This window comes from Mauremys reevesii, linkage group 11, assembly GCF_016161935.1.
Source record: "Mauremys reevesii isolate NIE-2019 linkage group 11, ASM1616193v1, whole genome shotgun sequence".
Classification (NCBI taxonomy): Eukaryota; Metazoa; Chordata; order Testudines; family Geoemydidae; genus Mauremys; species Mauremys reevesii.
In genome coordinates, this window is record NC_052633.1 from 9,473,447 (window position 1) to 9,545,535 (window position 72,089).

Consider the following 72,089-nt stretch of genomic DNA (forward strand, 5'->3'; position numbering starts at 1 on the left):
ATGATTCTATGACCATGCATTCTGCATATGCTACCTATGGACCAAGAAACAATTACAGAAATACTTCAGAGAGTTTGATTGGGATTATATTTTTGCATCCTTCTTCCTGGAAAGCTAAGGACCTTTCGTTGCCATGACAGGACTCAGGAGGAGCCACAAAATCGCATGTGCACCCAAATAGCTTTGCTACACCTAAAGCTCAGGAATTTTAAGTGTATTACCGTGGGATGGTATCACTTCTGCAGAGGAACACTTGAAGGTTTATGATTTACATGGAGCGCCACTGATTGACGCTAGCTGAGGACGAGGCCCTAGAACTGCATTCGTTTGTAGCGTCCTTTGAGTCAGGCGAGCCCTGGGGGAGCCCACATTTTAAAGCTGAAAGGTGGGAGTTCTTCCCACAATAGTAACATTATTAGTCGTCCTACACAGAACTCTCACCTCTTTCTGTAACCATCAGTGTTCAGTCGACTACTGAGACAGAAGGCCCTATGCCTTCCACTCCTTGTAAAGAAATCAGGCAACCACGTTCCTGAGGTGCATATTTTCAGAGTGGAATACAGGAAGCAGTCTGATCTCAGACACACTGTCCTCTGGAGGATAACAAGTTCAGTTCTTTCTGTTGCATGAGAAAATGGTCACCCAGAGGACCAAATTCTCTGCTGCCATAAACCCGTTGATGTCAGTGGAGGTACACCAGCAGACAATATGGCCCAGAATCAGTTACAAATGAAACAGGAAAAGACTCCTATGTCAGCACATATATTCACAGCATATTCTACAGCACGGGGACTCAAAGGAAAGCCCAGGGCCGGCCCACAACATTTTGGCACCTGAGGCGGGGAGCTCAAATGACACCCCCATGCCTCCTCACTTGGGCCAAAACTTTGAAAGGTCTCAATTCTGCCTTCTCCCTGTTCTACTCCTCTCATGGTACTGCTCTGCTACCTACCCCAATAAAGGAGAACTAACAACTTAAAATGCCTTGTTCAAAAATAACACTTACATTTGCTGTTCAGGTGTTTGAAAGTTAACTTTTCTTGTCTGCATAGTAAACACTGGCATTTTTATCTGTTTGAATAATCAAAGTGGTGCTTTCCATGCCTTCTTGGTTGCAAAGATTTGAACTGCTTCCTGAAGGTCCACAGTCTGTGCCAGCTCATGCTCTGTTCAGATGGTTGCAAGGCCGACAAGCCTCTCCTGTGTCAATGTGAGCGTAGATGTGTTTTTATTAACTTCAGCTTGGAGAAGCTGCGTTCTCCACTGTTACAGGAAGTGTTAGAAGTATGTGCAGAGCAACAAAAGCATTTGGAAAGAGGGTGGTCATCTTATTTGTGCACATATATTCCAGAACAGCCTTTGGAGTTGATCCTGCTGAAGTGTATCTTGAAAGGGCTTTCAGTTCATCACCTAAATCACTCGCATCAATATCGCACATGTCATCATGTGTCAACACTGTGTCTAGTGCCCTGAATTGCTGGTGTAGGTCTTCTTCAGGTATAGTGAGGAGTTTTGGAATATCATACAACATCCCAAATATACTGCTATGTTCCTTGAGCTGCATGAAACATTCTTCAACTGACTGTATTGCACAATCTAGCACCTGGTTAAAGAATTCAACTTTGAATTGTTGTTTGGCGTCTCTTATGGGAATATCCCGTGCCTCGTAATCAAAATGTTGTCTTCTTTGGTGACTCTTGTATTCTTGAATAGGTGTGAAAATAGCTTCCTCTACCAACTTCTGTGCACTCTTCAGAACGTTTTGAAATCCCTTATCTGACCAGTAAGACTGCAGGTATGACCTTAGTTTGTCCAGTTGTTCCATTGCTCCAGATATAGCAAGTTCAACACCTTGGAGTCTCTTGCTCACAACATTTATTTCAAACAGTAGGTCATGCCACAACACTAAGCCACACAGAAATTTGAAGTTATGTATGTTTCTGGTGATTCCATTTCCCTCTGCCACTGTTCTCCCATGAACAGTTCCTGTCATAGCATTATCCTCCATAATGGCAACTATGACATCATCTATCTTCCCAATTTGGTGTTTGGTAGGCATTATCACCTCCACTCAACTTTCCCATCATGTGGCACTCAGTGGTTTCAGTGTCAGAGAGGATGTTCCCAGATGTTGCTTCAAAATTTGCAATTGATGAGTTGATGCAGAAAAAAATACATAGATGCTTTGAATGACATTAAAAAATTCAGCAGCCTCACTAGAAGCTGATGCTGCATCACTGACCACCAAGTTCAATGAATGAGAACTGAATAGGACAAAAAAAGCTCGAGGGTTTAACTCTCGGATTCGTGTCTGCGCTCCTCTGTTTTTTCCTCTCATGTTGGCACCATTATCGTAGCCCTGACCTCTCATGTCAGCTATCGCAATTCCCGTATCTTCCAGCTTTTTAAGAAGCCCAATTGTCATACCACCTCCTGTAGTATCATCAATGTCAATAAATTCTAGAAAATGCTCTCTGACAATCACCATTGCAGGGACATTTTCACTAGGTTCTGTTGTTGTTACAAAATGCACCATTAAAGTCATTTGTTCTGTATGGCTGATGTCAGGTGTGCAGTCCAGAATAACAGAGTAATACCTTGCTGACTTCAGGTCTGCCACAATCTTCTGTTTGACTTTTGTTGCCAGTAACTGTATGATCTCATTTTGAATTGTATTTCCAAGGTAGTGGTGTGTGTACATTTCTTGAATGGGGACTCTTCTTAAATGCTCCTCGAGTACAGCATCAAACTCAGTCATCAGCTCCACAATTTTAAGGAAATTTCCATTGTTTGGCACATACAACTGATCAGAAGTGCTGCGCAGTGCTAGGTTTTGGGTAGCAAGCATTCTTACAATGGCAATGAGCCTTTTCAGAACACTCTGATGCAATCCTCTCTTGATGCTGATCATCTATGGTGGCCTTTAACCTTAGTGTCATCTCAAACTCTTTCCACCTATGGAATGCTCTCTGGTGATCAGCTGCCTTCTCATGGCATGCCAGTTTTCTAGCCAGATTTTTCCAGTCCTTTGTTCCTGTAGAACCCAATGTGGCTGGAACATTAGACTGGAAGAGTTTGCAACAAAAACAGTATGCAGCATTCTGGGTTTTTGAGTACATAAGCCATGGCCTCTCCACTTTGTCACCATTGGGGATTTCACACCAGTAATATATTGGATGGAAACTTCTATTTTCATTGTCTTTGGGGAACATGAATTTTTTTCACTTGCTGTGGCCCATGCACTACAAGGAAGTCCCTCAGGCTACTGCTCAAGTGGGTCCACAGTCCTGGATCATCTAGACTTAAGGAACTAAACTCAGCAGCAGCTGTTTCTTGTGCCTCCACCACACTCTTCTCTGATCTACACTTTTCTTCAGGAATGTGCACGGATACAGCCATTTGAGATGGAGATATGGATGCTGCAGTAGCTGCCAGGTCACCTGCACTCTGACTAACTGGAAGATCTGACATCTCCTCACCACTCACATCCTCATTGGGGCCGGAAGGCTCACGGTGAACATTTGTGTCTATGTATCTCAGGAAAGCTCCTTCCTGCTTATATAGAAAAGCTTCCTTTGCTTTCTTTCTTTTTCTGAATGCTGCCCCAGAGGGGCGTTTTCTTCTTTCACTCATGACTGCTGTTCTGTGCCAGCTAGAGTGGCTCTCAACACTCAGTGGAAGGGGACAAATAAGCAGGTTGGTAGCAGGGCCTGAGTGAGGGAAGATATCAGTGTCTTAAGGGCCTAACTGGCTCCTACTACTTCAGTTGACTGCCTGTTCTCCTCAAGTGGGTTCAGGGAAGCAGCAGGAAACAGGAAGCTCCCTGAGAAACTGGTGGGAATCAGTCCAGGCTTCTGGGGGTGCTAGAGAGGTACATAAGAGGCTCCTCCTCCTCTCTCTCCCTGCAGCTCCTGCTGCTTTTGGTTATTCCCTCTCACCTTTTCTCCTGCCCGCCTGTTATGTCTCTTGTGCCCTTCTTCCTCCAGCAGAGCCCTCCACCATCTCTGTGCATCTAGAGCAGAGAGAATACATATGCACCAGCAGCAAACACAATTTTCTACACTCTGGGTCCTTGTGGCGCTCTCCCACAGTCTGGCACCTGAGGCGGCCGCCTTAGTTCACCTTATGGTAAGGCCAGCCCTGGGAAAGCCACATGTCCCAGCTGAGTAAATAATCTGATTGCAGCTGGCCAGAAAACTGATATTGAGACATCAAGGACATGCACAAAAGAAAACAGAAAGTTCTGGATGAACAGAATATTCATTTAATCTCAGACCTGTGAATGGGATCTACAGCCAGTGACCATGCTGTGGAACTCTGCAAATGGTGATGGCAATGGCAAATTGTACACATGCAGAGAACTAAAATCCAGCTTTGGGCAAAATTGACTACAAATGGTATTTCATATCTAGCCTTTGCTATCCAGTTTATATCAAGTATTTTTTCATCCAACTTGAAACCGTTACAGTCCAAAAGAGACTGCCTTCCAGATTCCAAATCTCCTTTTCTATCAAGATTTCCAAAACAATGTGGCAAAATGAACACACGCAAATAGCCACTCTTTGTGTGTGACTCAACTACCACTCCATGTGGGCTGATCCTACAGTTGCTAGAGATAATAACGGTCTCATGGTTAAGGCAATCAGGATACTTGGATTTGATCCCTGTCTCCACCATACTCCTTCTGCGATGTTGGTCAAGTCTCTCAGTGCCTCAATTCCCCAACAGTAAAATGGGATAACATTTGCTTAGGTTGCAAGCTCTTTTGGGGCAGGGCCTCTCTCTTGCTATGCGTATTTACAGTGCCTAGCACAGTGGATGCCTCAGAACACCACTGCACTACAAACAATAAGAGCTAGCAAGCCTTATTCCAGGCACTGTGCATACAACATCACTGATGCCCGTCCATTAACAAAGAGTGCAAACAACCAGGCTAGCCATTCATTCCAAATATTAACCATGGCAATGAAGAAGTGCATTGCTGCTCTGTGGCTCACAAGGGAAAAGCCTGAGATTACAATGGGACCAATCAAAACGTGAGAGATTGAAGAGCTTGGACTAGCCATTCCCTTCACCATGCAGCTGCATTTGTCCTAGTACTGGATTAAAACCTGCCGTTCTTTCTTGGGCTTCCCTCAGGCTACACCCACTTTGATACCCATAAAGGTGCATGACTACACAAGCACAACGATTCTGCGCCGAATGATCCCATACCAGCTCCTTGTGGTCCTACCAGAGTCTAACAATATTGCACGTGACACCTATGCCTCGAATTACATAGAACAATTTGCTTTGTAGTATACGCCCATTTAGCCAAAACCCTATAATCCGAATTGCCACATTATGCACATCCCTGCCTTGCCCCCCAGCATGAGATACATGAGAAACACACCCTCTGCAGCGACCCCTGGCCAGGACTGTGACGATGAGGGGGCCACGAGCCCCCTTCCCCAGTCAGCAGGGAGGCTACCCCACTGCTGAATGGCTCCTGACATCTTGGTTATCCAAACTCCGATTAGCCGAATAAAATCCATGCCCCCCCTCCTCTATTCAGATAATTGGGGGTACACAGCACTTCAATAACAGTAGCACCTTCCAAAGCTGTTATCCCTGCTCCAAAGATCTTACAACTAAGAGACAAAAGAAGGATTATTAGCACCAAGGCTGGCCAGAGAACAAAAAGCCTGTTTCTCAAAAAGCTTCGCGACGTTGACATTAGTTTCCATTCCAACCCAGAATGAAACCAAGACCTTTGGAAAAGTTTTGTCAAAACAACAGAAAGAGGGAGACCAACCATTGTTAGGTCCCATCCACAGACTAAAAAAACCCCAACATTTGAGATGTAATCAGTACGCTGCAGCATGAAGAATTTAGCCTTTATGCATGTCCCTACTATGCCTGAATCAGAGCAGGGAATATGAATCTGGTCTCCCACATCCCACGGAAGTGCCTTTATCATGGGGCTGTTGGCTATTTTCTCTCTCCTTCTGCTCCCAGCCCCAATTTGGACCAGAAATTCCAGTCTGTTCCTAAGAAAATGTCAGGTAATCTGACATGTTTCTGTGAAAGGTTTCAGTTTCAACCAATTGGCATTTTCTGACAAAAAAAACTTTGTTGAAAAATTTCCAACCAGTTCTAGCCTCCCTATATGACAGTTGGGAAACTGAGCCACAGAGCACTTTAAATGACTTGCCCCCAGGCACAGAAGAAAACTGTTGGCAGAGCTGGCCATTACCCCCTGCTCTCCCAAGTCTAGTCTTTTAACTGCAAAGTTAGCCTTAGTGCCGATGCTAAGCCCCTGTGTTCTACAGATAAAACTACACCTAAAACCTGTGTGCCTGGACAGGCCACACTGATTTTATTTATTAATTTCAGTTTTGTTCTTGCACCCCTCAAGCTGGATGCTTGCATAACCTATAGCCACCTTTGCTTTTACCTACAAATATTCTTATAAAACATTAGTGAACAGGTTTTTAAAAAAGAAAGACTGAAAACAAAATTCCTCCCAAAGGGAAAAGAACCAAACCAGCCAGGAGAGCAACGTTATTGCCAAGAGGCTATTACAGCCAGAAAAGGATATTTAAGAAAAGAAAGGTGGATGGCACAGACCCCTTTAAACTCTTTCCAAGGAAGCAGCCGTAGCGGCTTTTCCCACCATTTTGAAAGAGCAGTGCAATAAAAACGTCAGTGGTGAAATAATGCAGCCCATCTTTGGAACCCCTTGCCTGTGTCCAGCCAGATGACGCTATTTTAAAGAGCCAACGAGTAGCGCAGTAGTAAATATCAGAACATTTGGAAACCTGGCTTTGAATGAGGCTTGGGCTGTACATGAAACAAACGTGCATGAAGGCAACGCCATGGTTCAGTTTGAGTGACCGGTGGAATTCACCTTGGTGGTGGTTGCATTATGATCCTGAAATTTGGGCCTGGCCCACCAAAAAGTTCTCAAGACTTTCCTTGGAGCTGAGCTGCATTGACAAGTGACTCTGTGCTGATTTTAAGGTCAGGCTTGACAAATCCCTGGCTGGGATGATTTAGTTGGGAATTGGTCCTGCTTTGAGCAGGGGGTTGGACTAGATACCTCCTGAGGTTCCTTCCAACCCTGATATTCTATGATTCTATGATTTATCGCTGTGGGTGTGAAACCCACTTATTTCCTCTGATTTTAACCTTAAGCTAAGCAAATCTTGGCTGAGTTTCACTTTGAACTGGCGGTTTGGAACATAAAGCCAAACTCAGGGCATATGAAACCCATCTAAATTGAACCTAAAAATCTGTTTCTTTGAACTCATATGACCCAAAACCACTGACCTTCGCACAAGTCTATGTCTATACTAGGTTTTGAGCATAAATACAATCAAGTCAGGAACCAAGTTACAGCATTGTTACAAATGGTAGTATAGAGGGGACTTGGCTATCTCCCATTAACCAACCTATAGCCTTGGCTTTCCAAGGCTTAAATTGGTTATGGGGTTTTGGTTAGGGTCCTGTCTACACTACAAATATTAACCATGTTGTGATCAGATCGGGGGGAAACTGTGATTGTAACCAAGATTTCCAACTTTTGTAGTGGTGACAGTTATAGTTGTAGTGTAGAAGCAGCATAATTCAGTTCAGAAATATTTAAAATTGGGTTATAGCCATGCTCAAGACCAAGGTGCACTGCAAGGATGAGCTGTAGCATTTGTGCTCCCGCTGTCAGGTGGTGCTGCCAGCTTCCATGAGAACTGAAATTCTTTCTAAGAAAATAGGGGGGGAGGGGACACAAGTGTTTTTTAAAAACAAACAAACCCTGTAACTGTTTCCAGAGTGAAACCAGACATCAGTGATTATGCTGTGATTATCTGTGAGTAAAGAGCCAGGAACAATGCTAATATTTGAAGATTTTTTTTCTGTTTTGTCCCAATGCAATCACTAATGATAACAGCTAATGTAAAAAGAGAAATAGCTATAACTGAAGAAAAAACATTTTTCTATCACTGTGCACCTCATGTGGATTTTAACCCCAAAATGATCTTTCAAATCCTGGAAACATGCCAGAAATATCTCCAATTTTTTTATAATCCTCTACAATTATGAAATATATTTTCCTCTATTTTGTCATATTCTGTCTCAGTTGTTGTCATGTAAGGAGAGAGAGAAAAATACATTGCATGCTCAGCTTTTGAATATGCTTTTATAAGAAGAGATGAAGAGCCCTGATCATATTCAAAGTCCTTCTGTTAATATCAAGAATGCTTTGGGAGTTCAAGAGGCAGCTGCTTCTACCAAGTGTGCATGTGAACTATGGATATATGGATTCACATAGGCTTCGTCAGTCCTCTCGACTGGGAGGAAAGGACCCTGGTTTCCCCTAGAGAAGTCTCAGTTCCCCCATTTCCTTGTCTGCAATGTGTGAATTTATTTAGCAGCATTCCCCACAGTGATTGTTAGGTAGTTTTGTTGCCTTTAATTTCATGCCTGGTTCCTCACAAGACCCATGAGATGTAAAAATCAGTTTGGGCATAAAAACAAATGGAGCTGAAGGAGCTCTTCCTTTTGGCAAAAATAAACCCATCCACTCCTTAAGCCAACCAGATCTTGAGTTTTCTGGTCTTATGAAAGAGAGAAGCGGGCAGAATAAACTGCATGTGCACACTATGTAATTAGACATCCTTTCTGCAATGAAAGAGGGTTTACATTAGATTTAGTAAAACAATAATGCTCTTTACTGAGGGTCAGATTTTCAAGATTTGTTGTTGTTGTTTTGTTTTGGACAAATGGTTTATTTGCTGGAAAAAAAAACAGTTTCAAGTCAAATTTGGGGAATAGTTTTGGCTGGAAAAAAATCACCTATTTGCTCAGCTCGACTTATGAACACAGGTCCCAATGACTCTCCGTGAGACTAGTACATCTAAATTACTTAGGGGCTTTGGAAAAATCCCACCTTCCATAAAGAGAAGCAGGTAATTAAAAACCTATTAACTAAACTTTGCACCTCTGTAGGTGTCTCAGAATTGCGGCCTTCAAAGCACCTCTGAGAACCTTCACTAGAGGCATTTCCCAGAAACAGAGGGAGTTAAGGTACTGAGTTCTCTTCACTGCAGGCCCTTTGAAACTGTCATCTGTTTCTCTGAAAGCACTGTTGGACTAGAAATCTCTCAGGGTTTTCACTCAAGACGGAAAAGGAACCTAATCCCTGGTCTTTGAAAGCAATGCAAGCGCTGTATACAAGCTATGGGGGGTTACATTTTCAAAAGGATCTCTGTGACTTACTTGAATGGGGCTTGGGCTCCTAAATCACCCAACAGTATTTTGGCATTTAACTCCTACGGATTTCAGACTCCCATTAAATTAATGATCTGGGCCTTTGTACTTTTGAAAATGTTACCCCCATGCGGGGGTCAAGATTTCAAAAGTCAGTCCTGATTTCAGATACCACAGTTTTATGGTGTCTAACTTGAGCCACCTGATAAAAAGTGCTAAGCTTCCAAACTCTGAAAATGACGGCCTATTAACTTGACTCAAACTGGCCACCCAAAAACTGAGGTACTCCAAGTCACTGGCCAATTTTGTATATTTTGGCCATTAAGAATGACAGTTGGTAACAACCAGACATTAATTTTTGCTCTGCAGTCATGGAAAGCCTGTTGAATCGCAGCAATACAGTATAGCTTCCTGATTATAATAAGAACCCATCATGATTAATCTGTGTGTAATGAATTCCAGACATAATTATAAGGACTGTGGCCTGATTTTTAAAAGTGACCATGATTCTGCACACCCCAATATTTGGGTGTCCAACCTAAGAAAGCTTAAAAGGACTTGATTTTCTAAGTGCCTGAGCTCAACACTTGGAAAATCTGGTCCCTTTAAGGCAGTGATTCTCAAACTATTGTACTGGTGACCCCTTTCACATAGCAAGCCTCTGAGTGTGACCCCCCCTTATAAATTAAAAACACTTTTTTATATATTTAACACCATTATAAATGCAGGAGGCACAGCGGGGTTTAGGGTGGAGGCTGACAGCTCACGATCTCTCCATGTAATAAACTTGTGATCCCCTGAGGGATCCTGATCCCCCGTTTGAGAACCCCTGCTTTAAGGCATTTCAGGTTGGTCACGCAAAAATTAAGGCACCAAAATCAATAGTCACTTTCAAAAATCTTGGCCGTTAACACCTACTTATTGAAAAACAACAGGTTACACAGGGACTAGGACACAGCGTCAAGCAGTGGAGTGTGTTAGCCATAAACACAAAACCATTTTACTTGGGCAGCGTCAATTCCTTGCAACTTTCAGCAAGGAAATACTGGTTCCCTCTGTCCCAACCAAACTTTTCCTACCTCGTTTATTTTATAACGAAGCTATAATGCTACATTTTGCCAGCTCACGCCCTTAGGCAACTGCATTGGTTTCACTGGGAAGAATCTGGCCCATTTGGATTATGGTCATGATTTGACAATGGGATTTCAGAAGTTCAGTGCTGAACACAGAAGCATGCCATGCGAGGGAGGAAGCCTTTAGCCAAAAGCCAAGCTGTGATATAACTAGAAGGATCACATAAATGTACCGAAGAAGTAAGGATTGGGAGTTTGTTCTTTTTTAGTTTATTTTTTGTTTTTCTCCAAATTTTCACAAACGAGAGGACTGCTCCCCAGACCCCTCTAGAAGTAATAAAAGATAATAAAACTTCTGTTTCCCCTGCTTTGTCTTATCTACTTAAACTGTGAGCTGTTCAGGGCAGGGGCTGTCTGTGTATGTACAATGGGGCCCTGATCTCAGTTGTGGCTTCTGGGAATAAGAAATAATTAATAATTTTCTGCATGTGTTGGCAGAGCAGACCTCAGGTCAGATGCAGTGAAATCTCCATCCTTAGAGGTTGGTGGAATCTCCATCCTCAGCAGTTTTTAAGGTCAGGCTTGACAAAGCCCTGGCTGGGATGATTTAGTTGGGATTGGTCCTGCTTAGAGCAGGGGATTGGACTAGATGACCTCCTGAGGTCTCTGCCAAGCCTTATCTCCTATGATAGACCTGAATCGCAAAACAGTTCACACAGTGCAGGAAAGATAAGGTCAAAGCAGACAGGTGCAATGAAGGTGGCTAAAAAGGGGAAAGAGAAAAGGGCCATGGTAAGCAGAGAAGGGCTGATGGGCTAGCAAAACGTGAGCGGAGAAATATGGCAGAAATCACACTGGGTTGTACGACTTATTTTAAATACAACATGATAATTAACAAATAATATTCACATTTTTACAATGAGGGAGTGACAGCTCCAGGGCTTCTTTTGCATTGTCTGGTGTCGTCTCAGCTGGTGGCCCTGCTTCCCCCTGGCTTACAAGAAGCATGAAATGGGCAGGGTGTCTGTCAAGAAAGGGAGTGTCCCACATTTCTCCCCCCCCACCCCCAACTCTGACTGAGGCTGATGACCTGCAGCTCTGTCCACATGGGACCCAAAGATGTTTGTTTGTCTCCTGCAGTGTGAATGGGGTCACTGCTGTCTGTGGGAGTGGGGGTGCATGCTACCTGGAATGCTCCCATCACTGCAATAGTAGCTGATGAGGGATTTCGGAGCCTCTCTTGGTGCAGTCATCACCAGTGGGTACACATTAGTTGCCATTAAACTGCAGCTTTATCTGTCGCCTGGAATTCTAATTTGTGGTTTATGCCCCATAAAAATGTGAGCTTTCCAGGCTGAAAAAAGCAACGACTGACTGTTTCAGCTGCATCTTTTTTTCCACTAGAGCTGCTGTAACCAAAGAATAACCAACTAGACATGTGCATGGCCAGAATTGTGTATTCCAAAACAGTATGGATTTCCCATTTGTAATTTGAAAACCATATGGTGTAATTGGCCCATTGAAGTACTTGGGTCCATACTGATCCAGCCTGTCAGGATACGAGGCCAGGGAGACTTCTGTGGAACACTGCTCTGTCCTAAGGAAGGCCAAATGGGAAAAAAGCTGCATTCCACTTTTAATGGATGATATTTTTAAAAAGCGACACAGTGTAGGGAACAAAATAGCCAACTGCTTCTCAACACACAGCTCGAGTTCACTAGGCCCAATCTAAGTAAGTCAAAATTTCCCTCCCAACTCGGATGTCGTTATATGGGGGGAAGTAGCCTCTGAAACTGGTTTTAAAACCAATTGAGTTAAATAGATGCAAACCCACGTGTGGACACTCTTCTTTCAGTTTATGCCCAGTAAGCTAAAAAGCTAAAACCACTAAAACCACAGTCAAACTGAAATGGCTGCCTAAACAAGACTTTGCATCTGATTAACTAAATCCTCTGTGTGTGTGTGTGTGTGTGTGTGTGTGTGTCACAGAGATGGTGTTGCCAATTCTCACCATTTTACTAGGAGCTTCATGATCTCTGGCATTTTTTTTGTAAAGCCCCAGCTGCTCAGCTGGTGTAGTTCGTCCCAGCTGCATTGAAATCCGTGGAGCGCTGATGCCAGACACCAGGGGAGGCTCTGTCCCCTAGAGGCCTGTGAATAAGTGAACTGGTTGCAGAGAAAAGCTTGAACATGACACACACAAACACAAATGTATTGCTTTTTTACACATCATGGAGGCTGTGTGTCCTAGTGGGTAGCACATTGCACTGGAACTCAGAACTGGGTTATAGGCCTAGCTCTACCCCTGGCCTGCTGGGTGACCTTGTACTAATCGCTGTGTTGCTCTGTGCCTCAGTTTCCCCATTTGTAGAATGAGAATAATGGTACTGAGCCGCTGATGAAAAGTACTATATAAGGGCCAGGTGGTGGTGCTATTGTGAATGCCTATGTGGTGGCTGCTATTTTAGTGGGCTCATACACAAGAGCAAAGGGGACAACCCTGCATTTGAGACTCAGCTGAGATGCAGTTTGCCAGAGTCCAATTTTCCACAGCAGATGGACGTTTTCTTTCCTGTCATCATTAAAATCCCCATGCCATACGTGCCAGCTCTTCAGCTGGCGTGTTCCTTCCGGGTGAACGATGCCAATTTCCTCCAGCTGAGAGCTGACCTACATTTTTCAGTGGCTAAATTGGTGCTTCCATTGAGTAAGCATAATGACTGACACATGCATGGAACTGGCAAGCTTGGTTAATTGCACCCAGAGCTTTTCACCTCTTGGCCACTGGGGCTGGTCCATTGCTGGCCAGCCGTGACTGGCTGTCACCGTTGGACGGTTGCTGTGAAATGAGTTGGTGGGCTCCAACACTCCACCTACCGATGCCTGCATCACAGATTCATCCCCCCTGTATTTTGCATCTGTGTTAGCAATTAATCACAGACAACGCACAGGCCACTTGCTCACTGCATCCCATTCACTTCTGTAGGTGGGGAAATGCGGGCATGGAAAAGTGAAGTGACTTGACCACTGAAATCAATGGAAGAGAGGAGGCCACACCCCTTTGAGGAGCTGGGCCCTGGTTCTTTCATTCAAGCAACAGAGACTTTTCGATCTAGATGTCCCAGGCACCGTCCCACAGCTGGCTCAGCCAGGGGCATCATTCCATAAACAAAGAGAATTAAATACCAGGTGAGGCTGTAGCTGTTCTGTAGCTGTTCTGTGGCTTCTGTTCAGAAAACCTCAATATCCAGGGCTGTTTAACTGGTTCCACCCACTAGCCAAAAAATCCCTTTGCAGGGGGGCTGGTCTCCAGCAGAACATGAGAGCTATTTGATTTATCACTAATCCTCAAAGGACAAACAATGCAGATAAACTATTTTCCATTAAACTCTCACTGCAGAACGACAGGCGCATCAGATGCCTTGATTTAATTAGCCCATATACCACCCTTATACACGTTCAAACTTCTGACCCACGCTAACAAGCCTTGGGACTTCAAAGCCATGTGGCTCATCCCTCATACCACATGAAAGTGAGTAACAGCAGGAGAGCCAGCTCCTAGCACATACCCCACTAGGTTCCCTGTGCAAACTAATTTACATTTTATAGACATATGGTCGTGGCAATGAAAATAATCCCAATTAACTCATTTCTCCTAATGGCAGGGCAGTGTCCTCTCAGCTCCTGGTGGAGCCCAGGGAGGAGGAGCTTCCCACCCCTCCAAAGCCCCATGTCACAATCTTTTAAGCAGGATGGACAGATTGGCCAGAGGCTTTGCTGTTGAGAGATAGAAGCTAGGCTTGGTATCGCTATAGGATTTTGAGTCCTGGTCAAGCTAGAAAGAATGAGCCCAGATGCTAATGAACAAACCTGAGTATCCTAAATAGTACTGGAGAAGGCAGCTTGCAGGGTGTGTGACTGCAACAGAAATCATCTTAAAATTACCCAATAGCCTGAATGTGTTTTAAATTACCAACTTTTCTGTCATTTGCCAGTTTCTGTCACAAATGTAATGTTACAATATACCTTTTAGAACTAATTTCCTGTGGTCTACTCTCACAACACACAATCATAGCCAACGAGACTGGAATTTCTGCACCATAAATAAGAACACTGCTTCTTCCTAGACCCATGTGACTTGGCACAAATGACTGCGCTGACATGATTGTGTTTTTCTTCATCTATGAGGCACTAAACATTTAGGAACCTTAAAAGACAAGGATTATGGATCCAAAGTCCATTGTCATCTTCACTGGGGAGTGGCTGTGTTTGTCTGGTAGAGCCTAACAAGGAAACAATACTCAATGCATGGGTTTCACAGTTAGTTCTTTGTGATTTGGAATACGGGGTTGTATCATACATGATCATGATAATACGTCGCAGTGTTGGAATATCAAAGCACTGTTGGAATATCAAAGCAGTGGTAGCCTGGGGTCAACATGGGAATTTAAAACAGGGACAGTGAGTTGGTAAACTAAGGTAAAGGAAAACATCTGCTTTGATGTTTTGACTATAAGAAAGTTGCCCTAATGGAGGTTGGTAATTATAGGAACGGAGTTAGGGTAATTGAAAACTTCTGCTTTGCTAGGTATTTATAACATGCTTTATTTGACTTCTTTGATGAATGCAACGACTTTAACTTTTTTAAACGACAGAAATGCATGCAATACATTTATTATGGAGCAAAAGTCTTTTACGAGTGTGCAAGATGAAACAGTCCTACAGTGATTAATGGCTGAGTGCTAGTGTAGTGCTTGTCCTTTTAAACTGAGGATTAGAAAAATATTTAACTGCTATGGGTCCAGATCCTCAGCAGGCGGATACCAACATAGCTCCATTGACCTCACCCACTCAGGGGATAGCCTATGGGTGGATTTTTAAATGTATTTAGGAGCTGGTCTGCTCAGTCTTGCAAGGCCTAAAAGACTGAGTCTAAGTCTCAATGAAAGTCAATGGACGTTAGTGCCTAAAGGCCAGATTTTAATGATGTTTAGGCATCGAACTCTCAGTGATTTACATACTGAAGTTGATATTTATCAACTCTTTTTCCCCCTCCCCATTGCCAAAATATTTAAGACCCAATCCTACAGAGTTGTTAATTCAGGCCAGAGATTCCAAAATTTAGACGAGAGATTCCAAAATTAGATTTTTTTCAACAAAATATTTAAGTGAAATTTCAAATTTTGACCAAAGAAGAAAAGCTCTGCATTTGGGGGAATTTATTGTATGTTTTTTAACCAGCTATAAGAACTGATCAACATTTTTTTGAATTGAAAACGTTTCCAAAAAATTTGTAAACATTTCAAATTTTGACAATCTTTAAAAAATTTCAATAAAAATTTTGAATTTTTGACCCAATAAAATCACTGGCAGAAGATTTGGAGAACTGGTCCCCCAGAATAGATTTCTCACCATGCTTCTTACCTCTAAAACTGGAGCTATTTGAGTAAGCAAAAGAAAAAGCAATCTTACATCAATAAAACATTAGTGCTCAGTATGGCCATGATCCAAACCTTGGGTGTTTTTCCACTGACTTTACTGGGCTTTCCTATAACTGAAAAAGATGATCATCTCTATTATGAAATACAGTTTGCGGTGGATATGATGGTAGGTCTGTTGGCTGTTTCCTCGGTCTATTTACTCCGAATGACTTACTGAGGAATGAATTTGCCCCAGGAGCAATGTTTCAGTGCAGAAGAACCAGTCTAAAGGAAGGTTTGCCAAAATATCTGACAGCTGGGGAAAGCCTCTGAAACACTCTTGTTCCAAGTTGACGGGTGAGTTTGGGGCATTGATGGATAGATCTAATTGCAGGATGGGGAGGGGAATAAGCGGGCCTCTTAGGCCTCCATACGCCATTGGGCACATACCTCAGATGGGCCCTGGTCTGACCCTAGATTTAGTGATGTAAGAAGTACATATGTCACCCTCACCTAACACTATTCATTTAAACAATTGGAATTTAATGTTAATTTCCCCTTTATAAAGGCTTTTTATTGGCTTTCCTCTTGCAGTTTTTCTGGGCAATTGCCGTTTATAAAATGGATGTGGGGCTCACTAGATTATTAAAATTGAAGGAGAGTGCAGCATTGGCCAAGCAACTCCTGGCTGGAAATCAATGTCCATATTCCCCTAGAAGCTTTCAAACTGCTGTGGAATCTTTTGGAGAAAATGCACCGTCTCGAAACATTACCTCACCCCTGATGTTTGTGAAGCACTGGGAGAGCATAGTGTATAAGCAATACATCATCCCTGTACCTTTGCTTTGGCTGCTGAAACAATTCATCAGTGACAAAGCCTGTCATAGGCTATATGATCCATCCCGTTTTATTTTCTCCTTGCGCTCCAGTGACAGAATCACATCTAGATTTCTAATGGTGATTTCTTGAACATTTTCCTGTTCCTTCCTGGGAAAATTGTCAAAGCCACAGTGTCTAGGCTTCAAATTTTGGAATACAACACAATTTTGTAGGGCAGCTAGAGGGACACAAAAACTTGTTCGCGAGTTTTCAAAACTTTCAACAAGAAGGGCATGTCTTCTCTCCAGCGGCAGAGCTACAGCGTAGCTCTACTGTAGCGTAGATGCTTCCTCCAGCAACAAAATGTTTTTTTCCATTGATGTAGTTAGTCCATCTCTCCAAGTGGGGGTTAGGTCAGCCTAACTACATTGCACAGGGCACAACATTTTTCACAGCCCTCCATGATGTGGCTAGACGGATCTAATTTTTAAGTGTAGACCTCCCCTAAATTTTTTAATCTCAAAAAGTACAGACTCATTCAAACCTTTCCTATCGTGGTCCCTTGTCGTTGTAATCTAACACTAAAAATCTAAAGGATTTTGCATTTTTCTTTTCATTCAGACTTATACTATGCAGGTGATGTAAAATTATTTAGCTTACTTGAGACCTGAAGACGTTTAAAGGGACCTAATGAAGTTTAAGTTAATAGGTGGGTGAAATGTAATGGCACAATGATGACTAATGGAAGACACTGCACATTGGAAGAAATAATTTAAACTACTCATACAACTTACTGGGTTTTAAGTGTGCTGTAACAATTCAGCAACAAGACTTAGAGATCCTGGTCAAAAAGGAAAAAATACATATTAGGGTGCGTAAGGAAAGGGATTGAGGGTAATACAGAAAATGTTATAATGCCATTGTATAAATCCAGGGCGCACACTCACCTAAAACAGTGGTCATTTCTTGACACCCCGTCTCAGAAGGGCGTCAGGCAGAGTTTTGTGATAGATGACAAGGATGATTAGGGGTACAGAAAAATTCTCCTGTAAAGAGAGACTCAAAAGGTTTGGTCTGTTTAGTTTTTGAAAACAGATGAATAAGAGAGGGCATGATAAAGGTATACAACATTATGAATGGGAGAGAGGAAGGAGATCAAAAATTTCCATTTCCCCTTTCTCATGATACCAGAGAAATGCGACAGTCAGTGAAACTGACAGGCAGCAGATTTCACATGGGTACAGACACCGGACTGAATGAACTAGTTGCTGGGCTGCTCAAGTATTGCAATGTCTCTTTTCCAACATCGGTATTCAAAATCAGCCTTATATTAGCAGGATTCTTGTAGCCTTAAGTACAGAAAGTCTATTTGCTCTTCATAATAAGCTGCCCACACAGCCTTTGCCACATGATCTCATGTGCTTTCTAACCTGCAATATGGACATCCTGTGACTGATTCTACCCTCACTAAGCTCAAGGGCACACAATTTTCATTGACACCAGTGGGAATGAAACTGAGCCCCAACCAATCTTCAACAAAAACGGTTAATAATTTTGTTTTATTATAATCTCTTTTCCTCAGATATATCCAATGCACAAGTTTTTCCACAGACTTTACTGTCTGGAAAGTATGAAGGGGAAGTCACAGGCCATTTCTGAGTGGAAAGGAGACAGATAAATGTTAGACATAAGTCCAAATTTCAAATCACAATTTTTTTTTAAATTAGCCAACTCAAAATCAGTTTGATACATTTCTTCAAGTGTAGTAGAAACACTCTCCTTTGCCTTCACAGTAAATTCTAGCAAATGCCAGGCCAATTCAATTTTCTAAGCTAAAGTTAGGGAGTGCTAAAACAGGGTTTTAAAACCCCAGCTGGGATTGTCTGCCAGGACCGAACCCCAGGATCTAAAAGCCCCTGTTGCTACTGTCTGAGTTAGAGAACCCAAACTTTCATTGCTCAAAGGCCATAGCAGACTCATCAACTTCTATACATGGGCTAGCCACTAGGTGGGGACAAAGAGCCATGCGGCGTTATCGATGGAAGATGGTTGCAACCTTAGCTCATCCTCTCCATAAATAAGCTCAGTTCAGAGATAACATCCCTTTCCTGGACCTGCCCCACCCCCCGCTCCAGTATCCTATCAATCCTGAAATCCAATACAATCCATAGATGCAGAGAGGTCTCAGCAGTCCTGGCCTGCTGCTTCTGGCATCAAGAACTATGTACTGCAGCATGGGGCACCTTTGAACTACATGCAAGCTATGAGTCAAGCATCTACCTGCAGGTAGAACTGCTAAGGCCTCACCAAATGGGTGTAACATCAGCCTTGTTGGGGAGTGGTGCAGTGCTTTGTCAGGGGTTCAAAGAGAACAAGCTGGGTACCAGGAATCTCTGCTGGGGATTAGGCGAAGGAACTAGGGTCAGAAGATAGGGACTGCTCTTCTGCAGTTATTTCAGCGGAGGAGACACACCTGTAGCCCTGGGACCTCTGGATTTAAAAGCATGAGAACCAAGCACTGTAGTGCAAAGACTTTAGCAGACTCATAAACCTGTCTCTGTGATCTAGCCAGCAGGGGGAGACAGGGCATGGGGTGCCAGAGAAGACAGGGAGACAAAACCTGACACGGCTTGTGTATGTCTTTAGTGAAGAGCTGAAGGTTGGAGGCTAATTCAGCCCTCTGCGCTTGCCTGTCACTAGCTTCCATCCAGTTGAGTCTGGCTTGAGCCCGCTGCATGTGAAACGACCCAGGGTTGTGGGTGAGCTGGTGTGGCGGTGCACTTTCTCACTACTCGCTTCTGTAACCCAGGCTTAAACAGCACAGCTCTCTTTCCCCTTCTTGTGTTTAGAACAGAAGTGTGTGGGGCAGCTGAACAGTTTTTAGTTCAGGCAGTAGAGACTTGTGCTTTTTAGAACTAGAAGTCCAAAGTTCAATACCCAGTGCCAGCACCTTCTCAAGGGTGCGATGTCACCGTATGGTTCATAAATGAGCATGCTGTGAGATGGCCTTTTTCTTTTAAACATCTTTATTTGGCTGCCACGTCCCCAGTTTCACCGCAGATGTCTCCTGTGAGCTCCCCATTCCAACCTGACTCTCTTTAGGAGCAGTAGTTTGTCCTTGGAAAAAGCAGCAAAAACACGGAGCAGCACCTGCAGGCATTTCATAGAGCATCTGTGTGTTCTTATTGCAGTCACTGAAAAGAAGGGGTTAAAGAAGGTACTACAACTCCTTTCAGAGATTCCTGCCACGTTCCCATTTGAGTTGGAGAGTGGGTACAGCCACTTTCAGCTGGAAGCAAATATGTTCCATTCCAAAATATCCCTCCCTGCACAAGAGGGTTTCAAAATGGAATTGGAAATAGTTGACCCAACTTAGACCATGGTGAAATGACTTGGACCCAGGCTTGCTATTGTTTTTGGAAGTGGTGGGGAGGCACACTTGGGGACAACATCCCAGACAGCATTTAACAACAGCAAAATCCAGACAAGGCAGCAAAGTAAAGAAGAAAGCAAAGATGAAATCATTTTCGTTTTTTAATGGCTGTGATTGTTCAAAATGATTAGCCAATTTTCCAATCTCATTACCGTATCACAAGCTGCATTTATAGCAATGCCACACGACACACATTAATTAATACATAATATGCATGCTTCTATATATGCAATATATACTGTCGGGCTGTTTGATTTCCCGCCTAGAATGATTTCTGGATGGGGCGGAAAATACATGTTTGTTATGAGTATTCAGCCATTATTGTAGGACTCTGTGGAACAAATGCCTTTGCAAAAGAGGTATTTTTCTACTTATGAGAAAATAGTAAAATATGAGTTAAGGCAAAAATCTCTCTCTATATATAGTTATATAGAAATATACTGTAATATAGCTATACAATATACAGTTCACTCCTAATTAGCCGAATAGCACGGGGGACACAGATTTTACTCGGGTAATTGAGAGCTTGGATAATCCAGAGGGCAGGAGCCAATCAGCAGGGAGGTGGCCTTCTCCGTGGCCAAGAGTTCCTCCTCCTCCTCACAGTCCTAGCCAGGGGGTTCTGTTCTATTATCCAAACCCATTCCTTGTCCCCCAGCATGAGATACACGCCCTCTGCAGCATGTATCTCATGCAGGGGGAAAAGGGAGGGATTTGGATAATCCGGAGGTTTGGACAATAGGGTTTGAAGTAAATGGGAGCATAGTTTATACATATTATTACTCAGATTTCATAGTGGAAAATTACTGTTCCTTTGGTTGGAAAAAAAATAGTCAGCAGGTAGATCTAACGCCTGACGCCACATGCTGAGAATATCATTGACCCCTGGATGTCACTTTTTCAATTCATGACTCAATAATTTCCTCTAAAAACTCCAGACCATACATATGCTTAACACTGCACTTTTAAGCAAGGTTTGGCACTCTTGGTAGCAAACCTCCACAGGAAAACACTTTGGCACCTATCCTGCAAACACGGTTGTGCTTAACATTCTGAACATGAGCAGTCCCATTGACTTCAGCTCTTATCTGGCTGTCTCTCCACGAGGAAAGATGAGAAAGGTTGGCATTTTCAGAGAGGCAAGAGTCTCTGACTTCCAATGGGAATTGGGCGTCTTCAGCTACCCAAGCCAGAAATGCCTCCTGCACATTATAGTTTTGATCCTGCAAACACCTGGTTAACTCTAAACATGTTTGGTTTCAATGGAACTACTCATGCATCAAATTAAGCATAGACCCAAGTGTTTGCAGCATCATGGCCTTCAAGTTCAGACTTTCTTTAGCGAGAGAAATAGAGGTAAGCTCTTGAGGGGAGGAATAGCTCTGGCCTGCTAAACCCAGGGTCGTGAGTTCAATCTTTGAGGGGGCCATTTGGGGATTGGTCCTGCTTTGAGCAGGGGGGTGGACTAGATGATAGGTAATAATTGGAGATATACCAGTCTCCTAGAACTGGAAGGGACCTTGAAAGGTCATTGAGTCCAGCCCCCTGCCTTCACTAGCAGGACCAATTTTTGCCCCAGATCCCTAAGTGGCCCCCTCAAGGATTGAACTCACAACCCTGGGTTTAGCAGGCCAATGCTCAAACCACTGAGCTATCCCTCCCCCTTAACCATTGAGCTATCCTCTCCCTCCTGAGGTCCCTTCCAACCCTAATAATCTATGATTCACCCATAATCCAAGTTGTTCTTCTTAGCAGTCAGCACAAGTAGGTGAAGTTACCAGGGAGATAATTTTGTAAGCAATGTGACTTGCACACCCTGAACATCCTATGGTCCTTACACATAATTATTGTATGGGAGGAGCACACTGCTTGATGTGTTGTTTTTATGGATAGAAGTAATGTTTCTGAGGAGAGGGTAGATGTGAGGGTTTGTGTGGTTAAAATTGTATAAGCTAGTAGTTCACCCTTATTGGGTTGCTCACAAACATGTTGTGTGGGACTCTCTTAGCTGAGTACACACTGGTCAATGGCTCAACTTCTGACCTGTTAGGAAGGAAATAATGCAATACAATAACATGGTGCTGTATGACTTAGAAGAGCTATATGTCTTAGCACTAATTATGCTATCAAAGGCACACTGGGTTCAGATTTAATCACACTCTAAGTTCAGTTGCTGTATCTGATCAAACATCCAGCCATCATCAACCATCTTAGCTATCCGATCATTTCAGTCATGGGCCAAATTCAATCCTAGCTCAGCTCTACTAAGTTATCACAGTTGAATTTAGGGCTGTTTTTGGTTTTTGTTCTTTCTATATCATAATGATGTTCCATCTCAGACCCTTCTTCCAACATCTCCTTCTAAGACTTTGGGGACAGGTTTTTAAAGGGATTTAGGTGCCTAAAAGTGCAAATAGGCTTCTACATAAGAACATAAGAACAGCCATACTGGGTCAGACCAAGGTCCATCTAGCCCAGTATCCTGTCTTCCAACAGTGGCCAATGCCAAGTGCCCCAGAGGGAATGAACAGAACAGGTAATCATCAAGTGACCCATCCCCTGTCACCCATTCCCAGCATTCTATTGGGATCTGCCAATCTGCTGCGGAGGCTTCCAAGGGGTGGAGCCTAAAGAATCTACACTACAGGTTGCCACTGCTCTAACTTTCCAAAAGCATGTTTCTGTCTATCCATCCACTTTCCCGCATTTCCTCCCTCCCTATCTATGGTTTTTTAAACACTCATCGCTCTGGTGTCTGAGAACCTACTCATCACTAAAACCACCCCAAATTCACCAAAATCTAATCAACAGACATTTGTTTTTCCTTTTCATCTCATATACTCAGATATTTGTTTGCAATGAAACAGCGAGCGAAGGCAATGCAGGAAGCCATCTTTATGTACGTGCTATCTACTGCCACCTTAGGCCAGTCTGCATGGCTGCTAATCTGAAATCAAAAGGCCAATGCTAAGGAACACTGAGGACTCTCTGTCCATTGTTCCCCTTTCTTATAATCTACCTCCTCACCGTTAATGCAGAGCAGTTAATACAAAGTAAGTAACACAAACATTCATAGGATGAAATTCAAAAGGACAAATACAAAGTACTCCACTTAGGAAGGACCAATCAGTGGCACACATACAAAACTGGGAAATGACTGCTTAGGACGCAGTACTGCGAAAAAGGATCTGGTGGGCATAGTTAAGGCTGCGAGTCTTTCACGGAGGTCACGGAAAGTCACGTGACTTCTGCAGTTGTGGCGGCTGACCCCAAGGCTGGCCGAGCACCTGGGCGGCCCCGGAGCAGCAGTCCGGTAGCAGCAGCAGCACCCGGGGCCTCCCCCACCCAGAGGAGCAGCAGTGGCCGCAGGACCTCCCGCTCGAAGCAGCAGCAGCAGCAGAGCTACGGGCCACCACCCCACCCCACCCCACCCCACCCCACCCCAGGAGTATCAGCATCTGCCGGCGCACACACCCAGCACCTAAGATTTAATCACTGGTATTTTTAGTAAAAGTCACAGGCAGGTCACTGTCCGTGACTTTTTGTTTATTACCCGTGACCTGTCCATGACTTTTACTAAAAATACCGGTGACTAAATCATAGCCTTAGTCATAGTGGATCACACACTAAATATGAGTCAACAGTGTAACACTGTTGCAAAGAAAGAAAACAATATTCTGGGATGTATTAGCAGGAGTGTTGTAAGCAAGACATGAGATGTAATTCTTCTGCTCTACTCTATGCTGATAAGGCCTCAACTGTATCCAGTTCTGGGCACCACATTTCAGGAAAGATGTGAACAAATTGGGGAGACCAACAAAAATGATTAAAGGTCTAGACAATATGACTTGTGAGGGAAGATTGAAAAAATTAGGTTTGGAGAAGAGAAGACTGAGAGGGGACATGATAATAATTTTCAAGTACCTAAAAGGTGGTTACAAGGAGGAGGGAGAAAAATTGTTCTTAACTGCTGAGGATAGGACAGGAAGGAATGGGCTTAAATTGCAGAAAGGGCGGTTTAGGTTGGACATTAGGAAAAACTTCCTGTCAGGGTGGTTAAACACTGGAATAAATTGTCTAGGGAGGTTGTGGAATCTCCGTCATTGGAGATTTATAAGAGCAGGTTAGACAAACACCTGTCAGGATGGTCTAGATCAGTGGTTCTCAGCCAGGTGTCTGGGGCCGCCAAGCAGGGCTGGCATTAGATTTGCTGGGGCCCAGGGCAGAAAGCTGAGCGCTCAAGCCCAGGGCTGAAGCTAAAGCCTGAGTAACTTAGCTTTGCAGGTCCCTATGTGGTGTGGGACCCTGGGTAACTGACCTGCTTGCTACCCCCTAATGCTGACCCTGGCTTTTATATGCAGAAAAACAGTTGGTGTGGCAGAGGTGGTCCGTGGAGTTTTTATAGCATGTTGGGGGAGCCTCAGAGAGAAAAAGTTTGAGAACCCCTGGTCTAGATAACACTTGGGCCTGCCATGAGTGCAGGGGACTGGACTAGATGACCTCTTGAGGTCCCTTCCAGTCCTACGAGTCTAGATCCTGGCTGATGAGAAGTGGCAGTGCGTAGTTGTTGAGCAACTGATCTTCATCAATTACTGGACTAGCTATGGAGAAGGAACATTATTTAAATTAGCACCAAGACCTATGCCTCTCTCTGTCTTTCACGCTCCTCAGCCAACTCTCCACAGGCTCTCAAGACAAAGAATGGTCTCCTCAGCCCCTTTACACTGGGTAAAAGGGCTGCATCGGAGTAAAAGCACTGTAACCACCCAGGGGTGGCTTTCTCTGGCACAGGCACTGCAGAAGACATTTCAAGGCCCCTCAAAACCCCTGGTGTAGTGGGAGTGCAGAGGGAGGTGTTGCGAGGGATGGCGCGTGCACCAGTTTCCAGGCAATTCCCTGTATAATGCTGGAGCCTGCAAGACTGCTGTAATTTAGGCTCCTGGGACTGACTACATGACACCGGGCCTCCCGCAGCCCCTACAACAGCCCAGGATTGGGAGGGCACAAAAGCGACCACAGCTTCCCCTCACTTTGGACTGCAAGTTTGGTGCTGTGCCCTCAGAGGTGCAGCACAGCATCTCACCCAAAGCATATACATAAATATAGTATATAGAAATCAACAGCTAAATAAATGAGTAAAAGGGAGAGGGGACTTCTCTCCAGCTGTGGGACCGCCTCATTGCAAACCTTGACACTCTGCTGCTGGGAGCACCACAGAGCACATACTGCAGGGCTCAGTGGGACTGGGCCCTCCTGGCTGTTTTTAAACCATCCCTACGCAGAGCATAGGAGAGGAAAGCAGTCTAGGTGGTCTCCTTGGGACAGGGAGTCTCTTGTACTGATTGTATTGGGCCTAGTTCAGTGGGGCCCCAGTCTGTGATTGGAGCCTGCTAGTCATTACTGCCACATAAACAATAATAACTAATGGAGACGCTAGAAACAAAGGGCGCCTTGGCAGGGCTGCCCAGCATTCTTCTATTGGGGGCAGTGTTACTAAGTCTTTATTCAAGATAAAACCAAGCAGCTCAGTCACCCAGACACCCCAAGAAATTGTCCTGTCCACAGAAGAAGTAGGAAACACCTGATGATCGGGGAACATTTTATCTGACAATGACGCCAACACAGGATGGGCAGGGAAGAGTGGTAGTAATGTCTATGTGCGTGTGCCATGCTTTGCAAACTGCCGATGCCTCCCCATCCATAACTGCCTACATGGTTGTTGGAACACTGAAAACATTTTAGCGGGGGCAGTGTGTTTCTAAGCAATGAAAGCAGACTAGTATTTGGTTTGGTGGAGTTTCCTGCATAGCGTAACCCCACAGCAATTTACAAGCATGGAGTTAATTACCGGTAGCGTAAGGACACTACGCATACATTTACCAAGTTATTCACTGAATAGCAGCTCCCATTCGTCCTCGGATATTTCAACCAGCATTACTGCGCATGGGGCTGTTCAGCAGAACATTGTCTTTTTGAGATGTGCCATGGGAGTTTTTCGGTGGCCCATGGACATTAGAAATGTTAGCTTTCAGGAAAGATGTGAACAAATTGGAGAAAGTCCAGAGAAAGTCCTCATTAGAAGGCTGAGCGGCACCACATTCACGAAGGAGTGGAATAGAGCATCTGAGCTGAATCTCAGACTGACACCTTCACAGCTCATAGCCAAGCGTGCTGCCTGCTAAGCCACACTGAGTGCAGACCAGGCTGCTATGTGCTTTCTCCACAACCCCATTAAGAACCTACATGCTTATGGGTTTTCCCCTTCATGCCATGGCAGTGATTGCGATAGTTGGTCCACTCCCAGGCACTCATGTAATTGGAGACCTATTTTTCTGGTAGCCCACCTTGACCTATATATATTTTGGTAGCAGGTAGGTCAGGACACCATATCACACCTGAGAGTGTTTTGAGGACACCTGCAGTTGCTCAGACCAGTTGGCTATTTCCTAGTCTTTTAGTAGTCCCAGCTCGGAATTTCTAAACAGCAAAAGCCAAGTGATGTGGCTTGGGACTCTGCTGCTACCTTGCAACAGCTAGGCACACACAAGTAATTTCATATTCTCCAGGGAACACAGGGCACCAGACAAGAAACCCAGTGCATTCACCCCAGAATGAGACGTACAGCAGGTGAAAACACATCAACTTGCCATATGCACAGTAGCAATTGTCAGCTCCTCAAGGGAGCAAGGTCAAAGTAAGGACAGCTGAAGCATGAGAACCTAATGGAACTGTACTGTTGTATGTGCCCATTATTGATAAGGTCAGGCATTTTATAGGCAGATAAAAGCCCACCACTTGAGTAGGTACAAGTTCAACATACAATAGTGTTGCTAAAACCCAAGACAAGTTACAAGTAGCAGCAACAGAGGTAGTGTCATAACAAATAACCTTATATAAATAACCATAGGATATATTTCAAAACAGCACTGGGGGAGGAGGGGCGATTGGCACCTGTTTTCATCAGCTCACTCATTTCGTACAGCAAACTGTCCCCAAAGCAGCTGATTGCATTCTAGCTCTGTTTGTGAAGTAAAAATTGTTTGATAGGGTCTGGGACTGGAAGAGTATGTATCAGATGCAGATGGTATTTGCCAAGTATCCTCCGCACGGCCACACGGCACAAAGACAATAAGCTCCTGGGGCAGCCTGCAATCAAAATAACAAAAGGGAAGAGAGAAAGGAATAAAAGAGCAGGTGTAAATTTCATTGGCCCAGATCTCCCTCTGGTGTAAACTACCATAACGCTAACAACTTCAATGGAGTTATGCTGATTTACACCCCTGGGGATGGCTCCCTCCCCACGCCCTTGTCCTATACCATAATAGAAATTCACTGTTGATTCTTGCAAGGATCAGACAATGCACTTCGCAAAAGCTCAGTACCCAGGGCAGGCAGGAGTGTGTCTGACCCTAAGGCTTCTGGATCAGACCCCCAGCAGCAATAAAGCGGCATGACTCCAGTGAAGTCAGTGGATCTACACCAATTTATACCCAGTTCTCTGTTTACATGGGGAAATCTCTAGCTCCCCTGAATGCTTAGCACCAGTCGAGTCATTTTGGTTTTAAGTTACACACATTTTCTTTTTGAATTAAGCATCCCCCGGCACATAGAAACAATTAACACTGGGTACAGCTGGGACCTGTTCCCACGACCTTTCCGCAGTGATGCCCTGCAAACCTACTCCCCTTCCCTGGCCTCTCTATTTCACATGAGATGCGCACGGTGCACTGCCTGCTAAGCAGGCGTTGGATGGACATCACACCGGGCAGGGAGCTGTTATTCTAATCTCTCACATGTGGGCGGCTCAGCTTCAATTGTGGTTTATGGGGAGGAACGTACAGACCTGAAAAGCTTTCCCAGGGCCTGAATCCAGGATGGAAAACTCACTTCCAACCAGTCCACCTCGCAAAGCACCTGGGGTCTTTCCAATGCTAAAAAGCCAAACTCCAACACGGTGCAGCCTGGGGGTTCCTCTCACTTCTTCCTTAACCCTTTAGTTGCTACTTTTCAAGAGGACCATGTCTTCAGCTCTTCCCCCATGGCCACACGTTTGCTCCTCCCACCCCTGCTCCCGCTTCTTGCCACCACTGTTCCTCTGCTGCTTTGCTTCCCAGCCAGCATGCTGCAGCTTGTGACACTAGCCTGTATATTCAGCTGGCCTGTATATTCAGGGCCAGATAGGTACTATAGGTTCAGGCCTAGGACTCCGGCACCAGGACTTGGAAAATGGGATCAGAATCTGAGCTCTGATGTTTTCAAAGTTAAGTTCTAGCCCTGTTGGACTCAATCAAGCTGGAAACATCACTTGAGTGTAATTGAGGCCTGCCTGCGTTTGCAGACAACCTGAAACAAGAGCCCCAAGAGGTGCAGACTGCCCTGTTGATCTTACCTCTGAAACCTGCTGCCAGCCCAAGGAGGGCTGGTGCCATGCTCCAGGGGCAGAGCCATGACATAGGAGTGGGGTAAGGAGGGACCCATGTGGTGTGTGCCTAGGGCTCTGAACTGCCTTCAGTCAGCCCTAGCTACAAGCACCACAGCCAAAGGGAAACCGTTTGCTGTGCTTCTCTCTTGGCAGCACTAGCAAGTCAATGCCGAGGACTCGCCAGCCACTTACTCCTGGCTTCTTTGAACATCTGCAAGGCTTCTGAGTTGACTTTGACTCTTCCAGTCGATTCGGTACCCAGGGCCTCTGCCTTCACCAGGTTCAAGTTGGCTCCAAAGTCAATTAAGAGGTTGACGAAGGCTGGCTCGCAGCCGTGTCTCAAGACAGCATCCATCACACAGACCGGGGAGCCCCTGGAGAAGCCCTTGATGTTGACGGGGCCACAGCAGTTAAAATCAGGGTTGGCTCCGGCCTGGAGCAGCAGCTTGAAGCACTGGAGGTTGTGATAGGCAGCGCTGATGTACAGAGGGCAGACCACCAAGGAAGTGAGCGGGCGAGAGGAGGGGCTGGGGACCCGCGAGGGCAAGTGGTGGTTGACGTCCACGTCAGCGCCATACCTGAGCATGAAAAAACAAAAGCTATCTTGGTACAGAGGCAGGCGGGTGCAGGGCCGCCAAAGGGAAATGCTTGAAAGCAATAACACGACTGCAGCTCAGGTGCGTGGAAATCACTGAGAAGGCAGGAGAGCCCCACCACCACTAGTCATCCAGGTCATCCATCTAGGATACTTTGCTGGCCGCCAGCCTCATAGTATCTGTGCATTTAGCCTCACACTCTGTATTGCAGTGTGATTATCCCCAATGTAAGGTGGGAACTGAGAGACTCCCTGCGAGAGTGGCTGGACTAGAAATGGCTCTGCCAGCTTTACCGCCTTCCCACGCACACGGGTTTTCTTGACACCCAAGCAGCACAAAGCAGCAGCAGTAGAGGCCAGAATATGGCCCACTACCTAAACAGCTCGGTGAAGGATTCATGGATTGCAAGGACAAACCAGACGGCGTGTGTTAAACGCTGACTTAAATTACAGGCTCACATTCCGTAGGGGTAAATTTAGGCTCCTGAAAGTTGGGGCATTGTGGCTCGCCTGCCAATACACCCTACTGCTGCCCCTTCTCTCCCTGACACAGAGCGGCAGACTGCACTGGGGAGGTGAGCACAGTGTATGCTGCACTGTCCAGTCCACAACCAGCCCAGTGGTGGCTATGGCCACTCCAGTGGTTGTTGGTCCCCAGGATCAGGAAAGCAGAGATGTGACTTGGAGACACTTTTCTCTCCCCATCATAACGGCTGTGCTGAGCATAGTCTTTGTGCAGCCCTGAGTGACCAGTGTATAAAATCCACCGTTAATGGTTTGGCTAGGGGATGTGTAAACAACTCAGCTCCTCAATGAAGGGGTGCCGGATAGGCACTAACACAACATCCCCATCCGGGAGGAGATGAGTAGTTAATGTGTTAGCGCAATTGCTCCAACTGTTGCAAACAATGAAGGAAACTGTAACACAAATCTGTGCTAAACAGAGGAGTGTAACAAATTTCAAGATTCTCACTTCAATGGGAACTCGAATAGTGGAAATCCAATGATAATGTCCAATGGAGGAGTTTTCCCCTGTCCTCAGCAGTTTATGCTAAATAGATGTACCAAATTCCAAGCTTGTAGCAAATTGGGAACATATAAAATAATTATGTCAGTTAGTCAGCCGTCCCCTGAGATCTGTATTGTATTACCCTAGAATTAAATATTACGAGATATGGCATTATAGATCACTTTTAACATATATTCAGGTAGTTGGGTTTTTTTTATTATGATTTGACAGCTGCCATCTTGGCCAATGCACCAGAGATGAACCATGGATCTTCAGAGCTAAAGGCACAAGCTGCTATGGCATGAGCTAAACTACCAACACTTTCTCGGGAGGGCTGTAACAGACTCATATACTGTGGACCAGGAACAGAGTGGAATTCATTCACCCAGGGGTTACAGTTAGAGCTATGCAAATAACTGATTTTTCAGTTCATTAGCTACACATGCAAAAAAATGTTACAAGATCATTTTGATGAAACGTTTTCAATTTTTCAGCAAACCAAATAATAATAATTAAAAAATCTTTTGTGCAGTTTATGGGTTTTTTTAACCCTTTTAAAAATAAAATAGACATACAATTCAAAACAAGAAGTCATTTTGAATCAAAATGATTTGTTTAGAAATGTCAGAACATTTCGATTGTTTCTGACATTTTTTTCCTGTTTGTTTTTGACCAAAAAATATGGTGAATTTGACACAAATTCGCAAAATGTCTCAAATCTGCATTTTTCAGCAAAAGAAGGTTTTGTCCAAAAACTTTCACCCACCTCTAGGTACAATGGAACAACATAATACAATTTAAGGGGCTGATTCTCAAAAGCGTTCTGCTTTGGTCTAGCTCTGCACTCATTGAATTCAATGGATTTCAAAGAGAGCAGATAATCCAATATAGAGTGATTTGGAAAATCTCACCCTAAATGTTTAGAATCTATGTTGTTATGCTATAGGTGCAACTTTGAATGTACAAGGCATGGAACGATACATTTTATATGTGTAGCATATGCAACTGAGTGGATCAAACAGAAAATATGAGGGTTTTTTTCCCCTTTTTGGAAAAGACTGCTGGAGAATAAGAATAGCACAAAGAATATTTGCTCCCTGTAAAAATATTTAATTTGAAACACTGTAATACAGCATTTGACTGAAAAATAATAATAGCAATGTGTGATATATAAGTATTGCACCCATCCAGTACAGAGCACATGCTTCTGAAATGCTGCAATTGCACCTATTTTACATACCGTAAATGTTAAAAAATCAGGATGGGGGAAAAACGATCCAGCCTCTTTTAGCCATTTTTAATTGCTCTTTTGCAACAGCCAAGGATGGATTCTGGATAGAGTAGAAGTGTCATGCTTTCCCTTCAGAGTAATACAATGCTCTTCCAATCAGGAATAACTCTCTTGGGTTTGTAATCCGAGCATTCAGAGAATGAGGCTTTTCTGCTTTCCTGGATATTGTAGGATTCCTCTTTCCAGTTATTAAAACATTCTGGGCCAAATTCTGTCTAGATCTTTATGAAGTTCTCACTGAAATCAGTGGGTTTCTGGCCATGTTGCTGCAAATGCTTATTCATGTGCTTTAACTCTGAAGATATGAATAGGCCCACTAAAGCCAAGCATGTGCAGAACTAGCTGCAAGATTAGGGGCCATTCAAGCATATCCAAGTGCTGAATTTTGCACTTTGCGCATATTTATCCGCGCTCCTCTTCACGGCACGGCACAGAGACTGAGACCTCAGAGGATGACGGAGAGGTGGCTGTGGGCATGAGTGGGGAGGACAGGATGTTACATGGTAACTTCCCCCAAACACACACTGCAAAGTGGTCTCCGTCTCCTCCATAGTCACAACCCAACAGCTCAGCTTTACTTAGCCAAGGCTTAAGCTAAGAGAAGGGAGAAAGTAGCCAGGGAACAGCAGCGCTCTGAAGAACTGTTCCCCTCTCAAAGAGGTTTTCAATGTTCTGTGCTGAATCGAGGCCATACTCCATATAATAGAAAGTTTACATTTAAATCGGGTTTCTAGGAAAATGGCAAAGGCAATGGGACTCCTCCCAGGAGTAAGGCCTGCAGGACGGGTTTCCTTTGCAACTAGCTGGTCAAAAATTCTTTCTTGAAACTGCTTCTCGGCAGAAATTTGGGTTTTCAATTAAACGAAATTTTTTTGCAAAAAATCTCTGCATTCCACAGAATTGTTTGATTTTTTTCATCAAAACCCCAAATGGCTGAAAAATCAAACCTGGATACATTTCTATTTGGATTTGCTGCCACAGTGCCTCATTGCAGCTGAAGTTTGATTTTCACCATGGCCAGTGACTCCCATTATGCACCACCCTTTGGGGAGGGCAAATTTTTTCATGAAAAAGGCCATTTTCTGACCAGCTCTGCTAAGTTATGCTTTTTTTAAAACAAAATCAGTCAAACTTTTAAAAAGTTTGTAAGTATTGCTACAATTCCCCATGACTTTGTCAGTTTTACACTGCCCTTAATAGAATAAGCAGAATATAGATCTCCTAATAGCCTGGCTCTGCCCTCAATTAGACTAGAAGTATGATGCAATATCCCATCACAAGATGATTATGTAACAGGCTGTTAGGAAAGTAATCTACATTACAGCCATATAATTGTAAATATTTCCACCAGTCTTACTATAAAATGGATTACCGTTCCATAGCTACGTTTGTATTTACTATTAGTTGATAAAATTTACATATCAGCTCCTGCTTTTTGCCTGGTATTCTGGTTCAGCAATTGAAGCAGGTCACAGGACTTCAGGAATTGTAATTGTGCTACCATATGATTTAATAAACCAAATCCAGCAGAATCAATACCAACTGTGGAGTTTGTATGTTAACAGGAAGACTCTCATTGACTGATAATTAACTGGGAATAGGGTTTTTTGAAGAATATGGAAATGTATAATTACATCTTGGTAAAAAATGTCATTTTATTACATTTACTCTGTCAAGGAAAGAGTAACTTAAATCAATATTTTTAACCTTCCACAGAGCTCTGTAACTCAGGATTGTGTTTTAAAGTAAGCAATTTTGAATAGATCTAAGAAATCCCTATTCCAAGATACTCGAAAATTTTGGGCAATATGACAATTTGGTATTAACTTAGCAGCCTTGGGAGAAACGTTGCCTAATAAAAAGATATTGGACAAACTCCAGTTAATTTTTAATCCTGAAAGTTTTCCAGAATCATGCTTTTAATATTGCTGGCAAGGCATCTTTAGAGGCAGACATATAAATCAATACATCAACTCCATGTGCTGAAATACCATTTACTATGTTTTGTACTGTGTTAGCAAATATACTGGGGGCGATTCTTAGGAATGTAGCTAGTGGGTTCATACTGACATGTATACATGCAACAGAGGAGAAAATTCAAGTTTACAGGGCCCAGTACAAAGCGCATTCAGAGGCTATCAACCCTCCTGCTTGAGGGATAAGCCAACCTCTAAGTGCTGGGGATAGGAGGAAACTTCACAGGGGTGTTCTCCCAAAGCAGCCTACTCTAGGGTTTCTTGCACCTTGCTTGGAAGCAGCTGTGACTGGCCACTCCTGGAGCCAGGATACTGGACAAGATGGTCTATAGGTCTGATCCTATGCCCCTGTGACTTCAGTGGGCCCATAATGAGCTAGGACCATGATTTTCAAAATGCTGGGCTCCCAAATCCACCTTTGCTGCAGCATTAACTCAGGCTTTTACTTTGGGGTTGCCCCAGTCCCTCTTTCCTGACACATATAGACCCCTTCCAGCTAACTGGTGGTGCTTTAAGCAAAGACTAGCTGTCTTGTTCTGAGACTATAGGCTAAAGCCAAATTAAGTGAGGCTTTCCCTTGGGTTTGTATCCCATCCACTTTGCAGTGAGTCATGGGAGTGCTGATAGTCCTCCAATGCCTTCCCACAATTCCTTTCGTACACCGAGAAGAATAGAAAAAAGTTCTCTCACAATTCACTGGGAAAGAATCAAAGCGGCTCAGGTGACAACAGCACAAAGAACCTTGGGCCACGTCCCAGAAATCCTAGTTACGCTCCCAGGGAGAGCAGCACCAGTGAAGACCCAGTAAGTCGGGTGTGGCTGCTCACATCCAGGCGAGGCCAACCCTGGTGCTGCTCATCCCACTTAACTCTGTGGCGACAACAGATCCCAAGTCATTTCAATAAGCAGCCTGATTTTCATAAATGATGAGCACCTCCAATCCCACTGAAGTCTGTGGGAGCTCCAGAGGGTTCCTTTGAGAATCAGGCCACTTATCCAGGTATGTAAATACAGGTTTAGGAGCCTACGTGTGGGCACCTGGTTGTGGCCAGTTTGGGCCTCGGCCATTGTGAACAATTTCTAGGAACATAAAACAAGAATTGTATAGAGAAATCAAATATCATCATCCATCATTCTTATCCTTTAATGTCATATCTTATTGAAGTGCTTTGCACATCAACCAGAAGTCTTTGCCTGGGATTTATTTTGGTTTTATTGACCTTACAAAAGAAACTTCAAGCTCTCCACCAAAATAGTTGTAGGCACCTAATTTCTCAGCTGATCCACTGCTTTGTAAAGTTCTGTGCCAACGCTTTGCATTAGAGCTGGTCACAAACTAGAAGTCAAAACAGCATTCTGTTGGAAAATGCTTGGGGTTCTCAGCTGCACATCTGCTCTGAGCATTCAGTTCAAATCACCTGTTGAAATCCCTTCTCAGGCACAGGCGGGGCTTGAACTAGGGGTCTCCTGAGTCCCAGGTGTGTGACCGAACCACTGGTGGAGCTGGAGGCCTGTGGCAAGCCTTAGAAGGGAGGGGCAGCACTTTGAAGGGGGGCAGATGAGGTTTCAATCTAATGTGATGACAGATGGGGAGGTGGCAGAGGGATCCGAAGAAGGGAGCAACCGAGTGAGAGCAGTTGCACCAGAGGGAAGATGTTGGAAGCTGGACTGGAAGGACCTGCCATGGAGCAGATGAGGGAAGCGTGCCACCTGTGTGCTCCATGAGTTTGAAGAGAAATGAGGGGAGGGAGACAGAAGGCAGGACGAAAGGACAGTTTGTGAAGGTAGAGAAGAGAATCATAGATCATAGAATATCAGGGTTGGAAGGGACCTCAGGAAGTCATCTAGTCCAACCCCCTGCTCAAAGCAGGACCAAACCCAACTAAATCATCCCAGCCAGGGCTTTGTCAAGCCTGACCTTAAAAACCTCTAAGGAAGGAGATTCCACCACCTCCCTACCCATTCCAGAGAGGAGGATACTTTTCTATTGTGAGGGGAAGGAACCAGGGGAAAAGGAAGGGTCGAGAAGGAGGCCAAGGGAGGTTAGGAGACATACAGGACACTCTCTTTCCTCTCTGGCTCTAGATGCTGCATCAAATCCACGGCACCCCACAGACTGACCCTGAGCTGGGAAGGTAAGGGGACCGACTGTACTTGCCTTATCAGCTCTCTCAGGATGTCGGCCCTGCCCACGCGGGAGGTGTGGTACACAGGGGTGCTGCGATGGTGATGGCTCCCGTTGGGGTCTGCGCCAGCTTCCAGCAAGATTTGGGCGCACTCCAGGTGCCCGTTCACCACAGCCACGTAGAGGGCTGTCTGCCCCTTCACATCCACCAGATCAATCTCCGCCCCTTTCTGGAGGAGGAAATCCACGCAGTTGCCATGGCCAGCGGTGGCAGCGATGCGCAGCGGGGTGCAGGGCAGCCAGCCACAGCACCACACAGACTTCTCGTTGATTCGGCTGAGCGGGGGGACAACAGAGCAGAGTTTATCTGTCAACGCGCACGGCTTCTGCTGGGATACAGCCCTGCCTCCCCCCCAGACCCCAAAGGAACACAGAGGGTGAGCCAGAGGTATGGCATATGCCCTTGTCTCTTGAAGCCTCATCTAGTACCTTTATTATGTTGGCACATAGAAGTGCCCACCAATATCAGGGCCCTATTGCGCTGTGTGTTGTAGGTACACATAACAAGGGACCGCCACTGGCCCAGGGAACTTACAGCCTAAGTAGACAAAGGAAAGATTATTAGCCTCGTTATACTGATGGGGAGGTGAGGCACAGAGTGGCAAAGTGGGCAGACAGTGCAGAGCTGGGAGCTGAAGACAGATCATCGGGGTCCCAATTTAGCATTTTAACCACAAGAGCACCCTCCGGCCCGAAGAAAGAGCAAAGATCTGTTTCGACAAAGAGGATGTTGCATATCTGTTTGCGGTGCGATATTCTATGTTTAAGGGTGAAACCGAAATGTGATTCCACTAGCAAAGCTGTCATTTACAAACCAGCTTTGCTAGCACCATCACAGCCTAAGTAGGTTTTTTTTCCCCACTGCCAGGCAAAAAGCGAAAGTGTGCCGCGCACACACCGGGTTGTGAGCTGCAACAAGGACCCTGTGACTGTGCCAGAAGAGCAAGGGAGGGAGAAGGGGTGAGGAGGAAGGCTGGGAAGAGTTAGTGACTGAGGCCAGGTCTCCCCGAGAAATGTTTGCTTGTACAGCCGTGTCAGGAATGCAAAGATTCCTAGGCCAGAAGGGACAACTGTGATCATCTCGTCTGATGATCTGCATAACACAGACACAGGACTTGCCTGGATGAACTAGGGCAGAGCTTTTAGAACAACATCCAATCTTGATTTAAAAATCACCAGTGATGGAGCATCCCCCATGCCCATTGGTAAGTTGTTTTAATGGCTCATTACCCTGCTTGTTAAAATTATGCACCTTATTTCTAGTCTGAATTTGTCTTAGCTTCACCTTCCAGCCGTTGGACCAGACTATACTTTTGCCTGCGAAACTGAAGAGCCCATTATCAATACTTGTTCCCCTCATGGGTCCTTAGAGAATGTGGTCAAGTCGCCCCTTAATGAAGCTAAATAGATTGAGCTCCTTGAGTCTATCACTATCAAGCATGTTTTCCAACCCTTTAATCCTTCTCATGTCACTTAGGGGCTAATTTTTTGCAACTGTTTTTTACAGGCAAAAACCCTACTGTAGACACAGTTATCCTGGCATAAAAGTTCCTATTTCACTCACTGAAGTGGTATAAGCGATCCCAGGAAAGGGACGCTGCATAAACCACAGAGCTATCCCAGCAAAACTTTTCTGGCCTAGGCTAGGCCTCAGAGTGCAAGAAAGCACGGACATAGCAATGTCCTCAGTGGGCACTTGGATCTTAGGTGACCTGGGTGTTCTCAACTCTGCCTCTCTCCCGCTGCTGGAGTGAGTCACTTCACCGCTCCAGGCATCAGTGCTCGCATCTGTGCAATGGGGTAATAGCACTTCATTCCCCCTCCCCCCCACACACACCATCCTTAATCCAGTTTATCAGTTTATACTGTAAATTCTTCAAGGGCAGGAGTGTCTCTCGATAGGGGTTTGCATGGTGCCTGGCACAAATAGGTGACAGGGCACAAATAGGTGACAGGTGGAAACTTTATAAAACTCGGCGGGCCGAGTGACAAAAGGAATGCCCCGGAAATTTGCTAGGGACAAAGCAGCTCATTCTTAGAAGGGCTGGCTCATTCCGACTCTTGCTGAAAGGACGATTTCAGGCTAGTGTTGTCATTCTGCAGTTTACTCAGCAATGCAGGAAAATTAATTAAATATCCCAATGGACACAGACCTAGCCTGGGCCAAATTTTTAACATAGGGCGTTTCAGTTTTATATGTGATTCTAATCCCCTCCACATGGTTTTGCCATTACACATAGACTTCTATTTTCCCATTATTTTATTTCCAGGCTGAGTTGAAGCGTATTCACAAGCAGAGGTTGGATATTTATAACTGTACGTTACTCAGTTGAAATTTGCTTGGCGTGGGATTAGATGTTACCCGAGCAGCCTCTGACCAGCAATACAAAGAGCCCGCTGGGTCCTGCCAAGCTGCTCAGTTAAAGCTGAGGAAGTGCTCAGCTCACTGTGCCCCATGGGAACTGCTGATTACTGGGAAACACAGGAAGAGGCAGTCAGCTTCCCTTCCTCACTGCATTCCCAGGAGTGTCTGACGGTGGCCTCTGGAGCTGTACATTCAAAGATATCCTTGATGTGTTAAAGAAATGAGGGACTCAGTGGTGCCTAGTGCTGGGATCAGGGTATCTGCTGACCCAGGGAAGCGGGCTAAGTCAGCTGATCGATCTGTGAACTGCTGGGTGTAGGAAATGTGCCAGACCCACATCCCTGAAGACACCAGTGCCTGCTAGCATTGGGAAGCAGACTTCCTGTCACGCCTCCTTAGGAAAAGGCCTGACACTGGAGGGGGAGATCCGACTTCAGGCTTCACTCCCCAACTTTCTACACAAGAAAATCTGTTACTAGGCAGGAAGTTCTGGGCCCCCCACTGCATAAGTCCTTCACCATTTCAGAACCAGCTTGCTGAGAATGGACAAGGCAGGTGAGGGTGGCAGGGGAGTGTTAGATTTTTCTAAGCCTGTTCACCCCAGCCTGGCCTCTGAACCATCTGAGGCTCACTCATGGCCATGGCCATCTTGTGACCTGCCATACACGGAACAGGCCAATGATATCTATGCAGCATCCCCACCAAGGAAAACACTCCCACAAGTGGCAAACAGCCACCACTGAGAAGCCAAGAGAATAGCACCGCTCTCTCATCCCTCCCAACAATCCCTTCAGCTCAGACAGGAGGGACAGGCTTTGGCCCAGCGGCGAGGGTGTGACAGGCCACATTGCACATGCTCTATTAACAAACCAAGACCTGCAGACAGTGTGAGAACCGAAAACCACTCGGACGTATGCCAGGTGACATCGGGTAGGTTGAGAGCTGCAGCGCCTGCTGGCAGTATGATAGGCCAGATGCCCAGCTGGTGTAAGTCAGCATGGCTCTACTGAAGGCAATGTGTCTGTGCTGATTTACACCACTAGGGATCCGGCCCCATTTCTCTCTATCCCAGACCCTGCCAAAAGGAAGCTTGCGTCAGACTCCCTGTCCGAGCGTCACCAAGTAGCGGATGTTCCCAATACCCGGCCGCGAGGGGCGTGCGGGAAGAGTGGCAGGGGAAGTGAGGGTCACCTTTGGAAGCTCTCCTCCTGCAGCAAGCTCCGGAGTGTGTCCAGGTCCCCAACATAGGCAGCATCATGCAACCTCGTGTCTTCGCAGTGCTCGAGGGGGTGGTCGCAGAACTGCTCCCTCAGCCACTCCTTCAGATTGCGACCTGCGCTGGAGACAGGGTTGCTGTGTTAATCCTGCAGATGCCTGGATTCAACACCTACTCCATGGCCGCTACCTTGGCCAATGCACCGGGGAGCCAACCGGGGAACTCAAAGCAGAACTTGCGACAGCTTGAGCTGTCCGGAGCCAGGGTGCTAACTTGGGGCTATAAAATCTCCCATCTTCTGTGGTGTGGCCTATGGGGGCTTTGTAATATTCTCCCTGGTGGGTTACACTTGCTTGTCCCTGGCAGTGTGAGGATCTGAGGTGACATACAGCAGCTGCCTATGCACACAGCAGACACTGAACGCTAGAGGCTTCACTAGCCAGAGCCAGCCGTGCTCTAGGGGCATGAATGGGGCTGTCTTCTGGGGAGAGACAATGCACAAGGGAAGGCAGGGTGGGCACCCTGTCTCCGCAGAGCTGCCCCACGTTGACAGGAGGACTGGCACAGCAGGAATGAGGGAGGGGACCAGTGTGTAGGGCAGGGATATTCTGGGTGTGTCCAGTACCCAGCACAATGGGGCACGCCCATGGCTGGGGCCTTCAGGCCCTGCTGTGCTAGGAATAAGTGTCTCTCTGCACTGGCCTCTGGCTCTGGGATTTGTGGTGTATTGTTTGCTCCTTCCCATTTCCCTGGTGGTGTCATCTGCCCACTCCTCCTCCCTTCCCTCTCCCCTTCACCCTCGTCCCACTCCCGCTTCTCTTCCCCTCCCTCCCCTGGGCCTGCCCACCCAGCCCTTTTCCTGCCATGAGAGGGGGAGATGCCAAGGGCCTGAAGAGGCGTCAGCTCTTTGCTGCTGAGTTAGGGAGGCCAGGTGAGTGGAGAGGTGGTGCCATGGGCAGCTGGGCGAGCCAGGGTGGCAGCTGTCTGTGCTGCTGTGTTACAGTGCTAGGAGACCTGAGCATCTTGGGGAAGTCCCTGGGTTTGGAAAGCCAAAAGGAAGCTCAAATCACTGGAAAACCAAAAGATTCCTGCTTTTCCTGGGCTTCTGGTCACCCTACCCCAGAAGCCAAACCATGCCCTTCTCCCTCCCCGCCATCACACTCTGCTGATTTCCCCTTGACCTTTCACCCGGCCATCCAAGCCTCCCAGCTGTCCCTCCCACAGCAATTCCTGCTTTCTTCAGCACATTTGTGCCAAGCGCCCAACCCACCGCCCCTGCTCCAGAAACAAGCGGTGCTGTGATACCCTTGCACCTCCGAAGCCCTCCCTAACAAGGGTCACAGTGAGCAGGCATGGACAGCAACCATCACTGATAACACATGATGCAACCAGCCAGGCTGGTCACTAAGAATGGGTGAAAAGGTTTGGAATAAACAAGAATTGGCCTAACCCTCTGCCCACAACTGAAACAAGCCTTTGCCCAAGCCAAAAATAGTCCAATAAAGGGTTGGCGTTTTGTCCTCACAAACGCTGCACGTCCTAGCTCCAGCCAGGACTGGAAGTGTAAAGTACCCAATGATGCTGCAAGATGACGTTTCCCCAAGATTTGTAGAGAAATTTAGCAGACTTGGGAGGGTCACATCATTGGTTTAGCTGAAACAGCCAAAGCACTGGGGAGTTCTCTGAAACATCAGTGGTTCACTTGTCACTAAATATTACCACCAGAAAAACTAAAAGAGAAACATCTAGCGGCAACCTTAAGTATGGAGCAGCAACACAGTTAGCTAATCTTGCCATGACAGTCTGTGCATAGCTGTTCCATGCTGTGCTGTCACATACACCAGAATTTTCAGAAGAGCTCAGCTCCTATTTAGGCAGCAGTATACACGGTCAGTTTTTGCCAGTGCACTGGGTGCCAAGGTCTCCTGAGAAATGCGGCCAAAGGTGTCACAAGGGCAGCCACTGAGTGCTGAGCACTTTAGAAAATCTGGTGGGTAAATGGGAGCTGCTGGGCTCTTTTGACAGCCTGGCCCCAGTTGTGGGTGCTGCTGAGCACTTGGAAATACAACTTGAGGTGGTTCAGCCTGTATTTTTCAAATACATCTGAACATAAGAACGGCCCTACTGGGTCAGACCAAAGGTCCATCTAGCCCAGTATCCTGTCTTCCGACAGTGGCCAGTGCCAGGTGCTTCGGGCGGCATGAAAAGAACAGGGAATCATCAAGTGATCCATCCCTGTTGCTCACTCCCAGCTTCTAGCACTATGTGATGCACTTTGTAGCAAGCATACAATAAACATGTGAGATGGACAATGGTATCAGGACTCTGATGATAGCCGAGTACCTCTCCATGTTAGAAAAGCATGACTGTTACATGAGGTATCTTTAATCATGTGGCCAACCAGCCTTTGGGGAGAGAGCTGCAGACGCTAAGGACATTTAATTTGAGAGGCAACTGGTTGGCTTAAAATGTCAGCTCAATGAGGGAAAACAACAGAGTGATTTAATATCAGTGCTTAATTTGTGCCAGGGCTTGCCAGGGCTGAGCCCTGGCGCCTTTGGGCCTGACAGTTCATAGCCCCTGCACCTCTGGGTGTGGCAGCTCATAGCCCCGTATCTCTGGGCTTGCTATATTTGTTATGAATGTAAAAAAACTGTTTGAATCCTGGCACCTCTTTCATTACAAATTAAGCACTATTTCATATCCATGCACACACAGAGATCACACCCGCGCACACTGGACTAGAGGCATAAACGGCCTGCTTCTCACCCAGCTATGTGGACTTGTACTTCCTTAAGAGAATGACAACTGCATGGGAGCAGAACAGAGAAACAAACCACGGGGTTTGCAAAGTCCCTTTTGTGGCGCTGCTCACACGTCCCTCTGGAAAACCCTACACAAATCCCAGAGCCCCCTGAATGGCCAGCGTTCCTGAACATCCCCTCGCTTACAGCGAGAGAATGCAGCTCCCTGCCCCCAGCTTCCCACCCCCACCACACCGCCCTGCCCCCAGAAAAAGACATGGGGGCACTCCACAGTGCCCCCCCAGTTCATTGCCAGGGAAGCAGAGCCTTGTAAAGAACAGCCCCCCTCCTCCCCCCCCCCCGGTCCCCAGGCAGCACCACAGGAAAGGAGGGATGCTGCAGCTTGAGACAGTCCCTCTGCTGATGCTCCTGGCTTGGCTTTCCTTACGTTACCTGCATTTCCATCTGTGGCACCGAGAGTGGCACCGTGACTGTCACTGCTCTGGGCTTCCAGGCCAGCCCCGGTTGCTCTTTGCAGGGAACCAGGACTGTTGGGGTAGCTTGCTTCAGCCATCTGGCCCACTCTTTTACACTGCAGCCCCCCAGCCGCTCCCTGGGGCTCCCCAGGGCACTCCCTACGCTGAGCTGCCCCTGGCACAGGACCCACACACAGGCTTCAGCATGTCATTTCCCTGGCCTGGCCTGGGAAAACTGTGTGAGCTGCACACTGTCCCACCCTCCCTGGATCTGATTGGTGAGGGCCATGGCTCTCTGCTTCCTGCTTCTAGTTAAGGTGGTTCTGGCTGTCAACACTGAACCAGAGCAGGGAAGCAATTCCTCCTTGCAAGGGAAACAGGCTGGCTTCTCTCCCCCGGAAAGGGCAGACTTCCAGAAGCTGAACTAGCCTGTCATCCTCAGGAGAACGCCCACATCCCAAACAGAGGAGTCTGCAGAGAGGAGGGTAGAAGAAAGAGTGAAAGGGCAGGGTTGTGATAATGATCCAGTCTATCGCACTGTCCAAATGATCACAGCAGCCGTGAGACAAGTTGGTCCCGAGTCAGTCAGAACACAATAGTCCAAGGCTTAGTGGTGTGTTGGTTCTTTTTTCTGCAGCCCCAGCTTTCCAGCTAACCACATCTCACTCCCTTCCACGTGGGCCTGAGGCAGCCAGCATTCAAATCGCTCCGACTGACTCTCCTTGGATCCCGCGCAGGCCTCTTGTGGAGGGAGCAGGGTGTAGTCTGGCTAGAAATCCAACCAACACGGAACATCGTGACTTAATATTTGGCAAAGGCTTACTCACCCCGTTGAATGCTGGCAGCAGCCAGCTGGGCCATCACCTTGAGGAGGAGAGAAATGGCTCTGTATGCCAGAAGCCCATCCCTGGAGGGTGGAAGGCCTGCTGGGAGGGACAACTTGCCAAGAAAATCCCTGCATTCTATTCCTGACGCACCAGGACAGGGAGCATGGGGTCTGATGCACAAGGAAGCATCAGTTTCAAGGGGAACCCTGTGCACTCAAACAGTGCGTCATTCTGCAAGAGGAAGCAGCTAGCTAGGGAGAGTCCACCTTTGTAGTGCAAGGCGAAGGCGAAGGTTTGGTTTCCTCAGGCTCATGGATATGTGATCAACAGCAGAGGCCAAACTGCTCTGGGTTCATTCACCATTAAACTGTCAAGTCAAGCCCTGGGGATGCTAGTAGGACTACAGCAGCAAATGTAAAAGCTAAGAACAGATCTATACCCACTGAACTTTTCTTTCCAGCAAGTGGTAGAAAAAGAGGGAGGGGGTTGCCATGAAATTTGCAGTACCACCCTCGCTTTTGAAAACAGCCTAGACGCTTCAGCTGCACTTTTGCATGACACAAAGAGCTAGGAAGAGAAATGCTCAGAATTGGAAATCTGTTATAAGCTACCAGCTTAGTGAACTAGCCACAGTAGTGAGAAGCTTTCAGATAGAACAGTACTTGTGCTATACATACAGTATACTATGGAGGTGTCATTATCAGCTCCACCGTTAAGTTTGCATTGCATTGCGTAGCACAGGTTCCCTTAATTTTTTTTAAATGAGTTATACAAATTTTTCCCCACAGCGGATGCTAAAATTATGGGTACAATTGTGTGTGCACTCACATTTTGGAGGGGTGCAGCTTTGCACACACAGGTTTTCACTTGGAGAAATGCACCATATTGTGTGCAAGAGTGCTGATGGTACTTTCACTTATACTGGCATGCATCCATTAAAGTTTATGGAGTTGCACCAGTGTAAAAACTAGTGCAAGTCAGAGGAAAATCAGACCGATTTTGTATCATTGCTAAAATAGGGTAAGTAGCTTTCTAGCTGTTTTGCACAAACAAAAACAGGGCCATGAAAAAGTATCTAAGAAGAAATTTGAACATGCAAAAGTAGTTTTGTGGCCTGGGTGGAGATAGTTTACTACATTTGTTTGATAGGGCAGTTTTATATGGACTGTCCGATTACACCCACAAAATTTCCAGGGGCCTCTATCTGCAAATGCAAAACCTACACAAGAGAGATAATTACACATGAAAAGCATGTTGTGTGTGCAAGTGACTGGGATTGTGCATACAAATAGCTGTACCAACTGCTGCAGGTATACTTGGCATGGCTGATTTCAAATACATCCCACATCATCTCCATACACAGCCCCAACCGGACATTTTGTTGGCAGTCTGGAAAGTGTTTTAAACACACCCTGTCTCATACATGCAAATTTGGGTCCCCACTGCCAAATGGAAAGGAATGGGTGTAAGCCACATGGCTCTCCTGCAGCTCCACTCCTGCTGCTCAGCCACACGCAATCAGTGCACCGACTCCCAACTTGGGCTGCAGATGTGGTTTCCTATAATTTATGGTTTTAGATCGACTGATCCATAGGAGAGCTATGCGGCTTGAAAACCAAACCTATTTGTCCTGCCTGGTAAGGATCAAACAGGAAGAGAGGATTTCCAGACTCAGTTCATACCATCTTGTCCTACTGTCCCCTTCTTCCAGCATTATCTTTACCCCAGACATCCCTCAGCTAGACAGCATCTCCATGAGGCCAAAAAACATCTCCTGTAACGAGGTGGCTGCCAGTTTAAAAATCTGATTTGGTGTTTGGTTGGCCCTCCAAGGACAAGCTGTAGAAATCAGACAATAGTGCTTTAGTTTATGTCTCTCACTTTTGAGTTACCATGCTTCCCCGTGTCTGCAGCAGACCCTCATACAGTTGATACCGGTTCAAGTGCTCTTTAGCCCAGCTCAGCTGGCTGAGGTCTGGACACCTCTGGCCCTGACAACTTATTACTGCTGTTTTATTCACCATTGTACTGAGCTCACAGGTCCTCTTCAGGCCCAGGCCCTGTGCGCCCTGGAATTTCACTAATGCTGAACGGGTCACAAGACCCTTAAAGACACTGCCTTAGACTTTGGTTGCTCCTTTTCATGGGGCTCGGCCTTGGCTCCTGCAATATTCTGCAGGAAGCCCAGCTTATCACCTTCTTCTCTGCCAAGCATGCCAGGGTGTTGAGGAGCTTGTAGACAGCTTCAGGGGCTCAGCTTCCTGGTTCCCAGCAGGAGTGGCATTTCAGCTTCCTGGAGTCCTCAGCAAGCAGCACTAATGCTCCCTCTCAGCCGGACTCTCCCTTAAAAGAAGTATATTTGTTTCCTTTTACAGACGGTCCCTGGGTTACACAAACCCACTTACGCAAATCTGCACTTACGGAAAAAGTTCCAGAATTTATTTATTTATTTTGGCGTAATTATCAGGTATACGGTCCCGACTTACATGAAATTCGACTTATGCAAGGCGTTCCGGAACAGAATGCTTTGCGTAAGCTGGGGAGCGTCTGTATTCTGAACTGGTGCTTTGCTCTTCTCCCCATTGGCAGCGTGAGAAAGAGTGGGCCCCACTGCGGGTGTAATGTTTGCTTGCAGTCTGTTAGTGAGCCACTAGTTGTCTCTGAGTGCTGTGCAGAGTTGCAGACAGCATGAGGTCCCTGGTAGACAAGGCAGACAAAGCTGGAACTCAAGATGGATGAATGCCTGTTTGTTCATGGCCATCGTTGTTTGCTCTAATAAATGGCTCCTGCTTAAAACATACTGTGATTCCATGTATAATGAGCAAGGAGATGACTGCACTTTCTGGCCCTGTTCTCTGTACTCCATGCCTAGAACCGGGGCAAAGAGGAGAGCACAGGCAGTCAGGGACCCACTTTAAAAGAGCAGTGTTATCAGGAAAAGAACATATCTAGTCCGAGACCAACATGTCTTAAAGCAAGCCTTTATCTCTTTGGCTTGGTTCTCCTTCACTCAGGGCTTCACACACACAACACCAAACCATGAATCTAGTTAGTTCTCCTAGAGGCAAGGCAGACTGCTGTAGTTTTTTCTGTTGGGAAGCTGCTCCAACAGGACAGTGGTGAGAATAACCCCAATGACTTCAATAGAATTGGGTTGATTTACACCAGCGAGCATCTGGCCCAATAGCTTGAATGTGTCTAGCTTAGGAAACACCTTGAGGTCTGCCCGTTCTACATATCCATTATGAGCAGTGGGTGCTGTACATTACAATGCTGGCAACCAGCCTGGCGTCTCACTAACAGCCTTTCTTTAGCATATCATGCCACTCCATTTTGAGAATTAACATCTGGCATCAGCAGTGTCTCTTGCTGCCTGTAGTGAAGCAAAGTGATACATGATTAGGCTATACTGCTACTGCGTAGCTAGCATTACAAGAGATTCAGTCAGGGGGCAGCTGACTTTGCTTACACGTTGACTCCATCTCGCTTACACTTGAAAAGTACACTCGGGCAGACTTGGCGCAGTGAAAGTGAAATGCAGTCATTATAAAGGGCATTATTTAGGGTCAGGGTTAGCCTTTGCTAGTTCCCTCCTCAACATTATTATTGCTATTTATTATTCATACCCTGGTAGTACATGGAGAATTTACCAAGGGCAGGGCCCCATTGTGCCAGGAGCTGCACAAGTACTTTGAACATGATAGTCCCTGCCACCAAATAACTTACAGTGTAAATACACCAGCAGACAAACAATGAAAGGGGAAACCGAGGCACAGAGCAGGGAAAGGACTTGCCCACGGTCACCCAGCAGGTCAGCAGGAGATCTCGTCTCCTGACTTACAGGCCAGTGCTCTGCACACTAGGTCACATTGTCACTCAAAGGAATGGAGTATTAGAGGTATGAAGTTGACAAGGAGTAGCCCAGCTCTTTGATGTTATCCCACTAATAGCTTGGGCCCAGCTCTTCCAAGGTATTTAGGCTTGGAACTTCCATTAAAATCAATGTTTGCAGTGTTGTTGTCGCTGTGTTGGTCCCAAGATATGAGAGAAACAGTTGGGGGAGGAAATATCTTTTATAGGACCAACATCTGTTGGTGGGAGAAACAAGGTTCCGAGCTACACAGAGCTCGTCTTCAGGTCTGGGAAAGGGGCTTGGAGAGTCTCAGCTAAATACAAGGGGGAACAGATAAGATACCATTCAAAGTGAAGTGGCCTGTAAACAGCTCCCCAGTCATAGGGCAAGAAGGGTTGTTAGTGGGTTACATAGTGTTGTATTAAGCCATGAATCCTGTGTCTTTATTAAGACCATCATTTTTAGTATCTAGCAGAGTTATGACTTTAAGCTTCCAGACTCATCTTTTGAAGGTGGTGTGCAGGTTTCCTTTGAGGATATGGAGAAATCGTTTTGTGAAAATTGTTATTGCTTTTCTCATTTTTCTGTGAGTTCATTTGAGAGTGTATGATTTCCTGGTTTTACCCACATAGTTGTTATTGGGGCACTTAATGCACTGGGAGAGGTACACAACGTCTTGTGATAGGCATGTTTAGCACCCTTGGATCTTGACAGGTGGGCTGTGGAGGGGTGTTGATCATTGTAGCAGTGGAGCTATGACTGCAGGTTTCGAACCTGTTGTTCTGGCAGGGTCTGGTGCCGCTTTGAGTTGGTGGTTCCTGGTTTGTGGAGAGCTTGCTTCTGATGAGGAGTTCAGAGACGTTGGGGGGTTGTTTGCTGGCCAGATGAGAGAATTCGGGAAATATTTATTTCAGGACATGGTCCCCAATAGCCAGGGGCAGCTCTAGCTTTTTTGCCGCCCCCAAGCACGGCAGGCAAGCTGCCTTTGGCGGTGTGCCTGTGGGAGGTCCCCGGTCCCGTGGCTTCAGCGTACCCACCGCCGAATTGCTGCTGAATCGACGGGACTGGTGGACCTCCAAAGGCTGCCTAACTGCCGCCCTTGCAGGGACTGGCAGGCCGCCCCCCTGCGGCTTGCCACCCCAGGCATGCGCTTGGAGCGCTGGTGCCTGGAGCTGCCATTGCCCATAGCATATGGGTAGTAACAGACTACTGACCCACACCCCTATGGGTTCCAGTGTGGGGTGGTAGGTGACAACAAATGGTGTGAGGTCAGCAGGCTTTCTGTTTCGTATTGAAGCATGATCTCGCTGTCTTTGGGGGGCCCGTTCCATGATCTGATCTCCATTGCTGGTGGAGTGTCTTTGTCTGGTTCCAAGTGTGTTAAGGTGTGTAGCCCAGACTTTCTCCTCGGATCACATTCTCTGGTAGCTGAGTGCCTGGCTGTAGATAGATTTCTTGGTACGTTTCAGGTGGTTACTGGATCTATGGAAGTAAGTGTGACGATCTGGGGACTGCTTGGCTATAGTTTGCTGAAGGGTTCCATTGGAGAAGCGGATGGTGCTGCCCAGGAAGTTCTAGAACACTCCGACACCCACATCAACTTCCCTGACAGCACAAGAGGAGGGGGAGCAGGGCAGGTGCTCTGTGGGGGGAGCTGGGGTCCGTCGGGTGTCAGGGGTAGGAGGGAAGCGGGGTGGGGGCTCTGTGGGGGAAGCAGGGGGTAGTTGGGTGTCAGGAGTAGGAGGGGAGCAGGGAGGGGGCTCTGTGTGGGAAGTTGAGGGCAGTCTGAGTAGCAGGGGATGGGGGTGGGGGTTCTGTGGGAGGAGCTGGGGGCAGTCAGGTGGGTGCCAGGGGTAGGAAGGGAGCAGGGTGGAGGCTTTGTGTGGGGAGCTGGGAGCAGTCGGGGTAAGAGGGGAGCAGGGGAGTGGGGTGGAGGCTCTGTGGGAGGAGCTGGTGGCAGTCAGGTGGGTGCCAGGGGTAGGAAGGGAGCAGGGTGGAGGCTTTGTGTGGGGAGCTGGGAGCTGGGAGCAGTCGGGGTAAGAGGGGAGCAGGGGAGTGGGGTGGAGGCTCTGTGTGAGGAGCTGGGGGCAGTCAGGGTAGAAGGGGAGTGGGGGGGGTGCTCTGCGGGAGGAGCTGGGGCAGTCAGGTGGGTGCCAGGGTAGGAAGGGAGCAGGGTGGGTGCAGTGTGGGGGGAGCTGGGGTCAGTCGGGTGTCAGAGATAGGAGGGGAGTGGGGGTGAATGCTCTGTGGGGGAATTGGGAGGCAGTTGGGTGTTGGGGGTAGGAGGGGAGTGGGATGGATGTTTTGTCCAGGGAGCTGGGGTCAGTCAGGTGTTGGGCTTGGAAGGGAGTGGGGTGGGGGCTCTGTGGAGGAGGCAGGGGGCAATTGGGTGTCAGAGGTAGGAGGGAAGTGGGGAAGGGGCTCTGTGGGGGGGAGCTGGGGAAGTTGTGGGTAGGAGGGGAGCGGGGTGGGTGCTCTGTGTGGGAGGCAGAGCGCAGTCCGATGTCAGAGGTAGGAGGGGAGCGGGGAGGGAAGGGGACTCTGTGTGGGGAACAGGGGGCAGTCAGGTGTCAGGGGTAGGAGGGGAGCGGCGTGGACTTGTACCTTGTGGTGTGCGACTCAGATACAATTTGACCCTTTTTCTCTCCACTGTGTAATAGAAGAGCTGGTTCCGACTTAGTTGAGAGTCTTATTAAATGCTGCAGAGCTGCAATTACTGATACCTAGATCTAATTAGACCTGCTTTGAGACCGTGTCTCTGATGCAAGAGATTGCTCAGTGTGCACCAGCAGTGAGGCTCCCCCACTGAAAGCTGAAATCACTGAGAGCTGTGTTAAGTGGCTGGCCCTGAAGTCATCTCAGAGAGCGGCCAGCAGGTTGGTTGGTGGAGAGGTGCAGCGAGCGGGCAGCTGGCAGAAAGGGGCAGCGAGCCAGTGCCCAAGCAGCGGAGTGTGTACGATGCCTTCTTACCCTCGCCTCCACCCAGGGTGGAAGGTGAACTCTGCAGATGAACCTCTGAACTCTGCGTCTGCACTGACCAAGGACAGCAACTGTGAGTGGGGTGCAGAGAAGGGATGGGCACGTTAAAGCGACTTTGTGGTTGCTGGACTTAAGAACCTGAGGGGAAAAGGACACTGCCCAGCTTACTTGGGGATGGGTCTTTTGCTCAGGGTTTATGTTTATGAACACTGTTTGCAGTGTTTTCCCAAACTAATGCTGAGTTTTATTTTATTTTATTAAAAGTTTTTGCTACACTCAGAATCTGTGCTTGCAAGAGGGGAAGTATGGCCTCTCAGAGGCACCTAGAGGTGGTGTGTAATTGTCCCAGGTCACTGGGTGGGGGCTCGAGATGGTTTTGTGTTGTATCGATGGAAAGGAACCCCTAGATATTGAACCTGGCCCTGGTTGCTGCTGGCTCCACCTGACAGAAGGGTTACACACAGGAGTGGGAGTTGGCAGTGTGGCCATGCCACAGTTTGCAGAGGACATCAGTTCCCAGCAGGTACCACCAAACAACTTGCTTTAAACGAGGCGCAGAGATGGAAACAGATCAGCCCTCACCCTATTTCCATTCCCACACTTCCGCCTCCCAGTGCCGCCTGTGTAGAGTTCTCCCTGGAACTAGATGGGAGGCTCTCTGGGGTAGGGCCCTCTGGGACCGGTCTGTGTTGTGGGGCCACGCTGGACACTCTTTGATTGCTATTCCTAATCGTGAATAAGCCTACCATTTAGTCACTGGGGTCATGGCAGGCACGGATTCCATGACTTTAGCAGACCTCCGTGACTTCTTTGGCTTCAGGTGTCAGCAACTAAAGCCAGGCCTGGAGCCATGGCTGGGGCTAGGACTGGAGCTGGGGCTATGCTCCCCATATGCGGTGGGGGCTGCAGCTGGGGCCATGCACCTCTCCTACATAGCTTGTACAAGTCACAGACTTTTTTTGTTTGTTGCCTGTGACCTCTCCGTGACTTTTACGAAAAATAACTGTGACAAAATCTTAGTCTTAATCATGAACCACACAGATGCCCCTCAGTGATCACCAGTGCACCCTGTAGTGGCCCAAGGTAACACTGCAGCTAGCGACACAGGCCTCCAAGGATCCCCATGGCCCATTGGCCCTGATCCTGCTGCAGCGATCCCTGTGTACGGTGGCCAGACGTCCCGATAAAATCAGGACAGTCTCGATATTTGGGTGGTTGGCAAGAAGATGTGAGTGTCAACTGTTGGAAATGAGCCGTCCTGATTATCACTACAAAAGTTGTTTTTCTCCTGCTGATAATAGCCCACCTTAATTGATTAGTCTCGTTGGAGATGGTATGGCAACACCCATTTTCTCATGTGCTCTGTGTATATATATCTTCCTACTGTATTTTCCACTGCATGCATCCGATGAAGTGGGTTTTAGCTCAGGAAAGCTTATGCTCAAATAAATTTGCTAGTCTCTAAGGTACCACAAGGACTCCTCGTTCTAGTTGGCAGATCCCCACAGAAAAAAAAATGGGCCAGATCCTCAGCTGGTCTAAATCAGTATTGTTTCACCAAAGTCAGGGGGACAGATCCCCAGCTGATGTCTATGGGCATAGCTCCATTGGCGCTAATGGGCCAGATCCTCAGCTGGTGTCACTGAGTGTAGGTCTAGTGACACCAGCGGGGCTACAGCGATTTACCTTAGCTGGGGATCTGGCCTATTTTTTCTTTTTAAGATCTGCTCCGTCTGACTCCAAGAATCATACCCTGAGACTGAAAGCAAGTGTAATGCACAGGCTGGATGGGAAAACTCACTCGTCCACATTGTCCTTAAGAGCTCAGTCCCTCATGGTCTGTGCTTCGTAGGACTGGCCTTTCATTGCTGGGTCGATTTCCAGTGCAGCTGAAAGTGGGGATGTAAACTGATCTCCTGAGGAATGAAGAGCTGGGCTTTCCCTGCTGGAGCATCCAAGCTCTAAAAATATACTCGCACTAATCTAACAAGACCCAGGCATGGTGACTTGCTTTTTATAATATGCTTTTTCCTCCCTCTCCCCAACCGTGAAACAATGAAAAGACAGGCAAAGACAGAGTTTCCTACAAGACATCCCAAAAGAAACCAAGAAAAAAACATAAAAGAATACATTAAAAATTGTGGTGTTTTTCCCAGAAATAAAATTGCACCCTCCTTTCTCCCTTTTTAGAACTTCTTGCTTGCCAAGAAAATCCATCTAATTCTCTGCATAATTGCTCAGCGGGGGACGCTCAGACTGGAATGTCTAACTCAGCCACCCCACCACATCGGCTAATGTTTCCAAAAGCCTCCCATTACCACGGGTACTTTCTCCAGCTTCCCACTCTCAGTGCCCCGCTCATAGCTGCCTAGCATGCTCCTGATGCTCTGAGATATGTCTAGTAGTTGCCAGTATTAGTCCCCCATCCTGTAACTAACAGACCCATGTGGAGCACCATTGAAGGCAATGGTAGAATGGTCCAGTGATCATAGTGCTGGCCTGGTAGTTAGGAGAACTACTCTGCTACAGACTTCCTGTGTGACCTTGGGCAAGTCACTTGTTGTCTCAGTTCTCCCTGTGTAAAATGGGGCTTTACTGTGTGCATAAATACACTGAAGATTGTATTGCTCGGAGATTGTGGCAAAGGCGAGGTGGCCATCTACATCCCTGCAACAGAGAGCTGCATGAAAAGCTCAGTGCACTTTTTTCTAAATATTTGAATTTCAACCAGTTCCAGTATAAGTAATTGGAATGGCTGTCAGAGACAGGCCTTTCCTGTTGCCCATCTTACCCAACTTTCCACCAGGCCATGGTTTTTTCCATAGAACTTCGGACAAATCTACCTGTGAATAAGTCACACAATGGTCCTTTCCTTAAGGACTGTCCCCTAGACCAGCATTGTCAATCTCACCTTGGGAAAGGACCTTGGTTTTAAAGCTCAGCCATGAGAATTAACAGTGACTTCAACGGAGCTACAGCAATTTGCAGCAGCCGAGGGCCTGGCCCAACTTCTGGAACACAGCTGAGCCAAAAGTTGTTAGTGTGTGTGATTGTCCAAAGGTAAATTTCATTTGTTTCAGCAGATGTGCAACATGTTTGGCTTAGTGCCGGACAATGCGCCTCTGCAGAGCTGTCTGAATGATACACACCTGTGTGGATGGCATGAACTTGCCGTGTAGATAGCAACCACCTATGGGTGTGCATACAAGCAGTGTTTCTCAAGCGTTTTGGGCTCATGACCCATTTGTAAATGTTTATTGCCTGTTGCAACCCAGTAAATAGTCTGGGGGTAGAGACCCTGAGATGGTTTCCGGGGGGGAGGGGGAGGTCCTGACAGGCCCTCACCCCACAGTGGCAGCTCCTGCAGCTCCTGTGCTGTGAGGCTGACTGGGCTTAGCTCTCTGCTCAAGGTGTTGCAACGTCCGGGGCTGCAGCAACACTCAGGTTCCCCCCCCCATTGGACCTAGTGTGTGCGAGTGGAGCTGTGACCTGGCTCATGGGATTGCAGTGCCACTCACTCACATTTAGCCTACCCGGGCTCCTATCGTCATGACAGCTGGGCCACACCTGAGCGGCGCTGGGACCCCAGAGGTGGCGGTGCCTGGAGCAGGGAGGCGAGCGCAGCCAGCCCCGTGGGACAGGAGCTGCAGGAGCTGCCACGCCACCCTTTGAACCATTCTGGCGACCCAATTTTGGGTCCCGACCCGCGGGTTGAGAAACCCTGGAGACAAGGACAGTGGTTTCGCACATTGATGCCAGGGTAGCAGCAAACTGGAGATTTCCAGCTTAACCCCATGGAAAGGTGACACAATACATATGCTAAATGGATCCCAAAGGCTAACATTTTACTCTATGTCACCAGAGAACTCCAGCACTAGGGCAAAGGAAAAGGGTCATAAGCATCTCCTGCTGCTTTTACTTCCTGGAAGTATGACAGCATTTGCATTTAGTGCAGTAGAAGGACGAGGATGGAAATGTACCTCTCTCTCATTTCTGGCTTAACAAGAGCCCCACATGACTATGTGTCCCACACTCTGACTGGACACTCTGTTTCTTGACTTATAAGGGCAGTTATTTACTATTGGTGCTGAAATGAAGGTTAACCCCCCACCACCTTCAACACCCTTTCCAGAAGCAGCCACCCTCCAATTCCCCAAAGGTTCCAACCAGACCTGCCAAGTAGCAAAAGCAAGCTGTATTATGAGGTACTTAGCAATTGTATCTGCTTCGGCACTGAAGTTACAGTCAAACTGCTCTTTAAAAAAGGGGAAAAAACCAAGATTGTAGCCATAACTGTAATTCACACTTAGCTCAGTCTATAAAACGTTTTTCTTCCTGGCTCTAGGCCAAAGACTTAACTTTAGAGTTCACTAAAAATTCAAGTTGCTCTGGGGATTAATTCCTCCATTGGGGGGAATCCTTTCCATTTTAGTGCAGATCATGAGATTTGTACACTGATTGGCAGTCAGGAGAATATGCCCACCTTTGAGTAGAAACTGCAGAACGTGTCCAGGAGCAAAAGGTATCAAAAAATGGGAAGAAGAAGAGATGTGAGGAATGCTTAACTCTGACATACTGGCTCATCAATAGGGTTTGTGGTCCTCTCAAAGAAGACAGAAATAGGTTTCTTCAGATCCAACAAGCTCACTGAATGAAGCTTTGCCCATTGAACTAGAAGAGCAGAACACTGACAATCCCACAATGCACTTCAATGCCATTGTCTTCACTGAAACGTAGCTAGGATGGTAATTAAAGTCCGTGATGCCGATGCTCCAGCAGTTCTTCAGCCTCACTTTCAACAAGCAGGTGTGTCCATCCATCTCAAACACCCAAACCGTAGCAAAAGATCAATGGGTGATTACACCATAAAATAAGTGAAAGATAGAGACTTGCACCAGATAGGGAAGTCACAACCTTCTTTCATCTGTACTGGAGCACAAAATGAGCCAGTCAATTAAATGAATTATGCAATTTACCTTGGATATACTGGTCCAGAGACAGTTAGACTCACACATCCCATCCTAGATGCTGCCAGTGAGGAAACAGGGGAGAATAAACCAAGATCCAAAAGGTTCAACATGGACAAATCATAGGGCTCAGTGCAAGAATCAATGGGAGTTTAATCACTGTCTTCAACAGGGCCTGCATTTTGCTTGATGAATCTGTGACATTAATACAAGATGCTGACAAATGTTATCATATTCCCCTGCCACAGAATCTTCAAAGTCCAAACTGGCACAACTGTGCTGAATGGTGGACAGCCAGAGACAAATATCCAAATTAGTGGGTGCCTGCGTATGAGAGGGAAAAGCTAGTTCTCAGTTCTATTTCTCAGAATGGATGTCACCCACTGTTCTGGGAAGCCACCTATGGAGCCACCAAAGTGTCCTAGATCCAGTTGAGTTTGCAGATGTGCTACCATGACATTTCAGCTTTGGCAGTCATCTCCCAGCAGTCAGAGTGCAGTGCTGCAACGGCAAGCTAGGGGAGCCTGAACTCAAAGGAGGAAGGAAAGGAGAGGTGGGAATGAAAGCCTAAGCTGACTGTGCAGGTCTACCACACAGATCATTCAGAGCAGTGGACCCGCTTGTGCCTGTTCACATGCGATGGAAGTGAAGCAGAGTATGACTGGCAGGATTCCAGCATCTTCCCATGGGCCATGACTACTGTTTGCTCCACAGCGCCACCTACAGTGGAGCAGCAGATTACAACAAGGGCTGCGCTCACGTTTTAAAAGAAGTGAGCTACAGACAAGAATCAGACGCTGCTGAGGCGCTGCAGCCGGCCTGCTCTATCTCTTTTGTGTTCAGTGGCACGTTAAAGAGCCTGCCTTTCACTTCTTCAGATGCTAACCAGACCTGCTGTCACAGAACAGGCGGGATATAACCGGCACACAGCGCTGAGCATGCCTCAAGTGTCGGAGAGAGGTTGCAGTCTGTATGTCGACCTCATGCTTCCATGAGAATTGCCTCAGCCAAAGCAGTGATTGCACTTACAGGGACTTACTGCCTAGGACATACATTCCATAAATCATCCATGATCAGCACCAGCCATAGGCACAGTGAGGGACATCCCTGACAATTAGAGCCAGCTGACAGCAAATGCTCTGAGGACTTTTACTGCTGCCCTCCAGCCAAAATCACCATCTGCACCATTCCCCTGCTGGCACACCTGGAGTTATCAAAGCAGAAGCAGGTGCTTCCTCCCCCTCAGTCAACCAACCAACCGCCTTCTTGCAAGCCAGCTAAGTCTGCTGAGCACAAGTTCTCATTGACAGTAAAGATCTGTCCAAAGACAGGCCACAAATGAAAGCGAGTCAACCCTTTCAGCCAAGCTATTTTTTCAAGAGTAAATGGCTTTTTAGCCAAAAAAAGGGGAAATTTTCACTTTTCATGGAACATTTTCTGGGTTTTGGAGGGGAAAAAAACATTTGGGGGGTTTTTCAACACAAGGCTGAAAATTTGCAAAGAAAAATTTTGCCAAAAGTGAGTGGGGAGCCCCCTCCACACACACACATTCTAAATGAATTTTTTACGGGCAGACAAATTCATGTACTGTCGTGCGCTGCCCATATGCATGCCACCACAGCTGTGGACCTGTAGCCATGGTACTTGCTACTGCTGAAGATTTGCTAGTGGTGCAGCTGAGCCTGAGTATGCACCGATTAGCCATCACATCCCAAAGCTTGAGAAAGCAGCGGGTACACTGTAGTGCACCTCAAACCCACCCTGGTACAGCTAATGGGGATGGGTTGAATTATGCAGCATGAGATCCTTAAGCCTAATAATGGGGCTGCCCTATGTCACCCTTCACACTTCTTCCTTCATATCTGCAGGCATAGCTAGGAGAGAAGGAAACCCCCACAGGCCACATACCAGGAGTGGTACTTGTGTATGGCAAGAATGCCCTGAGGATGCCAATTTAGGGCTCTCATCACTGAGATGGCCATGGCCATGCAGGGGTATGGATGCTCTGATGAGTCCACATGGGGAACCCACAATTAACTGGGAAACAATGGGCAAATTTTTAATCCTCTTCCATGAGGATCAAGGGCAGGCCCTGACCCAGCTGTAGTCCACGAATGCTCAGGGCCTCCACACTCCAGCTGAGCCACTTGGTGCCTCCAGGTCCTGTCTTCCATTTGCGGAGACAAGGCCTTACTCGGCCATAGAGCCTAGTCCTGGTCTTTAGCCTCCTCTGCCCCTTCCAAAGGAGACCATTGGGATTTACTCATGTAAGTGCCACGAGGAGCCATTGTGGGGTGAGCGGGGCGGGTGGGACATAGTGTGTCTCCAGTTCTCAGCAGAAAATGGCCTTGGAGAGGAAGCAGGGGATGGAGAAGAGTCTTTCCAAGTCCCAATCAAGAGGCCTTGAGAAGCCAGGGCCCTCAGAGCTGGAGAAATAACAAAACTGAGGGACTTGCCCCGACTGCTGTGGGGGACTCTCCTGTAGGGCCAGCAGCGGTGTCACCCAACTGCCTCAGACGCTAGTGTTTGGAGGGCTTCTTTGGTCACACAGGGTTGGGGAGCTCATCTTCAGCGTGTATTGCAGATGGGAACATTGATACACCTGGACCCAGGACCCTGAGACAGAGGGATGGGGTAGGTCACAGACCTGAGTGAAAATTACAGCAGGTCCCATCAATACCTATCCCTGCTGCCCCCCCCACCTCCGTCTGCCAAATATGTGTGAGGCCTTCTATCTCCCCACCACATCTAGCTACCAGCATCCTCAGCATACCGCCAACACCTCATACCCAGGACACCCTGCTATCTCCTGCCTCTTCCTCCTTCAGTACCCTTGACAGCTCAGTACCCTTGACTCCCTCCCATGGGTTTACAATGGTAGCACCAACCCCAGAATTAAATCCTATTATTATTGTTCATATTGCAGTAGGGCCTAGGAGCCCCAGTCATGGACCTGTGTCCTATTGTGCCAGGCACGGTACAAGCTAACAACACAAAGAGGTGATGGATGAGGGCATGGTCACAGCACAGAGCAGGAGTCATTACCTCTAGAGGTGGTGCTAGGTGGGATGGGGACAGGCTGAGAAGGCGAGGATTCATAGCTTCCAAGGCCAGACGGGACCATTGGGATCATCTCTTTTGACCTCCTGTGTAGCCCAGGCCAAAGAACATCCCTGCATTAATTCCTGTCTGAACTAAACTATGTCTTTTAGAAAAACATCCCATCTTGATTTTCAAATTTCTATGAGTGGTTGTGTTTGCAGCAACGGCAAAGAAAGAGCCAGGGGGGAACACAGAGAGGGGGGATGCCCTCGAAGTGCAAAGCTGGGGAGATGCCCTTCATAGCAGGGATCTGAATGGACCAAGGGGGTGAGATGGGGTTGGTCAAGGCAGGGAGGATAGTGCAGAGACATGAGGTGATGAGGGCCCAGACGAGCATTCTAGCTGAGCTGATGGGCAGCAAAGGCGAATTTAGTGATGGGCTACAGGGAGAAGCAGCAAGAACTAGACACAGCAGGGATGCGAGGACGGAGAGAAGGTTGAGTCTAAGAGAACGCCGAGGTGTGGAGCAGAGGAGAACCCCTTCAGTGCTGTTACTACCCCAGTGCTCTGCCCCATCCCTATTCATGCAGGGAGCGGAGACTACCCGTGGGTGCCCACTACCAACCCCACCTCACCAGCATCGAGGGGAGAGGCTTACCTTCCCAGGTTTCCTCCACTCCTTCCCAGGGCATCTGACTCTGGAACCTGCAGGCCCAGGGCCCTTGGTGGAGAATAGACACTGTCAAGCTCCATGCTCCAGTGAGATCTTCCTCAGCCCCAGCCTTTTCAACATAACAGGGCTTCCAACCCACTCAGCCAGCCCTCGGGGGATGAAATCAGCTGCTGAGCTCAGAGATAGAGGGGCTATAGCCAGGGAGGGGTAGAGGGTGCAGGCCGGCGGGTGTACATGTGCGCACACGTGTCCACACACCCCAGCAGGCCTGTGAGCGCACAGACGGTCTATAATCTCCCTCACCCTGTTCACTTCCCCAGTCAGAAGGGGGCAGCAGGCTCTAGGTAAAGGCTGCACAGATCAGGCCATCGAGCTCTGCACTGAGGCCCTAACTCAGGGCTAGTTAAGATCCATCGTCAGCCTCTCATCTGTGCTGCTCAGTCCCTGGGCCATGTCCCCCAAGAGGGGCTTTGCTGGCTGCACAAAAAGATCCCTGGGGATCGTTAGTTGCCCCCCACCTGGATAATCCCCATCCTAGCAAATACCGAGCCCCCTCTCAGCCCGGGTAGGCTGTGCTACAGACACAGGCTCCTTTTCCTCCCAGCAGAGAGACCAGGCCAGTTCCAGGTTCTGCTCCCTATGCCCCGACCAGTCCAGTGCTCCTGGGTCGGCCCTGGCAGAGGTGCCACCAGGGGCAGCCCCTCAGCTCAGACAGATGGGCCCTCGACTGGCTTTGGAGTCAGTGGCATTCCTGCTCTGGTCTCCTGGGTTTTCCTTTGCTGGCCAACCCTCCCCTTCCAGGGACTGGCAGCCAGGATGGACAGGCCCTGAGTGCTGATGGCCTGGATGGGAGAGGGGTCCTGCAGCCCAAGATGTGCCACCATTTTGGCTGCTTGTGGATCCTTGAGGAAGGCACTAACACAGAGAGAACCGGCCCTACAGAGCTGTTTCACACAGAGCAGAGCTCTCTGGCCCACAAGAGGCATCACCCAGGTGAGAAGCCCTCTGGAGCATTCAGCATCCGGTGTCCCCACCAGCTGCCTGGGGGGATAGGCCCTTCTCAGAGCTGGCACACCCTAAGGGATCAGGCCAGAGACCCTAAGCCCTGGGGAGTTAGATGAAGGGACCATTCTATGGAGACAGCCCCTGGGGACAGGATGAACACTGACCCCCTGAACAAGGTGAGGCAAATAACATGGCCCCAACCAGCTGGAGATCTGCCTCTGGCCCCAGGGAACCTGCTGCTTGGGATGAGCCCCCAAAGCCCCCCAGGGTTTCTGAGCTTTTAGTGTGTGAACCCTAAAGGCTCAGCCCTGGTCTACACTACGAGTTTAGGTCGAATTTAGCAGTGTTAGATCGATTTAACCCTGCACCCGTCCACACAACGAAGCCATTTTTGTCCACTTAAAGGGCTCTTAAAATCAATTTTGGTACTCCTACCCGACGAGAGGATTAGTGCTGAAATCGACCTCGCTGGGTCAAATTTGGGGTAGTGTGGACACAATTTGACGGTATTGGCCTCTGGGAGCTATCCCAGAGTGCTCCATTGTGACCGCTCTGGACAGTGGTCTCAAATCTCATGCACTGGCCATGTAGACAGGAAAAGTCCCGCAAACTTTTGAATTTCATTTCCTGTTTTCCCAGTGTCACGAGCTGATCAGCACAGGTGACCATGCAGAGCTCATCAGCAGAGGTGACCATGCAGTCCCAGAATCGCAAAAGAGCTTCAGCATGGACCAAATGGGAGGTACTGGATCTGATCGCTGTATGGGGAGACAAATCTGTGCTATCCAAACTCTGTTCCAAAAGATGAAATGTCAGAATATTTGAAAAAAATCTACAAGGGCATGAAGGACAGAGGTTATAACAGGGACCTGCAGCAGTGCCACATGAAACTTAAGGAGATGAGGCAAGCCTACCAAAACAACAGAGAGGCAAACAGCCGCTCTGGGGCAGAGCCCCAGACATGCCGCTTCTATGATGAGTTGCATGCCATTCTAGGGGGTGCCCCTACAACTACCCCACCCCTGTGCTTTGACTCCATCAATGGACTCTCATGCAACAGGGATGTGGATTTAGGGGATGAGGAAGAGAAGGAGGAGGATGTTGAAGTTAGTGCACAGCAAAGAAGTGGAGAAAACATTTTCCCCGACCGCCAGGAACTGTTTATCACCCTGAACCCAGTACCCTCCCAACCCACCCAAGGCAGGCTCACAGACCTTGAAGGCAGCGAAGGCACCTCTGGTGAGTGTACCTTTGTAAGTATTATACATGGTTTAAAAGCAAGTGTGTTTAATGAATAATTTGCCCTGAAGACTTGGGGTGCATTCGCGGCCAGTACAGCTGTTGGAAATGTCTGTTAATGTGTATGGGGATGGAGTGGAAATCCTCCAGGGACATCTCAGTGAAGCTCTCCTGGATGTACTCCCAAAGCCTTTGCAAAAGGTTTCTGGGGAGGGCAGCCTTATTCCGTCCTCCATTACTACACCAGGCCAGTAGCACGTAGTCTGGAATCATTGCATAACAAAGCATGGCAGCGTATGGTCCCGGTGTTTGCTGGCATTCAAGCAACATCCGTTCTTTATCTCTCCATGTTATCCTCAGGAGAGTGATATCATTCATGGTCACCTGGTTGAAATAGGGGATTTTATTAATGGGACATTCAGAGGTGGCTGTTCTTGCTGGGCTGTTTGCCTGTGACGGAACAGAAATCATCCCTGCTTGGGGGGGAGGGGTGAAGTGATCATCCCAGAGAATAGGGTGGGGTGGAGAGCTTTAGCTGGGTTTGTGCTGAAAACAACCCAAAAATCTTTTAAATAGCCAACCCCAGCCAAACGGGTGGAGTGGTGGACATGGGGGTATGGCTGCTGCTGCCAACATGTGTTCAAAAGGTTAAAAAAGAAAAAAAGCTAAAGACTTATACTTACTATGTCTGCTCTCTGCTGAATTCTTCTGCCCCCTGCTGCCCTCTCTCACTCAACCACCCAATCCTCCATATCAAAAAAAAAAAAAATGCAACATTGTAAAAAAACAACACACATGCTATGTAATGTTAACAGCTTGGTTCACCATGGAAGAGTGTATCCATTGTTCTCTAAAATGTGTCTTTTTAAATACTACTCTCCCTTTTTTTCCCCTCCCGCAGCTGCAAATGTTTCAACGCTCACTGTATCGTCTCCATCCCAGAGGCTAGCTAAGATTAGAAGGTGAAAAAAACACACTCGTGATGACATGTTCTCTGAGCTCATGCAGTCCTCCCACACTGAAAAAGCCCAGCAGAATGCATGGAGGCAGACAGCGTCAGAGTGCAGGAAAGCACAAAATGAACGTGAGGACAGGAGGAATGCATGAGAGGACAAGAGGGACGATTGAGAGGAGATGTGGCATCAGCATGATGAAAGGAGGCATGAAGCGACTTTATTGCCTCTGCAAGCGGTGATCGAGGGGGTGAGGGGAGGTCAATTGGCTTACAGGGAAGTAGAGTGAACCAAGAGGGTGGGGTTTTATCAAGGAGAAACAAACAGAACTGTCACTCTGTAGCCCCCTGGCCAGTCATAAACTGGTTTTCAAAGCTTCTCTGATGCACAGCGCGCCCTTCTGCACACTTCTAATCGCCCTGGTGTCTGGCTGTGCATAATCAGTGGCCAGATGATTTGCCTCAACCTCCCACCCTACCATAAACGTCTCCCCCTTACTCTCACTGATATTGTGGAGCACACAGCAAGCAGTAATAACGATGGGAATATTGGTTTCGCTGAGGTCTAACCAAGTCAGTAAACTGCGCTAGCAAGCTTTTAAATGTCCAAATGCACATTCTACCACCATTCTGCACTTGCTCAACCTATAGTTGAACAGCTCCTGACTACTGTCCAGGGTTCCTGTGTATGACTTCATGAGCCTTGGCATTAAGGGGTAGGCTGGGTCCCCAAGAATAGCTATAGGCATTTCAACATCCCCAACGGTTATTTTCTGGTCTGGAAAGTAAGTCTCTTGCTCCAGCCATTGACACAGACCAGAGTTCCTAAAGATGCAAGCGTCATATACCTTTCCCGGCCATCCCATGTTGATGTTGGTGAAACATCCCTTGTGATCCACCAGTGCTTGCAGCACCATTGAAAAGTACCCCTTGCGTTTTATGTACTGGCTGCCCTGGTGCCAAGATAGGGATATGCGTGTCGTCTACCGTCCCACCACAGTTAGGGAATCCCATTGCAGCAAAGCCATCCACTATGACCTGCACATTTCCCAGAGTCACTACTCTTAATAGCAGCAGGTCAAAGATCACTTTGGCTACTTGGATCACAGCAACCCCCACAGTAGATTTGCTCACTCCAAATTGATTCCTGTGAGGCATTGCAGGCCTAGAAATTAGGCGCGCGCGCCGCCGCCTGCGCCCCGCCTTCGCCTGCCCTTGGCGTCCTCGGTCCTCCTCCGGCTCCCCGGCTGGACGAGCTCCGCGGCGCAGCCGCGACGTCGGGCGGCGCGGACCGCGGAGGCCACCGGAGCGCGGGAAGCCGACGGAGCGGGAACCTGCGCGGGGCACGCGGCGACGGCGGGCGGCGCCGCCGCTGGCTGAGCCCAGGCCGCCCGCGCCCAGCCTGGCGGCCGCCCAGCACCGCAGCCCGCCCCCAGCAGTCATGCCGGCGGGTCCGTGGTCGTCCGCGGCTCGGTGGACTCCCCCAGGCATGACTGCGGCAGGTCCACCGGCCCAGCCTGCCGCCCCCTAGATTTGGCCGCCCTAGGCAACAGCTTGGTTTGCTGGTGCCTAGAGCCGCCCCTGGGCATTGCAAACTTCTAGAGGGCTATCGCCACTCATTTGTGAACTGAGAGGACTGCTCTCATCTTGGTATTCTTGCGCTTTAGGGCAGGGGAAAGCAAGTCACAAAGTTCCATGAAAGTTCCCTTATGCATGCGAAAGTTTCGCAGCCACTGTGAATCATTCCAGACCTGCAACACTATGTGGTCCCACCAGTCTGTGTTTGTTTCCTGGGCCCAGAATTGGCATTCCATGGCAAGAGCCTGCCCCATTGTCACCATGATGTCCAAATTGCCGTGGCCCGTGCTTTGAGAGAAGTCTGTGTCCATGTCCTCATCACTCTCGTGACCGCCCTGCCGTCACTGCCATCGCCTCCTCGCCTGCCTTTGCAGGTCCTGGTGCTGCATACACTGCAGGATAATATGCGTGCTGTTTACAGTGCTCATAACTGCCGCGGCAATCTGAGCGGGCTCCATGCTTGCTGTGCTATGGTGTCTGCACAGAAAAAAGGCGCGAAACAATTATCAGCCGCTGCTCTCAGTGGGGGAGGGGCGATTGACGACTGTAGCTATCCCACAGTTCCTGCAGAGACCACACCAGCAGACAGTACAGTATGATTGCTAACCATCTTTGCCAACTTGCAAAGGCAAGGAGCTGGTGCTGTGTAGCACTGCAGTACCGCATCTGTCAGCAGCACCCAGGAGACGTACGGTGACAGTGAGCTGAGCAGGCTCCATGCTTGCCATGGTATGTCGGCTGCACGGGTAACACAGGAAAAAAGGCGAGAAACAATTTTTTGCTGTTGCTTTCGGGGTGAGGGTGAGGGGGCTTACAACAGGTATCCAGAACCACCCGCGACAATGTTTTTGCCCCATCAGGCACTGGGAGCACAACCCAGAATTCCAGTGGGGGTGGAGACTGCGGGAACTGTGGGATAGCTACCACAGTGCAATGCTCCGAAAGTGAATGATAGCCTTGGTACTGTGGATGCACACCACCGACTTAATGTGCTTAGTGGGGACACACAAACGACAGTATCAAATCGATTTCTAAAAAATCACCTTCTATTAAGTCGACCTAATTTCGTAGTGAAGACATACCCTCAGAAACCAGAAATAAAATAAGAACCCATTGTATATTGTTCTTTTTTTCACTCATTATTTTTAAAACAATCATGATTTTGGGGTGGGGGCAGGGAAAACCTTTATGGACGCTTGGGGTTGAAATATTGTAATAATACTGCTTTTCTCAGTCTTGTCTGTTTTGACCAAAGCTCTTTGGGGCAGGGAGTGTCTTTACGCTGTTATGAAGAAGTCACTCACCGCTAGTGCACCTCCTTCTGGTCATGTATGACATAGCAGCTCTCTCCCCATGCCACCCACTGCCAACAGTTGCTTCAGCACTATGATGATCTCCCAGTCCATAACTCAACCTGCCGGGCAGGTCACAATTTAATCCACCCCTTCCAGGATCACAGAGTCCAGCAAATAAACAATCTAACTGTCCTCACCAAAAGGCCTTCAGCCCTAACTCCAGGTCCTGAGGCCATCACATCTTTCTCTCAGATCTCTCCTGTGGCCCTTAGGAGCTTCTCAGGAGCTTCACACCACCTTCTCAAGTGGCCATAAGGGAACCCAGGCCTTCCCTCTACTCCAGGTTGCAGCCCAGGGACTCTCATAACCAGCAGTCAAGGTCTGCTCAGTCCCACTCCTTGCTGCTGCTTCCCTAGGCTTCTTCCTACCACACCTTCAGAGGCCTTCTCCCATACAACTTCTCTGGGTTCACCCTCATTTGAGGGCCAGGACTCTCAGGCCCTCTCCAGGAATCCCCTAACAAAATTCCAGCCCAAAAGTATAAACAAAAGCCTGATTCTGCCCTCTCCTCCTTCTCAATTCAATGTCTCTCTGGGCTCCCTCTGTAGAGGCCTTTGGCCAGGGCTTCCTGTCAGAGTGCACTCCATGTCACTCCTGGCCTCTTGCCAGTCTTCCCCACTCAGGTGAGGACCCCAGGGCTTGGTATATTTCAGGCTTCCATCTCTCTAACCCCAGACAGTAACTGCATTCATGTTTTCAGAGCCTGTTTGGGGTACATACCCACTCACATAGGTGTATGTACTGCATCTAGCACAGTGGGGAATCTCTTGGAGCTACTGCAATGCAATTACATCTGACTTCCCTTTAAGCACTGGCCACCACCATCAAATACCACTAGGCCCAGAACTGTTTTCAAGGTTTATTTTTGCATGCAAAGGTAGAAGATCTCCACAAATAGCATTTTCCCTGCCTCTGGCACTGAAGCTGAGCAGGAAATACTTGCTGGCAGAATCTCAGACTTGCATTGTCAAGTATCTGAACTGTCCCAGTGGCTCTGCCAATGAGAGCACAGGCAAAAGTGTTGCTAATTCAAGTAACGTCCAACTGTGGGCATTTTACGGGCTGTGCAGAGTTTAATAATCCCAGTGCTTCTGAACATGTGGAGCAAAACTCAGCCCTACCACACACTGATTCATGGGGTCATGGACATTAGAAAGGGAAACACCCTATTAAATCACCTGGCCATCCCCTGACAATGCTGGGCTGTTCCCTACAGTCCAATCCTCAGTGCCATGTCCAGTCTAGTCCTACATGACCCAGGCAAAGGGGCTTCCACGTCTTTCCCATTGATCCTCATGTGCTGATACATCAGTTGGGGGAAGTTCTGTCTCTTGTGACATAGATCTGCCCAGAATAATGATTCACTGCAAGCTAGTCAGCATTTCTGGAGGTGATCCTAGGAGAGGCCGGGTCTTTGTCTCCCACTAGTTGCTGCTCCACCTAAGATGCACAAGTCAGCTACTGTTTCCAGCTAAGGAACATAATCCTTTAGCTCAGGCAAGAGAGGTTTAGGCTTTTAGCTTCCTGGGTCCTGGCGTCAAACACTGCTGTTGGCTCATGCACAGCTGGTCAGACTTAGGGTGGCATCTTCAAAAGCACTCAGTGGTGACCTAACTCTGATCTCATTGAAGTCATTGGGGACTTTACCACTGACTTAGGCCAAGGGGCATTCTGAAAGTGGTATTTTCCAATAGCACCTGAGTCCTATTAATAGGAGTTGCACACATGCATTGCAGAGAGGGTCAATACATGTGAAGGTGGGGAGAGAGTGAGAGAGAAACATCAGATGTAACTGAAAGATTGAGGCAACATCACATTGTTTCAAAACTTGAATGTAGCCAGAGCCTTCTATTGGTAGCAGTAGAAGGCTATCATCATCTATGTGGACCTGCCTCTAGAGGGGGATACAGACACACACACTTTGCCAGTGGATTTCAATGCCCATTCTCCCGTGCTCTCTCTCAAACCCATCCATCCTTTGCTTTCTAGAAAAAAGCTGTGAAACCCACTAGCAAGCCCACTGTGTGTCTCCATCTCCCTCTAGTGGCAGATCCACATAGACAGTAACAACAAGGAGTCTGGTGGCACCTTAAAGACTTAAAGATTTATTTGGGCATAAGCTTTCGTGGGTAAAAAACCCACTTCTTCAGGTGCATGGAGTGAAAATTACAGATGCAGGCATTATATACTGACACATGAAGAGAAGGGAGTTACCTCACAAGTAGAGAACCAGTGTTGACAGGGCCAATTTGATCAGGGTGGATGTAGTCCACTCCCAATAATTGATGAGAAGGTGTCAATTCCAGGAGAGGCAAAGCCACTTTTGTAGTGAGCCAGCCACTCCCTATTCAAGCCCAAATGAATGGTGTTAAATTTGCAAATGAATTTTAGTTCTGAGCCTTCTGCTGCTACCAGTTACTTGGTAAGCTCAAGTGCCGGAGGTCTGTGCTGTGGATCTAAGGTTCCAACCCTGCCTGCGATGATGGAAATTTTATTTTTACAAATTTTAAGTGTTTAAAAAACGTAGGAAATCACATCCCCAAAAGTCATGTTAAAAGAACATTATTCAGGTCAAAGTCAAGCACTCAAATGTTAGGAAATACCACAATCAAGGGTGTCTGAGCAACGCTAATTTGGATCCCAAGACCCTGGCCTCATTCAGTGTACAGTGCATCCCCCTGCTCTGGGGATAAATGAGGGCTGTCCAGTAAAGGAGGCTGTTGTCTGTAGGGCTCCTGCCTCATTTGTTGCAGAAGCCAGAAAGTGTGCAGTGAATGAGGCAGAGGATTGCAGAAAGAGAGGTTGGTCTCATGGTAAAGGCAGTTGAAGGATGCCCTGGAGAACTGGGTTCCCAGCTTCAACCATGGCGCTCCTCTGTAATGCTTATTAAAGGTGTGTGTACACTTAAAATGCTGTAGCTGCACTGCTGTGGCGCTTCAGTGTAGACACTGTCTACACCAACGGGAGGGGCTCTCCCGGCAGTGTAGGCAATCCACCTCTCTGTGAAGCAGTAGCTAGGTCAACAGAAGAATGCTACCCCAGGGGTTTGGTTGGTATAGCTATGTCTCTCAGGGTACGTGTGGATTTTTCAGGGTACGTCCACACTACCTGCCGGATCGGGGGGTAGCAATCGATCTATCGGGGATCGATTTATCGCGTCTTGTCTAGACTCCAGAACTCCACCAGGGCGAGCGGCAGTAGCGGAGTCAACGGGCAAGCCGCGGCCATCGATCCCGCGCCGTGAGGACAGGAGGTAAGTCGAAATAAGATAAGTCGACTTCAGCTACGCTATTCTTGAAGCTGAAGTTGCGTATCTTAGATCGATTCCCGCCCACCCCCCACCCAGTGTAGACCAGGCCAAAGTGCAGACCAGGCCTAAGTCACTTAAACCAAACTTTTCAGAGATGCCACTAAGTGTATGTGCTTCATTTTCTGGGGACCCAGTTTGAGCCCTGAAGGGTCTGATTTGCAGAAGTGCCGGGTGCTTACAACTGCAGCTAACATCAAGGGAACTGTGATCTGAACATATAAAGTGCTACCAAATGCCTTGGGAAAGCAGGACCTGGGCACCCAAAATCAGTTGACACTTTTGGCTTTAATCTCTGTGCTGCAATTCCCGCAGCTGTAAAATGGGGACAATACCTCTCAGCTCACGGGTGGGGCTGGGAGAGAAATTCATTCACATTTATAAAGAAGATAGATACTACAATGAGAGCACTACAGAGAAGCCCAGGAGGAAATTAATAATTCTGTATTCAGTGCAAGGTTTGGATGGGGTGCCTTAAAGAATGCCTGAGACCACATGTTGAAAAACAAGGATAAAAAATATTGACTAGCTAACCATGTGGTGAGTACTGTCCATCCTGGAGTCTGAATGAGGCAGGTGTCTTGTGGTGAAATAGCATGTGATCATATCTTTACAGAATGTATCATAATGAACATACACAAGGGAGGCAAATTAAGGTTGCACGGGCAAGTGTAACTCTCACTTTGCTTAACCTTTGAGTACTTGACTTTGCAACCTTAATGTTCTTTAAACAGTTTTTTCCTTCTGTCAAATGTCTAGAGAGAAGACAGACACACATACAAATACTGCACCTACTTGGGAAGAGAACCCAAAGTTGAAGTGGTGCAGGCACTTACAACTGCATTCGTAATCATAAGAGTTGCTCTTTAAAAGATTATTTGGGCACGCAAGGTTAGAGTGAGCTTCATAAAGTTAGTGGAGAAAAGCAAACATTAATCTCTCAGAAGTGCCTAACTACTTCATTAAGGTTTCAGAGTGGTAGCCGTGTTAGTCTGTATCAGCAAAAACAATGAGGTGTCCTTGTGGCACCTTAGAGACTAATACATTTATTAGGGCATAAGCTTTCGTGGGCTAAAACCCACTTCATCAGATGCATGGAGTGGAAAATATGGAAGCAGGTATAAATACACAGCACATGAAAAGAGTGCTGTCATTGCCAATTTCTGACTCCAGCTAAAACCACTCTGAGACAGTCCCTCCTTATTGCCAGCCCACGTTTTTCTTCCCAAGACCTTTGCTCTCCTCCTTGCTGACCAGCAGGCTTTGCACCTGGGTTCATGTAGAGATAACACTGGTATGTGGGTTGGGAATGGCCACGCTGGCTCGTTTTCAGACAGATTTCTTTTGTCTTATATAAAACCAGCTGCAGTCACCCCTATCTGTCAGAAGCCTGCTTTTTCGAAACTTCCCCTTATCTCATTAGTTATTCTTTACACCAAACATCCTCCCTACTTCATTCCTTCTGGCCTTTTAACTCATTATTTTCAAGACCTTTCCATCAAAAACCAAGTGAAATTCACTGCTTTGAAATTAAACCAGGCAAAACGTGATGTTTGGGATGAGTTTTGTCAGGAGATTTTTGATGAATTTAAAACCAGAAACACAGCAACATTCAAGGGTACAAATCTATATAAGCTAAAACTGAAGCGAATGCCCTCACGACTCTCCTATTGCACGGCTCTGATCAGGGCCCTTTAGAATGGTCAAGACATCTGGCTGTTCTTTTCGGCCTTTTCCTTAAGCCAACTGAAGTCAATGGAAAGATTTCCATTGGTTTTAGTGGACTTCGCATCAAGGCCTCATTGCTTCTCACCTACCCACCTCCTCATCCACCTCAGCCGACTTTTAATCCTGGCATTTGATCTTAATATGACATTTCAGTTTTGGCAGATGATTGGTACCTTAGGTAGGCAAAACACCGCACCCACCAGTGCATAGAGTAGCCATGGGTTTCTATGAGGTAACTTGTGGTAGAACCATCGCCAATTGGGCTCAGTGCAGGAATTCCGGGGTGGAAGTTTCTTGCCTGACTTATGCAGGTCAGACCAGATGATCGTAATGGTGCCTCCATGGGGGAGGACATAAAACCTTTGGAATGTGTGAGCACCGCTTTGTGTCATGGCACGTGCTTGATTACTCACATTTGGAGCCATGGCACATTAAAGAAATGTCTGTGTTTTGATATGAATGACATCAATGTTCAGTGACTTTGAGCTCAATATGAAAACAAACAACCTGGACAAACCTCCATTAAGAAACATAGCTGGAAATGAGCTCAAGCCATTACTTGCGTTTTGGTTTTGGGTTTTTTTTTCCCCAAACAAGCGGTTCCTCCACACCACACTAATCCAAAGGTTTGGAAATATCCTCTAGCAGGATAGAATCCAAGCTGCTAGTTCATCTTAAAATTGAGGGCAAGAGGCTGCCCCACTGGCCATCTGCTAATTCAAACCAGCTGAGGATCTGGGTGTCCATATGAACCTATATAAAGCCTTTTGAAGGGTTGCATAAAACAAGTATCTTGTGCTATCCGTTTAAAATGTGCTGCTTTTTAATTTCATTGGGTATCACATTGTCATTGTCATGAGCAGAGAAACAGGAGCTCCTGACTATATCCGACTCTGTCCCATGATCATGCCCCTCTTTCTCCATCAATGTCCTGTAGAATTTTTACCTACTTGATCAGCCAGACCTTTATTTCGAATCACTGTGGTAAGCCAGGTGTAAGGGAGCTCTTTTCCTAGGCCCTGTGATCCAGGTCATAATCAATGTTCCACAGCACCTTCCAGCTCAAGCTCTTTGGTTTTCACACCTGATGGGGGGAAATCAGTTTAGATGGAAACAGGCAGAATGCCAGTCCAGGCTCGTGACCAGGCTCCCAAGCAAAGCCGTGGAGCGTCACATTCCAGAGTGTTCAAGTTCAGTGGAAGTAACTGGATCCTCTCCTGGGACTACACAAAGGGCATTCAGTGCATGGGATTTCCAGAAGGCCCGAAGTTAGTCAGCCACACGAGTCCCATTGAAAGTCCCAACTGTAAGGCACTTTTGAAAATCCCACCTCGTATCAACGCGCAGGCCACATTCACCACTCAGGTAAAGAGAACAGGGGCAACCCAGGTTCGAGTTATTTAGACAGAGAGATGAGAGAGAGCTTGTCTGCGTGGCAGGGCTGTGGCACAAGTTACAGCTTGGCTCAGCTATGCTTTACAGTTGATACTGTCATTCACTCGAAAATGAGGCTATCGCACATTTTTCTTAGGCTCTCCAGCTTGGTTCAGTACAGATTCCTGCATGGATGACAAAGTATTTTTCTTCAGTTAAGCGATGCCAAATCCACAAGAGTTCCTGCCCCTGCAGTGAAACATCATAATACACAGTGATGCAAAAAGCAGCTTTACAAACTATCAGTGACATCCCTTCCATTGGTCAGAAGCATCAGATTGCATATTCTTATGGAGTAGCCTCTTAGGGATATTTTGTCAGGGCTATAAATACAGAGCTTTCTCTTTTGCTATTTCAGTGCTTCTCATCTACGGTATGCCCCAAACCCGAAAGTCATGGATGAAAAGTTGGCATCTTTCACCAAGTTTTTCAAAACCTTGAGTAAAAGTTTTATGGGCACAAAGTTCTTATTTTATGCCAACCAGTTTGCCAACCGCCAGTGAAAATGGTGAGTAGATTTTGCATTTATGCTGTTTTTTGTGTGGTTTCTTTTTTTCTTCACATCATGTTAAAGCGCACTTGGTGAACCAAAATGTACCCTACATAGTGCAGGGACAAACTTTAAAAAATAGTCATGCTTTTCTTCCCAAAGTATAAAGTCAAAATTAGTACAGCTCTACTTACCAAAAAAAATTAAAAATAAGGAAAAAAAGCAAGAAAGGCGACTTAAGCACCAGGTTTATTAATCGAATCCACAGTGTATGGAATTTGATATACACTTCACTTATCAAGTCAACATCCTAGCACTACCTACTGCTTTTGCTTGTGGACTTTCAAAGTCATTTATCACTGAAGACAACTGCAGTGCTGAATACCTCCA

At 47.2% G+C, this 72,089-nt stretch overlaps 1 protein-coding gene across 1 annotated transcript; it reads right to left on the reverse strand.

Annotated features, from left to right (window-relative positions):
* Positions 1–24,154: 24,154 nt before the first annotated feature.
* On the reverse strand, positions 24,155–42,536 carry ASB1 (ankyrin repeat and SOCS box containing 1). The gene is made up of 5 exons (XM_039493662.1): positions 42,248–42,536; positions 39,026–39,167; positions 35,443–35,745; positions 28,606–28,991; positions 24,155–27,137 (listed from the first exon to the last, which is right to left on the reverse strand). Exons 1-5 carry the CDS (start codon positions 42,366–42,368, stop codon positions 27,004–27,006), a joined length of 1,086 nt encoding a protein of 361 aa, XP_039349596.1. The 5' UTR covers positions 42,369–42,536; the 3' UTR covers positions 24,155–27,003.
* Between the last annotated feature and the right edge of the window lie 29,553 nt (positions 42,537–72,089).

Excerpts from the sequence above, each read along its gene's own strand:
- ASB1 (XM_039493662.1), bottom strand. The coding sequence starts at position 42,368 with ATGGCTGAAGCAAGCTACCCCAACAGTCCTGGTTCCCTGCAAAGAGCA. Across the intron at positions 35,746-39,025 it reads CAGGAGGAGAGCTTCCAAAG|CCGAATCAACGAGAAGTCTG; the intron begins GTGACCCTCACT and ends CCCCCCGCTCAG. Across the intron at positions 27,138-28,605 it reads GATGTTCAAAGAAGCCAGGA|GCTGCCCCAGGAGCTTATTG; the intron begins GTAAGTGGCTGG and ends TTTTGATTGCAG.